This window comes from Lynx canadensis, chromosome A1 (assembly GCF_007474595.2).
Source record: "Lynx canadensis isolate LIC74 chromosome A1, mLynCan4.pri.v2, whole genome shotgun sequence".
Classification (NCBI taxonomy): Eukaryota; Metazoa; Chordata; class Mammalia; order Carnivora; family Felidae; genus Lynx; species Lynx canadensis.
This window is the reverse complement of record NC_044303.2, coordinates 70,043,941-70,103,742: the sequence shown is the minus strand read 5'-3', so window position 1 is coordinate 70,103,742 and position 59,802 is coordinate 70,043,941. Positions and strand designations below refer to the sequence as shown.

The following is a 59,802-nucleotide window of genomic DNA, read 5'->3' as shown; positions in this document are numbered from 1 at the left end:
GGCTGCGGGGAAGTGGCCGAAGCCAGATCTGGGTCTCCGCGCGAGGACGGAGAGCCCCGAGGCGCCCAGGCTCAGAGGCTGCGAGAATGAATGCAGTGAGCTCGCCCTGCCCACCTGTGGGCCGGCTCGTGTTCCCAGCCGGTGGGCTGAAACGACTGGGGCGTGCCGGTGTCGGCGGGGCCCCAAAAGCTCCGTCTCTCCGGTGGGCGCTTAGTGGCCGCCTTGGCATGTCCCATGCCGCTGGCTGGCCAGGTGACCCCGGAGCTCCAGTGGGGGCTGGAGACGGACCTTTGTGGCCCTTATCGTCCTGCCGCTGCCCTCAAGCTTCGGGAGAAGGCACTCAGGGAAAACAGCTGGTCCTCTACAGGCGTGGAGTGTAGGCAGAGCATCTGGGGAACAACTCGATCCTGCCTGCTTCCCGATAGACCACTCTGGAATGAATGCAGAAGCAGAGAGCAGAGCTGAAAGAGACCAGAAGTCATCCCAGCCCTCTCCTCCCTGAAAGAAGGGGAACCAAGTCAAGTGACTCCCCCAAAGTCATGCCATGGACCAGCCCGTAAGGGCACAAGCCGACCACATGGTTAAGAGAACCAGGTCTGGCTTTGGCTCACCTGCTGTCCTTTTCCTGTCGACCGCTTCCTGCCTGGATGATTTTGCATCAGTAAATTAAACTCTTTGGGCTTCAGCGTTCTCTGCCCTTAGGAGTCCCGGGACTGCCCTCAGTGGTTGTGTGTGTGGGGGGGTGGGGGGGTTGGAGCACATGCCCGGTGTGCAGCCCTCATCGGCTCGAATTACCTTGCTGCACTGCACTGTGGGGTGGGCCTGAAGCAGTACTGAGTGGTTCATTCTTGGGGCTTCTAGCTGTAAACACCTGTGCCTTTTCCAGAAAGATGCTACAGCCTCCCTCCGAGGTGGGGGCCGTCCACAGTGCGTGCCTCACGGGCAGACAAACTCCTGGGCTGCAGTTCTGGACCCCTCCTCACACATCATTCGCCTATCACTCTGCGTGACTTCTCTGGGAGGTGCTCTGAGGGTGGATTGATTCGGTTTTCAGATACCAAATACCTCGGTAGCATCTGTGTTGTGAGGACTTTCCTGGAATAGTTCCAATCCCGCTAGCTGCCAGCAGCCTGAACGTTGGTGAGCAAACACAGGTCGCTTCTGTAGTGTAGTCCCAAATGAACTGATTCCTTCCAGTTTGCAAATTGGTCCTTGAGTGGTGGCTTTGGTTTTTGGTTTTTTGTTTTTTGCGTTTTGCTTTTTGTTTTGGTTTTGTTTGTTTTGCGGCTAAGGTCGGCATAGCACATGAGTAGCATTATATCCGGACACCAGTTTTGTGTTTATCCAAGCCCTAAAGTTGCAATATCTAAGTTTAGTTAGTAAGTAGAACAAACGATTTTTAAAGTTTTTTTTAAATGTTTATTTATTTATTTTTGAGACAGAGAGGGAGAACACGAGCAGGGGAGGAGCAGAGAGAGAGGGAGACAGAGAATCCCAAGCAGGCTCCACACTGTCAGCGCAGAACTGAACAGGGTTTCTCGAAAACCGTGAGATCATGACCTGAGCTTGAATCAAGAGTCGGACGCTTAACTGACTGAGCCACCCAGGTGCCCCTGAAGGGTTTTTTAACCAAGGGGAGCAGTAACTTCTCTTGAGAACAGATCTTTGGCCTCAGATGGTGCCAAAGTTGCTTTAGAGCCCCACATGACTGAATGGGCAGTACGTGGGATGCTTGGTGAATGCAGCAGGGGGGTAAGGAAGCAAGACAGAGGGTCTTCGAGACACGTTTGCTTCGAGCTGATTCTGTCCCGTGTGTGACTGAAACTAATGTTCACACCCGCTTCTACTGGCCCGTGGAATGGGAGTAAACGTTGGGGTGGAGTAGGAAAGCGAGGGTTGTGATCGGCATCAAATGTACCAATTACTAGACTCAGTAACACAGCAAGGTGGAATCCACAAGGATAAACTAGATAAAAAGTTGCTTTAGGCATGACAGTGCATAGCTAAACCTGGCTGTGGTATCCAGTTAGAATCATGAGCTGCAAACCCTTTGCTCTAAAGAGGGCTTTTCCTGTACAGGGCCAGATAATAAATATTTTCGGCTTTGGGAAGTAGCACCATCTCTGTGGCAACACTCAACTCCGCCCTTGTAATCCAAAATATGTAAACAAATGCACAGAGCTGTGTTCCAATAAAACTTTACGGGCACAGAAATTTGAATTTTATGTAATCCTCATGTGTCACAAAATAGTGGGGTTTTTGTGTGTGTGTGTTTTTAAAGAGTGTGAGCGGGGGGGGGGGGAGAGAGAGAGAGAGAGAGAGAGAGAGAGAATCTCAAGCAGACTCCACTGCAGAATAACAAGCAGAAGACTGACACAGGGCTGGATCCCACAACCCTGGGATCATGACCTGAGCAGAAATCAAGAGTCAGACACTCAACTGATTGAGCCACCCAGGCGCCCCACAAAATAGTTTTTAAACATTGTTTTTCCATCATTTAAACATAGAAAGCATTCTTAACTTGCAAGCTACAGAAAAACAGGTGGTGGGGCCAGATTTGGCCCATGAGCCATTGTTCTCCTACCCTTGCCTTTTTAAAAACATTTTTTTAAGTAATTTTTTAAATGTTTGTTTATCTTTGAGAGACAGAGCATGAGTGGGGGAGGGGCAGAGAGAGGCAGACACAGAATCCGAAGCAGGGTCCAGGCTCTGAGCTATCAGAACAGAGCCCAATGCGGGCTTGAACTCACCTCGAGATCATGACCTGAGCTGAAGTCGGACACTTAACCAGCTGAGCCACCCAGGCGCCCCTCACCTACCCTTGCTTTAAAGTCTGGGTGTGCTTGTCAGAGTCAGGGGTGGAGAGGAAGCCCCCCTCTCAAGAGCTGTCTTGTGGAGTTAGGTTCCAAATGGCAGGGAACCTCTCAGCTGAGGCTTTCGTGGGGCTCTGGATGGTTTTGCTGAAGATTTCAAATATTTCCTCCTTCCCCCCTCACCCCATTCCCATTCTTACCCAGAGCTGAGCAAGTCTGCGCTAAAGTTGCTGCTCTTACAAATTACTTCCCGTACTTTGGTCCTGGAGAACCATAGGTCCTGCTGTCATTTGCCATGTATCTGACTTTGGAAATGAGGCACGGAGAGGCTCCAGGTTCTATGAAGCAAGCTCCCGCCTCCCTCCGCCAGGACCTCCAGACTGTTTTGAGGAATTCGCTCACTTAATGAAGGATAGTTGATTATATTCCTGAACCCCCTACTCGGTCTCCTGCTGGCCTTGTGGGATTCTGATGAGTTTTTCTAGTCAGCTTCCTGCCTGAGCATAAAATGACGGACTGGTTTTGAAGGTGCCACAAACATGGCCACTTAAGAGTTCTTACGCATTCTTGTTTCTTTCTAGAAGTTCTTGGGTAAACCAAAGAACAGTGCTGATGTCCCAGGGAAGCTGGAAACCCTTTTCTAGGCTGTAAGTGTCCAGATAGAGTTGCTACCAAAGGGGGCCTTGGACATCTGACCCTTGGGAGAATTGCCTTCCCCTCAGACAGCAGGAAGAGAGAACTTTTTTTTTTTTAAACGTTTATTTATTTTTGAGAGAGAGAGAGAGAGAGCAAGAATGGAGAAGGGGCAGAGAGAGACAGGAACAGAGGATCCAAAGGAGGCTCTGCACTCATAGCAGCGAGCCCGATGCAGGGCTCGAACTCCCAAACTGTGAACTTACCAACAGTGAGATCGTGACCTGAGCCGAAGTCAGACGCTCAACCAACTGAGCTACCCAGGCACCCCAGAGATTTTGGCACTGGATTCTTTCAGGCTGACATTGCTGTAGGGCAATGGTATTAGTCTGTAGTGTACATTAGGATCATCCGAGTGAGGGCTAATCCCAACAGGTTGCTGGGCCCCACCCCTCGAGTCTCTGCTTTAGTGGGTCTGGGGCAGCACTCAAGGATTAGCAGTTACCAAATTCCCAGGTGCTGCTGCTGCTGGTCCCAAGACCCTGATTAGAAAACCACTGCTCTAAATGACTCTAAACGACAGGCTTTGTTCCATGACCCTCACCCACATCCAAATATTGCTACTGTGCCCCCCAGATGAGATCGTGGCAGCAGGATCTAGTGTAATCTGGTCCCTGGCTTGCCCGTGATGATCAATTTTGCAGTAAATTAGTAGCTAGAATTTGAAAATTCGCTTGCACGGGTTAAGAACAGGGTAGAAACAAGCAGGAGTGAAGAATCCATATGGTCCAGCTATGGCTCGTGGGAGGTGGGCCTAAATCACTTATTTATGCAGGTGTTTATTTACCACCCGTCATGAAGAAACTCATATCCTCAGAGGCCAGGAACATTGGCTTATAAACAACATTTTTCCACACCAAGGGATACCTGAGGAAAATAAAGTATCAAGAGACAAAGCCATAGCTAACGGTGTCTTGTCAAAGTTGGAGGATTCACCACCTTAATACTAAATCTTTGCCTCGTCCTTCATGCCTCTACAAAATGTCCTGAGTGGAATTATTCCAGGTTTGATTTATTTGGACTTTTTAAATTAATAATTGTCCTGCTCCTCTTTGAATTACTAAAGAACAGGGAGCACATTGAGGGCCCACTAGTTGGCTAGCTCACTAGTGAGAGGGACAGCTGTCCGTTCTCCAGGGTCGAGCTGCTCACGACAGAAGCCATGATGGGACCGCAGGGACGGACCACCCAGCCGACCGTGCTCCCACCTCCCTGGGCACAGCTGCCCCGGACACAAAGGCATCTTGACCCTGTCCCTGGCAGGAGAGAAAGTGGGTAGGTGTCTCAGGTGACCTATGATAAGGAAATAAAAACAAGGGTGGACTCTGAGGAACATTCCACATTCCTCCATGATGATAGTGAAAGAACAGAAGTAGTATTATCAGGAGATGAATGAGAACCACTGACTCATAATCCTAGGGTTGCAACATACAGAACCCAGGAACCTCTGTTTTGTAACTCGGTCTCTCGATTTCAGAGGCCGGGAATGCATCACTGAGGAAGCAGGACGGCGGGGTCATCTCATGGGGATGATGGGAACAGGGCCGTGTCAGCTGGCCAGGCTGTGCCTCTGCTCGCCGCCGGGCATCAGTGCAGGTGCTGTTAGCATCTGCTCGCGGTGCAGAGTTACGGGGCGGTCTCGGCAGCCGGAAGGTTGTACAGCCAACGGGAAGGGATAGCGTCTTCCACGGACTTTCCGCAGAAGGAGGAAGGCCTGGTTCCTCTGAGACTCGACACCAGCCAGGGCTTCCCCACTGGGCTCCTGAAAGGAGCCTGTCGTCGGAGAGAGGGTTTGGAGCCAGCCAGCTGTGGTGTGGGGATGTGTGAAACTGAGCACACACCCAAAGGCAAATTTGGTTCAAGAATCAGACTAGAGGCCGGAAAATTCACAGAATGTACTCACATAAGAAGACCCGTTAAAAGCTCACAGACTAAGCATTTGCAAATCGTACAATCTGCTTCAAGAGGCAAGAATTTTATTGTCAGCTCCATCGGGACCTATCAGAAGGTACATTTGAGATGTTCTTGGAGAAACAGACCTTTTTCCCCGTGGATCAAAACATATCCCCTCACACGGTGTATTAGTTTCCTGTGGCTGTAACAAAAGTATCACAAACTGGGTCGCTTAAAACAGCAGAAATGTGTTCTCTCACAGTTCTGGAGGCTGTTAAGTCCAAACTCAACGTGTCTGCAGGGCCACGCTCCCTCTGAAGTTTCTAGAAGAGAATCTGTCCGATACCTTTCTCTTAGCTTTTGTTGCTGCTGGCGATTCTTAGCATTCCTTGGCTTTATAGATGCATCACTCCAATCCATATCCAGCATCACATGGTCATTTCCTCCTTGTGTGCCTTCATATCACCTCCTGTCTGCGCATTTCTGTCTGTCTTCACAGAGCTGTCTTCTTAGAAGAACACCAGTTCTGTGGGGTTAAGGACCCCCCCTTCTCCAACATGACCTCATCCTAACTCATTATATCTGCAAAGACCCCATTTTCTTTTCATTTTTTCTTTTAAGTTTATTTATTTTGAGAGAGAGAGAGAGAGGGTGTGTGTGAGCAGGGGAGGGACAGAGAGAGAGGGAGACAGAGAATCCCAAGCAGGCTCCCCACTCAGCGCAGAGCCCGACACGGGACTTGAACCCGTGAACCGTGAGCCAAAATCGAGAGGTGGGGGCTTAACCACCTGAGCCACCCAGGTGTCCCAAGACCCCATTTGCAGGTTAGGTCACATTCTGCGATTCTAGGAAGGACACAAGTTTTGGGGGGGCACTATTCAACCCAGTGCACATGGTAGTAGAAAATGTTCTCTCTGAAAGATTTGTATCGCTTATACATGACGTTAGGTAGGAAAAATCCTTGATGTGTAAAGATGACTCCACTGCGGCCAGAATCCTCAGCTTAGGTACCACACGTGATGCCTAGTATCTTTCCCCAGCAAGATGGATGGATTTTCTGGGTGTACCTCTAGTCAGTTCCAAACAGCGACCTACCTGATAACAGAATTGGTATGTAGAAAACACTCCCCATGTAGAATATTAGGTGAATCAGAAATGCTCACAGGGATGTCATAGACATTTGTCTTAAAGTAATTCTAAAAATTATGCTCATACTCCATTGATACTGTACCTAGGTGCTGTACTACGGATCTGTGGGGAAAGTTTTCAAGCGCTGTTGTTGGACCTCTGAACCGTGATTCACTTTCCTTCTGTGATAGCTGTTCCTATGCATGTTCACCCTAAAATTATAAGACTGGAAAAAAGTCACCTAACACTTCCTTTTTATGTATGTATGTATGTATGTATGTATGTATGTATGTATGTATGCATTTACTTATTTATTTTTGAGAGAGACAGAAACAGTGCACGTGGGGGAGGGCCAGAGAGAGAGAGAAGGAGAGAGAGAGAATCCCAAGCAGGCTCCACACTGCCTGTGCAGAGCCCCACGCCCGGCATGAATCCATGAAACCATGAGCTCATGACCTGAACTGAAACCAAGATTCCGACACTTAACCGACTGAGCCACCCAGGCGCCCTTGTCTCCTAACACTCCTATGGAGACTCCTACCATCTAAATATCAGTCGGGGGGAATTGTGCTTTCTGTAGACTGTTTCACAGCCTAACTTCACACTTACCATGATCATAAGCATTTTTTCTAGTCACGATTTACCATCTAAGAGCAAAAGATCTTTGTGTCTAAAATTTAAGATTTCCGGGGCGCCTGGGTGGCGCAGTCGGTTAAGCGTCCGACTTCAGCCAGGTCACGATCTCGCGGTCCGTGAGTTCGAGCCCCGCGTCAGGCTCTGGGCTGATGGCTCAGAGCCTGGAGCCTGCTTCCGATTCTGTATCTCCCTCTCTCTCTGCGCCTCCCCCGTTCATGCTCTGTCTCTCTCTGTCCCAAAAATAAATAAACGTTGAAAAAAAAAATTTTTTTTTAAATTTAAGATTTCCAAAAAAAATTAAAGATAACTAACATTTCACATCTCTAACTCGATTGGCTCCAAAAGAAACCCCCAACAGACCAGGGGATTAGTTCCTTTTGATTTGGTGACACTCGTCTGCCTTTGGCGTTGTTTTTGCCTATGACATGATACAGTATTTCAGAGAGGGTGCTATGGACTCGTTTCTGTCGCCTGTTCTGCATGTGCAGTTTGCTCTTGGACCCCATGCTCTCTCCCTTCTTGTCTCCTTGTAGAGCCTGCTCCGGGGGTAGGTCTGTCTTAGCCCTAGCCTATGAACAGATGCGTTTACTGACTCTCAGCAAGAGAGCATTTAACTTTTTTAAATGTTTATTTTTGAGAGAGAGAGAGGGATCTCGCACAGGAGAGCAGGGGAGGGACACAGACAGAAAGAGAATCTCATGCAGGCTCCACACTGTCAGCACGGAGCCCCACGCGGGGCTTGAACCCAAGAACTGTGAGATCATGACCTGAACCGAAGTCAGACGCTCAACCAACTGAGCCACCCAGGCGCCCCAGCAGTAGAGCATGTAAAGCAAGCCTCACTCTAAGTTCAGAATGAAGGCTGTTCTTCCAGAATAATAGAACATCCAGGTGTAGATGAAGGAAATACCTAGGAGAGCAAGGTCCACCTTCCTGACACCCAGGAAATTCTCTCACCTGAGCTGACTGATCCTGTCTATGCCGCCAGAGGCAGAACTTAGGCCTAGCCCTGGCCCTTTCTGTTTTGCATAATAGCTTACTACATATTAACTCTGTGGCACCCTCTGGCCTGCCTGCACTTCCTATGCAATTGAGAAGTAAATAGTCTCTGGCATGTCCAAAGGCGGGCAGATCCTGGGCCTGTAGAGATCATTTCTCTCTGAAGGAAAATAGGAATGGCAGTCAGTGATTCACGTCTATGGTTACAGACATGAGATGCTAAAAGTCACAGGTTATTTATAAAACCATCAGAGGTGGCCACAGTGGGCCTCTTAACGCCCATGATTTTATTTTTTTAATGTTTGTTTATTTGAGAGAAAGAGAGGGCAAATGGGAGACGGGCAGAGAGAGAGGGAGACAGAGGATCTGAAGCAGGCTCTGCGCTGACAGCAGAGAGCCTGACGTGGTGCTTGAACTCACAAACCATGAGCTCATGACCTGAGCTGAAGTCAAGACCCAGATGCTCAACCGACTAAGGCACCCAGGTACCCCTGAATGCACGTGGTTTTAGACAATTGTGTGTAGAAATCTTCGTAAAAGATAGGATATCTGTAGCCTACAGCAATAAGTTGCACACCACAAATGCTCTCTGTTACTGGTTGAATTGTGTCCCACTCCCTGCCCCCCAACTCAAATTCATATGCTGTAGTCCTGACCCCAGGTACCTCAGAATGTGACCTTGTTTGGAGATAGGGCCATGTAATTAGTTCCGTTGAGGTCATCCTGGAGTAAGGGAGCCCGCAATCCAGTACGACCAGTGACCTTGTATGAACGGGACGTCTGGACACGGCCACCACAGAGAGAAGACCGTGTGAAGATGGCAGCAAGGATCTAGGTAATGCTATCATGAGCCAAAGAACGTCTATGATGGCCAGTAACCCCCAGAAGCTGGGGAGAGGCTGGAACAGATTCCCTCTTGTAGTCTCAAAAGGAGCCAACCAGGGGGCACCTGGGTGACTCAGTCGGTTGAGCGTCCCACTTCAGCTCAGGTCGTGATCTCACGGTACGTGAGTTTGAGCCCCATGTCGGGCTCCCTTTCTCTCTGCCCCTTCCCTGCTCATGCTCTGATCTCAAAAATAAAGAAACATTATAAAAATTAAACAAAAAAGGAGCCACCGAGGTCAACACCTTGATCTCAGCCTCCCAGCTCCCAACTCAGAGATGATAAATTTCTCTTGTTTTAAGGATCAGTTTGTAGGATGTTGTTATGGCAACTGCCCCAAACTAATGCGCAGACCGTGAGCTGCCTCCCTCACTCCTGACCAGGGGATCCCCAAGCTGAGGGAGAAGGTGGCGAAGCCATGTGTCAGACACACGGGACAAGGTGAGGGCAAGGCCTGGCTGCCGGACGGTTAAAGATACGCGGCTGTGTGTTACTCACTCGGCGAAGGCAGACCAGCCACAGGTGCCAGTCCCACGGTCTCTGCCCCACACAAAGGGGTGACACGGTTGTGAGGTACCCCGTTGCTAAGGAGCTACACTGCAGCTAAGAGATTTTATGCTCTGTGTCTGTCTTCTCACCAGCTGGGCGCACGCCTTCGGCCTCTGTGGCTGTGTGGATACAGGTCACCAGCGCTCCCAGACCGAGCCGGTCCCTGCCCCATGCCAGAGTCACTTAATAAAACCTATACTGTCCCATTAGCCCTGGTTTCCCTATATTTCTAAAGTAGCTTTACGTGATTAGGCTGATTGGTGTTCCGGGACCTCAAATGACTGATAACTCATTTGCTTTGAGCAGGGGTAACTTGATCAAACTGGCATTTTGAAAGCCAGTCACACCACTGTGTTCTGTTTAGGTAGCTATTTGCTGACATGTCAAAGGCAAAACAGATTCCCTCCCAGTGGGGAAGAAAGTATTTGTGGAAAGGGGCTATTTCTTTAAAATAAGGGCAGTGGAAGGATGGGCAGGGCACCGGCCGGAGATGTGCAAGCTGCACGCTGCATGAAGGCCCCAGCAAGGGAGCCCCCGGGGGCTGGAATGCAGCCAGGCTCCGTGGCCAAGCTGTACCTGCGCCCAGGGACCAAGCCGCTGTCCGCTCGTCGAGCCGTGCCTCCCCGGGCAGCATCCGGCCTGAATGATCACAATTCTCTGATGTGCACAGATGTGCCTTAGGCACCAGCAGGGGCCCCGAGGGTGGAAAATGTGGCGAAACCCCCAAGTAAGAAAAATAGTCGTCAAGTTGGGCAAGAGACAGCTCCAGAAGAGCCACTCCAGAAACTGGGGCCTGGATTACAGGTGCAAAACTTGTTCTACAGCTCGCCTAACATCGACGGTCCCACTTAAGAAAGTGGAGTAGCCCACTTAAGAAAACCAGGTGCTGATTTCAGCTCAGGTCAAGACCCCGCGGTGCATGAGTTCTGGCCCTGCATTGGGCTCCGCGCTGGCAGCACAGAGCCTGCTTGGGATTCTCTCCCTCTGCCCCTGCCCTGCCCTGCTCTCTCTCTCAAAATAAATCAATAAACTTAAGAAAAGAAAACAAGAGGTGCTTCTCACTTAAGTTGATCAGTTTTTGAAAAAAAAAATCAAACCAATTGTGCCCCAAGGCGCTCAGGCCCCTTCCCCTCCTCCCATGTCCCCTGCCCCCTCGCCTCAGGCCAACTGCTGTTTTGCTGGGTGCGTATTCTGTGTGGCTCTTTTTGAAGTGGCATACCCTTTATTTCCTCACCAAAAATGGGGGAAGGGGGATCATATGACATGTGAGGCTCTGTAACATTTTCAGAAGTCAGAACAACTCGCTCTGTGAGCACAGTCATAAAAAGACTAAAGAAATGTACTAGGGGCAGAGAATACCTTGGAGGCCAAGGGGAGAGATGAGACGCTAAGTGCCCTACTGGCTCGGGGAGCTCTGAAGGAGCCTGGTGTGGGAATCAGAAGTTGTGGCCTGACGGTGGGGGGGAGGGGGGGAGAGTCAGATCCTGGGGGGATCTTGGAACGCTGTGCTGAGCAGCGGGTCTGACCTTGCAGGGAGCAGGGAGCCAGCCAGGTTGGGGAGCCCTCCTGATTTGCTCCATGTGGGGAAGCTCAGGTCCGGTTGGGTGGATGGGAGACAGCGAAGGGCATCTGCTTGTCACCGTCATCCTGGTGAACAATGAGCACAGCCAGAATCGCATCAGAGGAGCTGATCACCTGGCCCGGAGCCGCCACGTGGGATGCACACTCTCACGCCAGACCCCTTTCTTGCCTGCTCCTCAGCACCACTTGCAGTGGCCAGGGGCTCCCAGGAGGGCTCGAGAGCCTGAAGACAGCTGGGCCTTACCCTGGGAGCTGCCAATTCGGTAGGTCTGGGATGGACCTGAGAGTGTGCATTTTTAAAAACATGTTTTTACACATTTATTCATTTTCGAGAGACAGACAATGAGTGGGGGAGGGACAGAGAGAGAGAGGGAGACACAGAATCCAAAGCAGGCTCCAGGCTCTGAGCTGTCAGCACAGAGCCCGACACGGGGCTCGAACTCACGGACCGCGAGATCATGACCTGAGCCGAAGTCAGACGCCTAACCGACTTGAGCCACCCAGGAGCCCCTTTGATGAGTTCCCAGGTGCCGCTGCTTCTGGGACAGAGACCACACTTTGAGAACCACTGCAATAGAGAATGAAACACGATCCTTAAAGCTCTGCAGCCACATGCATGCAGGACACTATAGTGCTGCCCGTTTGAAAAGCAGCTTAATTGAAAATCAGTGCTTGCCGCTGTGGCTGTGTCTAAGAAGACTGACTTTCGCCTGTCCACAGCTTTTTCATTCCTATGGCCTAATTTCCCAGGCCGATGTCATAGGGACCCTCTTCTTTTGGTCAGCGTGAGCAACCCTGGACGGAACTGCCTCTTCCTTTGAGGGCCCCTCTCGGCCCTGCCGGGGGCCCCCATCGCAAATTCTTGCCCATATTTCAATCTTAAGTCATTCCGTTCCAAACATTTATCTGCAGTACTCAGCTGTCATCATGGGCTGCAGTGAGTAGCAAGTTCTGTAGCAATTCCTGTAGATCTGATCTTATCAACCAACTTGCAAAGAGGTGTTAGCATCTCTAGGTGAAGGAATGGCGGTCCAAAGGTTAAGTGCTTTGAATCTTTAAAGCCACATGATCAGGAAGGATGTCCCCAAGCAGAAGCTTAATCTCCTGCCCCCCAAGGCCTGCCTTTCCACCTAAAAGAACCCAATGTTCAACTTAACTCGTCTTCCTCCTGGTTTATGAAACCATTTTCAGACCACCTGATTCCTTGTAGCAGCTCTGGAAGGCAGCATCCTCACATTACAGACGGCTAACGGAGAGTAACCCGCAGAAGGCACCAGAGCCAAGGCAGATCCTGCCAGATCCCATTTAAAAGGCATGGGATAGGACTCCTAAGCCACCAGGTAGAAAATGTAGCTTAGGGGAAAAAAATTATTTAAAAAAGAACACTTTGGGGCGCCTGGGTGGCTCAATCAGTTAAGCATCTGACTCTTGATCTCAGCTCAGGTCATGATCTCACGATTTGTGAGTTCGAGCCCCACGTTGGGCTCTGTGCTGACAGCTCAGAGCCTGGAGCCTGCTTCAGATTCTGTGTCTCCCTCTCTCTCTCTGCCCCTCCCCTGCTTGCACTCTCTCTCTGTCTCTCTCAAAAATGAATAAACTTAGTTAAAAAACAAAAAAAAGAAATGCTAACTGCAGTACACAACCAGCAAATAGCTCTGAATTCAGTAACAGAGGAGGTTAGCAACCTCTGCCCCTCAGTAATAGAAGTGGCTTTTTGGAATGCACACTTTTCGGAAAATAACAAACTTCCTGGGTGATGACTGGGTACTAAATCTCAGATTTTTACCTGAGTGAGCTTAGGAATTTCATTTTCCACAGTGTAGTTCTGAGTGTGATGGTTGTTAGAACAAGATCTAAGCTCTCTTTTCTGGAACCCTGTCTATGTTCCAAGTAAGCAAAATCTTTACCATTGTTAGCTGGTATACAGTAAGCGCTAAACAGTATTTTGCAAGAGAAATTACAGGTGCTACCTCAGCCAGATGAAATCTTTCCTTGCAAACCCAAGTCCTGAGAAACATGCGGCAGGAACGACTGCAGTGAAGCTCCAGGCCATCCCGTTGGGTCTGGGTTTTCATACCTCCCTCCTGCTTTTCAGTAAAGGCCTGGTGCAAGGACCAGCCTGAGCCCTGTGCAGCTGGCACTCAGCTCGCTTTGCTGGGTCTTTGGGAGACAGTAGTAAGAGCACTTTATCTGAAGGATAAGTAGGCAGAGCATCATTTGGTCCTGCTGTTTTTTCTAGAAGGCAGGGCACCACTGCAGTGAAACGGGGCTTCGAATACTGCAAACGGGCCTGTTTGTGTGTTCATCAAAAGCATGTGTTCCTGAGTGGGTTTTGTATTTCACTGGAGAGTGGCTGTCCCCAGTCTGGTGATGAAAGCTGGTGTGTGGGCTACATCAGGCAGGGTCCCATCTGGACACAGAAGGCATACTCGGAATAGAAGCGATTTTTCAAACACACACACACACACACACCATTTAGAACAGGACAGAGCCAGGGGCGCCTGGGTGGCTCAGTTGGTTAAGTGTCCGACCTCAGCTCGGGTCATGACCTCACGGTCTGTGAGTTCAAGCCCCGAGTCGGGCTCTGTGCTGACAGCTCAGAGCCTGGAGTCTGCTTTGGATTCTGTGTCTCCCTCTCTCTCTGCCCCTACCCCACGCATGCGCGCGCGCTCTCTCTCTCTCTCTCAAAAATAAATAAACATTAAAAAAAAAAAGAAAAGGTGGGTCAGGGCGCCTGGGTGGCTCAGTTGGTTGAGCCTCAGACTCTTGATTTTGGCTTAGGTCATGATCTCTGGTTCATGAGTTTGAGCCCTGCATCAGGCTCTGCACTGACAGTGTGGAGCTAGCTTGGGATTCTCTCTCCCCTCTGCCCCTTCCCCACCCTCCCTCTTTCTCTCCCTGAAAATAAATAAACTTATTTTAAAAAAATTTAAGGTTTATTCATTTTTCAGAGACAGAGACAGAGTGTGAGTAAGAAAGGCGCAGAGAGAGAGGGAGACACAGAATCAGAAGCAGGCTCCAGGCTCTGAGCTGTCAGCACAGGGCCCGACACAGGGCTCGAACTCACAGACCATGAGATCATGACCTGAGCTGAAGTCAGACGCTTAACTGACTGAGCCACCCAGGCACCCCTAAATAAACTTATTTTTTAAATTAAAAAAAAAAGGGGGGGAGGCAGGGAGGCATAAATGACAGTGCAGGTACCCGGAGTAATGACTTCAGTGGTCTCCCCCATGGGAAGTGGTATAAAACTGTGACCAGAACCTGGGAGGAGAGTTGTGTGGGGAGGGCCTCCTTCGGAGGAGCCTCCACTGTCCCCTGAGGATGGAGCAGTCTGAGGTGACATATGGGGAAGGAGGCAGGGAAGGAACACCCTGACCCTCTGGTCTCCTGCCCAGGCTTCCCATTGGCCAAGCCACGTGGGGGGTCGGGAACCCGGGAGAGACTGATGAAGCGCGCGCAGGGCAGCGTCTCCGGCAGAAGGAGGTTAGAGCCTGGACGGGCAGGTGGAACTAATGAGGGGCAGAGCCGGGATCCAAACACTGGACTTGGTGATGGCTACGACCATGGCTTGGGAGCACTTGTTCGATCAACAAACATTTGATTCCCACCCTGTGGGAGGCGGCAGCATCTTCCCTGAATGATGCGTCAGACCTGGGCGGGGGCCCCAACAGGTGGGCTGTCGGAGGGAGGCTGGCTCACCCTCAGCCACAGCTGGAAGGCAACAGGTGCGAGGTTCAATCACACGTCTGCCCCCCCATGCCCACGTTCTGCCCCTCAAAGCAGCCCCTTCCCACCAGCAAGTCTAACTAGGGAGAAAATCAGGCTATTCGTGGAACAATGTCCTTCCAGAACTTTATAGATGTCAGGAGTTGGGACCGGAGCCCTGTGAGGCCAGCACAGGTCATTTCCCGCCTTAGGACAAGGATTGAAATAGCACCCCTGATCCTAAGTGGGCGACAGTGAGACCGTCTGGAGTGTGGTTGGGGAAGTGCCAACGCCCACGGCACAGCGTGACCAGAATCAGGAAGTGAGGCCCCCGCCCGTGAAGGAGAGGGGTCTCGACCACCGCATGGGTCTGGGCCAAGAGCGGAGTTCCTCAGGCCGGGCTGCGGTTTTGTTTATTGTGGGCTGGGGCTCGGGGCTCGCACAGAATGAAAATCCGAGGCGGCAGGGCCAGCGTCTGTGATGGGACAGCAGGCACGGAGTGTCTCTGCGGAGCTCGGGGCCAGCGAGGTGATCAGAACTACTCATGCAGATCAGTCCGGCAACTGGACATCACAGCCTGCGGGTGGTTCTCACGGGGATGTCCCTGAACCGGCGGGGACATCGGCTTGGGACTTGTGAGAAATGCAGGCTCAGGGGGCCACCCCAGAGTCAGCAGCTGTGGGCATGGGGCTCGGCGACCTGTTCTCCCAAGGAGGTCGATTCTGAGGCACATTCGTGGGGTCACAGATTCAGAATGGAGGTGGGGGGGTGCTCGCGGGCCCCTGAAAACAAAGGACTCTAAGATGCGGTCAGTGGAAGCCAGGGAGGGGGAGGGATGATTCCCCATGGAGAGGGGCCCTGCATGTGACAGACACAGATAAGAACAAGCCGTGTGTAAGTGCAGGGAGCGGTGCCACACAGTGTGAAGACTCGAACCAGGGAATGGGTCAGCTCTCCTCAAAATTCAGGGGAGGCCAGGGCAGGAGCATAAAGGGTTCGCCTAAGATCTAGAAAGTCGAGTCAACGGCCCTTGGTTTGCACTGGCTTACTTGGAGTCTCACCTTTTTTTCTTCTTGCTCTTCTAATTCCTTCTTGTGACAATAAGGCCCCGCAATGTGGTAGGTCCTGGGAAAGATGCTGGGGATGGGGAGGTGGACACCCCTGGAGGGGAGGCAGAAATACAAACCGGTATTCCACTCTGGGAGAATCGGGAGGCAGAGGGGGCTAGTGCGGGTCGTGTCGTGGCAAGAGTTACAACAGGTGTAGGAAGGGGCAGGGGCCGTTCCTGAGTCACTGTCTCGTGCGTTACCATCTTTGAGTGGGCGCCCAACGTGCTCAGCAAACGGGTAGCTGGGTGTCATGCGAGCCCTGCCCCGTGCATGCAGAAGGGGCTGGAAGAGAGGCCGGAACAGGTAATGGGAATGGTGGCTGAGTCCTCACTGTGTTAGACACCCTGAAGCATTTCATATTCCCACTATTTAATCCTCACCCAACCCCACTGACCTCGTGAGATAGTAAAGGACAAGCGGAAATGTTTGGTCTTCACCCTGTGGGCGATGGGCAGCCTTTGAAGTGTTTTCAGGAGGAAATGGTCTTGGCGCTATTCTCGAAGCCTCTGACTCTCAATTCTGACCGCAATGAAACTGCCTGAGGAGCTAATTAAAAGAAAATCTGATGCCAGGTCCCGCTCCCAGAGAAGGCTGGAGCTGTCTGGACAGCACATCTGACCTCCCTGAAAAGTCAGAGGGTCTGAGTTGAGACTCTGCAGGAAGTGTTTTCATTACTTGACTTTAATAGTGGCATTTTGTTTTTCTTTCAGGAATGTCCAGATCACAGGTGAGTGTTTTTTTTCCTTCTCTACAGAGCTTTGTTTTGTCTGATATGCTCCTAAATGTTCACAGCTGTGCTCCCTTCGCTTAAAAATGCCCGTCACCGGGGCGCCTGGGTGGCGCAGTCGGTTAAACGTCCGACTTCAGCCAGGTCACGATCTCGCGGTCCGTGAGTTCGAGCCCCGCGTCAGGCTCTGGGCTGATGGCTCGGAGCCTGGAGCCTGTTTCCGATTCTGTGTCTCCCTCTCTCTCTGCCCCTCCCCCGTTCATGCTCTGTCTCTCTCTGTCCCAAAAATAAATAAACGTTGAAAAAAAAAATTAAAAAAAAAAAATGCCCGTCACAGGGACACCTGGTTGGCTCAGTCGGATAAGCGTCTGACTTCGGCTCAGGTCGTGATCCCACGGTTCGTGGGTTCAAGCCCTGCGTCGAGTTCTCTGCTGACAGCTCAGAGCCTGGAGCCTGCTTCGGATTCTGTGTGTCTCTCTCTCTGCCCCTCTCCTGCTCATGCTGTGTCTCTCTTTGTCTCTCAAAAATAAATAAACATTTAAAAAAAAATTTTTTTTAATTCCTATTATATACTTGTGTCATTGGTGCGGGGACAATCCTGAGTTTTTTCTTTAGGACATGGTGTGTCTCGTTTTTCTCAAAATAACAATAAAACCAGATGCTTTATTTCACTGTCGTCTCTGTGTGGAGTGCAAGGGGTGAAACATTTTTTAAATTCTTAATTCCACCTCTGGACAGTCACTGACAAGTTGCTAAATGTGCATCAGCTACTTTCCATGCTGTTAGCGCTCACTCGTGAACACGGGCCAGTGGGGGGCGTGTTTCAATCCCACACCGTTTGTTTTCATCAGGGCTGCTTCGGTTACCCCCTGAGCATCTTCTTCATCGTGGTCAATGAGTTCTGTGAAAGATTTTCCTACTATGGAATGAGAGGTAACCATTCTCACCCTCCCTCCCCGGAGTGAAGAACCTGACTTACCACAGCTCCTGACTTTGTCTCCCCTCTCGCCCCGCCCCCTGCCCTCTGCAAAAAGCGCTCCTGATTCTGTACTTCAGACGGTTCATTGGATGGGACGATAATCTGTCCACGGCCATCTACCACACGTTTGTGGCTCTGTGCTACCTGACGCCCATTCTTGGCGCGCTGATCGCGGACTCCTGGCTGGGAAAGTTCAAGTGAGTATTTGCACCTTCCTTGTTAAGAAACAAGCCAAGAAGTAATTGCAGCTTTGTGGTTTGGGATGATGGATGGTGGGAACAAGGAATCAAGACCCATAAAACTCTTAGGAGAGCGTGTCGGGCGCTGTTTCCGCTCAGATCATATGCCGGGTCTAGCACCGTGCCTGGCGTTTGGCAGTGTGAATGCAGGTAGCCCTGGTAGGTTCTTTCCTTCCTCCAAACAGTGGTGACATCTCTGTCTCCTCTTGAAATAGTAGCAGGGATACTATCTATCATTAATCACGTGTGAGGCGCAGAGTTAAGGTCTAGAGAACAAAGAAGCTCCCTAATGTGTGTGCCGGCTGCCGAAAGGCTCACACTGCTCTCTGGGCGGGGAGGATGTGGGGCATTCATCCAATTCTACAGGATCAGCTCCACGAGTGCCCCCAATAGACGGTTACTGAGAAGTCCCCAGGACTTAATGAGCAAGGAAGTGGAGGTTCTTCTGGGCCAAATTCACTGATTCTCTCTCTGTCTCTCTCTGCTCCCCCCACCCCAGCTCGCACACTCTCTCTCCCTTTCTCTCAAAATAAATAAACTTAAATTGTTTTTAACTTGAAATTTGTAGTACCTGCTATAAATCTAACAAAACCACAAAATGAGAGTTGGGAAATCCTAGGAGTGATTTTCTTTTTTTCAATTCAGGAGGTAAAATACTTAGATAACTTGGAAAACACAAATGAACTCACTGTACATTCAATACAATATAAAAATAACTGGGGCGCCTGGGTGGCTCAGTCGGTTAAGCATCCGACTTCGGCTCAGGTCATGATCTCGCGGTTTGTGAGTTCGAGCCCTGCGTAGGGGGCTCAGAACCTGGAGCCTGCTTCAGATTGTGTGTCTCCCTCTGTCTCTGCCCCAACCCACTCACACTCTGTCTCTGTCTTTCTTAAAATTAAACATTAAAAAAAAATTTGGTACATAATTAATGGCCCACTCCTGGCCAAATATTGTTATCAGGCACAAGATAAGTATCTCTTACTTTTGAAGATAGACGGACTCAGCAGTTAGGTGAAAGGAAACACTGAGTTTTTCAAGTAATTCAGAGATGAAACCCATCTTCCGCCCCTTCCCCTGGCTCCAGCCAATGTGACTTACACGTGCATGCTGGGCAACAAATTCTCCAGCAGGCTGCCTTTCTAGGAGTTAACAGTTCTTGTTTTTGTTTTTCGTTTTGTTGTTTGAAGAGTTCCCAGTGGTACTCAAGTTTGAGAAACAAGTACACAATGGCTGGCGTCTTGTCTTTTGAAGCAGGAGGCCTTTCTGTGGGAGGGAAGGAAGTGGGCTCCTACCATGCAGTTAACTTAGGTTCTCTTAACCCCTCTCAACACAGGACGATCGTGTCGCTGTCCATCGTGTACACAATCGGACAGGCGGTGATTTCAGTCAGTTCCATTAATGACCTCACAGACTTCGACCATGACGGAATCCCTGACAACCTCCCCACACATGTGTGAGTTGACACCTGCTGCCCTCCCCCACCCCCACCCCCCGCCACTGGTGGCTTACTCCGTGCTCTAATTTTTCATCTTTTTTCCTTGAACTTCACCGTAAGTGCAAGGAGGTCTTTCCTCCCTCATCAGCATAGAGGAAGCTTTTTCGTTGACTAAGAGTTGGGTCTATGTATGTCACCATTCTAGCAGCTGTCTGGAGCCACTGCTCACTCGATGCCTTGCTGTCTCGGGTACATGTCACACGACACACGGTCAGCGCCCGGAATACTTGTGTTAATCTTGATCTTCCTCCCAGGGACAGAACTCCCACAGACCTTGATCCCTAATCGTGCCAGGTTTCCTCAAGACTCTGTGCCTTTGGGTGTCTCCTCGTACCATACTTCCGCTTATTTTTCAGTAATTCAGTTTCAGAGATATTTATTGCAGCCCTGTGTTCTGAGTTCTTGATGGAAAGTGCCGTTGACAAACGCTCCTCTGTGAGACTAATTTCCCATCACTACAGTCTGGCCTTATAAAAACGTATTTTGTTTCTGGTTCTTGTGCTTCCGTTCCTTGATCTATGAGTAACGTATCGTATGGGTTGGGGAAATATCACTGATATTCAAATTGGTTTCTGCAATTCCGGCGTTTCTGGTTTGTTAGCCAATCGGATTGCTGTTTAGACCCGGTCCCTTGCTGCAACACCCTCGGTGCCCACAGAGAACTGCGCTGGTGGGAGGGAGTGGTTGTATGACCGGGTCAGGAGCTCACACTTCCAATGTCTGAGTCCCAGCTACTCACAAAGGAGCTGTAAGACCTGTGCAGCTCATCTTCCCCAGGCCTCAGTTTTCTCTTCTATGGTATCAATTAAGAACATGGACTTTGGAGCCAGCCTAACTGGTTCAAATTCTGGCTATGCCCTTTACTAGTTGTGGGATCTTGAGCACATTTCTTAACCTCTGTGCCTAGGCTTCCTCACTTTAACTAGTGCCTACCTCGTGTGGCAGTTTTGTGCCTTAATCTGGGTAAAGGACCCACAGCATGGCCTGGCAAGTGGTAAGTATTCAAGAAAGCTTAGTCTCTTCGGGTATTTCATGGAGTTCATATTCAAGCATACCTACAGCTCTCACTAGAGGGCCCGGTACATCATATCCAACCGGCCATGTTTTGTTGTCATTTAAAATGTTTGGGGGTGCCTGAGTGGCTCAGTTGGCTAAGCTTCCAACTTCAGCTCGGGTCATGATCTCACTGCTGGTGAGTTTGAGTCCCGCGTCAGGCTCTGTGCTGACAGCTCAGAGCCTGGAGCCTGCTTCAGATTCTGTGTCTCCCCCTCTCTCTGCCCCTCCCCTGCTCACACTCTGTCTCTCTCTCTCTCTCTCAAAAATAATAAACATAAAAAAATTAAAAATTTTTTTGAATATTTGTTTATTTTTGAGACGGAGAGAGACAGAGCATGAGTGGGGAAGGGGCAGAGAGGGAGACACAGAATCTGAAGCAGGCTCCAGGCTCTGAGCTGTCAGCACAGAGCCCAACATGGGGCTCGAACCCATGAACCGCTAGATCATGACCTGAGCCTAAGTTAGACAACCGATTGAGCCCCCCAGGTGCCTCTAAACATAAAAAAATTTTAAAAATAAATAAAAATAAAAGAGTGATAGCACTGAGCACAAGTTTATTAAGAGGCAAACAAAAAAAGTGCTTCAGCCAGTTAATTCAAGAAGAGGAGCATGATTTTTTTTAAGTTTTATTTATTTAACTAAACTCTACACCCAACATGGGGCTTGAACTCACAACCCCGAGATCAAGAGTCACACGCTCTTCTGACTGAGCCAGCCAGGAGCCCTAAGATGAGCAGATTTAAAAAAAATTTTTTTTAACATTTATTTATTTTTGAGACAGAGAGAGACAGAGCATGAACAGGAAGGGGCAGAGAGAGAGGGAGACACAGAATCTGAAATGGGCTCCAGGCTCTGAGCTGTCAGCACAGAGCCCGATGCGGGGCTCGAATTCACGGACCATTGAGATCATGACCTGAGCCGAAGTCGGACGCTTAACCCTCTAAGCCACCCAGGCGCCCCTGAGCAGATTTTTTAAAGGAATTTTTCAATGTGCAGTATCTTCCTTGACTTTATAGTTTCCTAAGATATTTGTTAGAATTTTAAAGTAATATTTGCAAACAAGAAGATTTGGAGTAAACCCTTACAAAGCTTGAAATTTGGGGGTGCTTGAGTAGCTCAGTCAGTTCAGTGTCCAACTCTTGATTTCAGCTAAGGTCATATCTCATGGTTTGTGAGTTCAAACCCCCCACTGGGCTCTGTGCTGACAGCGTGGAGCCTGCTTGGAATTCTCTCTCTCTCTCTCTCTCTCTCTCTCTCTCTCTCTCTCTCTCTCTCTCTTTCTCTGCCCCTCCCCAGCTTGTGCATGTGCTCATGCTCTCTCTCTCTCTCAAAATAAATAAATAAACTTAAAAAAAATTTTTTAAAAACCTGAAATTTGTAGTACCTACTATAAATCTAACAAAACTACAAAATGGGAGTTGGTAAGTTCCATGAGTGATTTTTTTTTCAATTCAGGAGGTAAAATACATAGACTTGGAAAATACAAGGGAAGTAAAAATAACTAAGCCTTAATTCCCTCCATTATTACAAATAATCTCTTCTATCATTGTAAAAGATTATAGTAGTAAATCTTTCGTTCTGCCTCTTTCCAGTCTTCTGTACTTTGTAAACAAGTTAAGATCATACCACATAACCTGATACTCTGCTTTGCATTTAAATTGTCTTTTTCCATGGCTTTTCATGACTATTATGATTCTATTATGATTGTACTAGACACAGTGCACACAGACACATTTTACCTACCCATTCTTTTACTGAAAACGGTACGAGCTACAAAAGAATTCCATACATAAATCCTTGTCCAGTATTCAAGCTGTTGCTTTAAGTTTTTTAAATATACATACAAGTTTGTTAACAGAGAGAGTAATAATGATTTCAGGAATAGAATGCAGTGATTCATCACTTACATGTAACACCCAGTGCTCATCCCAACAAGTGCCCTTCTTAATGCCCCTCACCCATTTAGCCCATCCCCCCCACAACCCCTCCAGCAACCCCCAGTTTGTTCTCTGTATTTAAGAGTCTCTTATGGTTTGTCTCCCTCTCTGTTTTCGTATTATTTTTTGCTTCTCTTCCCTTACGTTCATCTGTTTTGTATCTTAAATTCCACATATGAGTGAAGTCATATGATACTTGTCTTTCTCTGACTGACTAATGTCACGTAGCATAATACCCTCTAGCTCCATCCACATCGTTGCAGATGGCAAGATTTCATTCTTTTGGATCAAGTACTCCATGACTTCTTTATCCAGTCATCCGTCGATGGACATTTGGGCTCTTTCTATACTTTGGCTATTGTCGATAGTGCTGCTATGAACATTGGGGTGCATGAACCCCTTCAAAACAGCACACCTGTGTCCTTTGGATAAATACTTAGTAGTGTAATTGCTGGGTTGCGAGGTAGCTTTATTTTCAACTTTCTGAGGAACCTCCATACTGTTTTCCAGAGTGGCTGCACCAGTTTGCATTCCCCCCAGCAGTGCAAAAGTGTTCCTCTTTCTCTGCATCCTCACCAACATCTGTCATTTCCTGAGTTGTTAATTTTAGCCATTCTGACAGATGTGAGCTGGTATCTCATTGTGGATTTGATTTGTATCTCCCTGCTAATGAGTTTGTTGAACATTTTTTCATGTGTCAGTTGGCCATCTGGATGTCTTCTTTAGAAAAATGTCTATTCATGTCTTTTGCCCATTTCTTCACTGGATTATTTGGTATTTGGATGTTGAGTTTGATAGATTCTTTACAGATTTTGGATACTAACCCTTTATCTGATGTGTCATTTGTAAATATCTTCTCCCATTCCCTTGGTTGCCTTTTAGATTTGCTGATTGTTTCTTTCACCATGCTGAAACTTTTTATCTTGATGAGGTCCCAATAGTTCATTTTTGCTTTTGTTTCCCTTGCCTCTGGAGACATGTCAAGTAAGAAGTTGCTGCGGCCAAGATCAAAGAGGTTGTTGCCTGTTTTCTCCTCTAGGATTTTGATGGCTTCAAGACTTATGTTTAGGTCTTTCATGCATTTTGAGTTTATTTTTGTGTCTGGTATAAGAAAGTGGTTCAGGTTCATTCTTCTGCATGTCACCGTCCAGTTTTCCCAATACCATTTGCTGAAGAACCCATCTTTTTTCCATTGGATATTCTTTCCTCTTTGTCAAAGATTAGTTGGCCATACATTTGTGGGTCTATTATGGGTTCTCTATTCTGTTCCATTGATCTGTGTGTCTTTTTTGTGCCAGTACCATACGGTCTTGATGATTACAGCTTTGTAATATAGCTTGAAATCCAGAATTGTGATACCTCCAGCTTTGGTTTTCTTTTTCAGGATAGCTTTGGCTATTCAGGTTTTTTTCTGGTTCCATACAAATTTAGGATTGTTTGTTCTAGCTCTGTGAAGAATGCTGGTGTTATCTTGATAGGGATTGCATTGAATATGTAGATTGCTTTGGGCAGAATCGACATTTTAACAATATTTGTTCTTCCAGTCCATGAGCATGGAATGTTTTTCCATTTTTTTGTGTCTTCTTCAGTTTATTTCACAAGCTTTCTATAATTTTCAGTGTATAGATTTTTCACCTCTGTGGTTAACTCTATTCCTAGGTATTTTATGATTTTTGGTGCAGTTGTAAATAGAATAGATTCCTTAATTTTTCCTTCTGCTGCTTCATTATTGGTGTATAGAAATGCAACCAATTTCTGTGCTTTGATTTTATATCCTGTAACTTTGCTGAATTCACGGATCAGTTCTAGCAGTTTGTGGAGTCTTTTGGGTTTTCCACATAGAGTATCATGTCATCTGCAAAGAGTGAGAGTTTGACTTCCTCCTTGCGAATTTGGATGCCTTTTATTTCTTTGTGTTGTCTGAATGCTGAGGCTAGGATTTCCAACACTATGTTGAATAACAGTGGTGAGAGTGGACATCCTTGTCGTGTTCCTGACCTTAGGGGGAAAGCTCTCAGTTTTTCCCCGTTGAGGATGATATTAGCAGTGGATCTTTTGTGAATAGCTTTTATGATCTTGGGTTTTTATCAAGAAAGGATGCTGTACTTTGTCAAATGCTTTCTCTGCATCTCTTGAGAAGATCAAAAGATAGTAGATTATGGTAGTAATGTTAAGGCCCATGAATTCAAATTTCATTCTGCTATCAAGACTGTATTCCTGTGAATTATCTTCTCAAACAGGTTGAGTCCCTTCTCTGTGTTTAACTACTGTGAGATTGTGATTTATAATAAGAAATACATATTCAATCTTCCCTGTTTTGGGAACAGAGCTCCTAAAACCCTTGGAATTCCCTAAGTGATGAGAATGGTGAACTATCTCTTGTTATGTTGATGAGGTGACTTTGGGGACCTGGCTAAGGATGGAGCCTGGTTGCCAAAAGAACCAATCATGTGACTAGAGAATTGGAACTTTCATTCCCACCCCCTGACCTCCAGGGAGGGGGAGACGGCCTGGAGATTGAGTTAATATCCAGAGGCCAATGATTTAATCAAGCATGCCTATGTAAGGAAGCCTCCATAAAAACCCAAAAGACAGGGTTGGAAGAGCTTCCAGGTTGGTAGGCACAGGGAGGTACGGGGACAGAGGCACCCTGGAGAGGGCGTGGGAGCTCCGTGCCCCTTCCCACCTATTTTGTCCTGTGCATTTCTTCCACTTGAGTGCTCCCAAGTTATATCCTCTTATGATAAATTGGTGATCTAGTAAGTAAAGTGTTTCCTGAGTTCTGTGAGCAGCTCCAGCAAGTTAATTGAACCCTACAGGGAGGTCGTTTATACTGATTTATAGCCAGTAGGTCAGAAGTACAGGCAACAACCTGGGATTGTGACTTGTATCTGAAGTTCAAGGAGATGGTCTTTGGAACTTCCAATATGTAGCTTATCAGTCAGAAGCACAGGTGACAACCTAGGCTTGCCTGTGGTGCCTGAAGTCGGGGGGAAGGCAGCCTTATAGGACTGAGCCCTTAACCTGTGGAATTTTTTTTAAATTATTTTTTTTAGTATTATTTTTTGTCAAGTTAGCTAACATACAGTGTGTACAGTGTGCTCTTGGCCTCAGGAGTAGATTCCCATGATACACCACTTACATAAAACACCCAGTGCTCATCCCAACAAGTGCCACCTTCGATGCCCATCACCCATTTCACTCTCTTTCACCCTCAGTTTGTTCTCTGTTTTTAAAAGTCTCTTATGGGTTTCCTCCCTCTCTGTAACCATATGTTTTTTTTTTCTTTCCCTTCCCCCATGGTCTTCCATGAAGTTTCTCAACTTCCACATATGAGTGAAAACATGATATCTTTCTCTGACTGACGTATTTCACTCAGCATGATGCCCTCCAGTTCCATCCATGTAGTTGCAGATGGCAAGACTTCATTCTGTTTCATTGCTCAGTAGTACTCCATTGTATATATGTACCACATCTTTATCCAGTCATCATTTGATGGACACTTGGGCTCTTTCCATGATTTGGCTGTTGTTGAAAGCGCTGCTATAAACATTGGGGTACATGTGTCCCTATGCATCAGGACTCCTGTATCCCTTGGATAAATTCCCAGCAGTGCTGTTGCTGGGTCGTATGAGCTGTGGAATCTGATACTGTCTCCGGGTAGAGAGTGTCAGAATTGCTTTGAATTGTAGGACACCCAGCCGGTGGCCATGAATTGTTTATTGTTAGTATGGGGATTCCCCTCCCTACATTGGAAATTGGGCCCAGGAACCCAAATAGAACCACTGTCCCTGGTCCTCTGAGGGAAATTAGAGGACAGAGAGACTCCTGCTTTGAAGAATCTCACATTTCTGCAATATCCCCTCTCCTTTCCCTAGGGCACTGTCCATGATTGGCCTGGCCCTGATAGCTCTGGGAACCGGAGGAATAAAGCCCTGTGTGTCTGCGTTTGGTGGAGACCAGTTCGAAGAGGGCCAGGTGAGATCATGTGCCTTCACAGAAACTACATAAAACAAATATAAACATCCAGGAATTATTCCACAGACACCAAGTCTGTTCTCCATTTGATTCTTTTCAAGGACCGATCATCAGCCACATTTGATCAGTTGATATATAACCAAAGTCATGTTGTAACCTTATCCTGTTAATTACAGGAAAAACAAAGAAACCGATTCTTTTCCATCTTTTATTTGGCCATTAATGCTGGAAGCTTGCTTTCTACTATCATCACTCCCATGCTCAGAGGTAAGACATATCCGGTTTTCTTTTTTTGAATTATGGGGAGAAAGTCAGGTGGCAAGTTTAAGTCCTTGTTTTGTTTGTTTGTTTTGTCCCTCTTTTCTCCCATTACGCTTCCGCTGTCCGATACTTCGAAATCCAGAAAATGAGCTTCGTGTCGTTTCTAATCCTATTTGACTCCTTTATCCCAAAGACCACTGAAGAATCTAAAACACCCCTAGCATGGCAATAATTTTTTCTAAGTTTTTATTAATGCAAAGTCTTTATTCACGGTAAGAGAGAAGGCAAGAAAGAGGTGCTGTCTGGCAACCAGACCTGGATGGGTCATACTTGGCATTTGTGCCTTTGGGCACAAATTTGTGCTCCCCAGCAATATGCAATGAGTTGGGAAGAATTTAGTGGCAACATTTTATTCTTTGCCTTCCTCTCATCTCAACTATTTCTTGTTGGTTTTTTTTTTTTAGATTTTTTAAATGTTTATTTAGTTTTGAGAGAGAGAGAGAGAGAGAGAGAGAGCAGGGGCGGGACAGAGAGAGAGGGAGACACAGAATCCGAAGCAGGCTCCAGGCTCTGAGCTGTCAGCACAGGACCTGACGCGGGGCTCAAACCCACAAACCGTGAGATCATGACCTGAGCAGAAGTTGGATGTTTAATCGACTGAGCCACCCAGGTACCCCTTAGCTATTTCTAAAAGAACTTCCCGGGATGGAGAAGGAGACAGCAGCTGTCAAGAGCACTCAGGTATTTGTGTTTGCTGACACTCCACTGAGAGTCTGTGAATTTTCCACCTGAAGGGACTATCCGGGGACAGATTAGACCAAAACAACCCTGTGGTGTCCACACTGCAAATCAGATTCAATGATGAAAGAAAATATTTTGTGGGGATTTATGTATTTCTGCCTGGAGTAGTAGTTTGAAGATGACCCTTAAATCCCATTCCAACTTGTTTTGTATAAACATTTAATAGCTTTGGGGCACCTGGCTGGCTCAGTCCATAGAACATCCGACTTTTGACCTCAGGGTTGTGAGTTCAAGCCCCACATTGGGCATGGAGCCTACTTAAAAAAATAATAATAAAGATACTTTATTCTTTCATTATGTTCCCTCACCTCCCCCACTTCCAGCTTCTAGTAGAATATGTACTTATGCATGTTTGAATTACAGAATGTGTTAAAGGATAATTTTAAAGGTAAAATCCTAGCTCTCACACAAATATAAAATGAGCATGTGCTGAGATTTTATATGACTGATTAATTAGTGAAGAAACTGGAGGAACACTGCTACAATCAGCTCCAATAAGGATTTGAACAACAGAGATGTACGCTCTTCCCAGAGGGAAGAGTGAGTTTGCATTGCCACGAACAGAATCATTTGGACAGCTATGAACAGGAAACATTTGCGTGACTCTCAATTTTCTACGAGTTAACTTCTTTCTCTACCGAATTGTGAAGCGGTTAGTCAGTCAAAGACAAAGTCAAACCCCTTTCGGATCAGATTATTCCTGGAGGCTCCATTTCATTGAAAGAATTTCTAGGGGACCCTGGGTGGCTCAGTCGGTTAAATGTCCAACTCTTGATATTAGCTCAGGTCGTGATCTCATGGTCATGAGATCGAGTCCCATGTCAGGCTGAGCACGGAGCCTGCTTGGGATTTTCTCCCTCCCTCTCTCTCTGCTCCTCCCCCACTCGTGCTCATGCTCTCTCTCAAAATAAATAAATAAACATTTTTTAAAAAAAGAAAAAGGAATGGCCAATAATCTCTACTTCTCCTTCCAGAGTCTTAATTTTTTTTTCTCACCAATCCTAGGATTTCAGAGCTAGAATGGATCTGCAGTCAGAGGTTAGAAAACTATGGCTGATGGGCCAAATCCAGAAATCTGGACAAGACCATCGATTTGTCTATTGTCCATGACTGCTTTCACCTTACAAAGTCAAGGTCGAGTAGTTGGGACAGAGACTGAATGGTCCACAAAGCCTAGAATATTTACTTCCAGCTCTTCACAGAAAACTTTGTTGACCCCTGCCCTGGGCCATCTAATTGTTTTTTAAATAGCATGAATTCAGGGACACACACTCTTGATTTTCCAGGGTACTTTCGATTTTATTTACTGGGTCCCCTGTCTTCAAGTTATTGGATCCAGGTCACTTTTATCTCTCCCTCCAAGAAAATCCATATAAGGATTCCCACTGAGTTTGGCTTGGCCAGTGTCAGACATCTATTTAGGGGCTAAGATTAGAACCTATGTTCGTCTCTTGCTCTTTCTACTACAAAGCTGCTGGGCTCAGCAGGCAATGAAATCGATAAAGCAAATGGATAAGTCTAGAACATCAAGTAAAAGCAATATGTAATAACCAGTTAGGGATTTTTAAAAAAATGATAACCATATATGAGCATTAAAAATGCCATAATGAGGGGCACCTGGGTAGTTCAGTTGGTTAAGCATCCAAGTTCTGCTCAGGTCATGATCTCACAGTTTGTGAGTTCGAGTCCTACATCAGGCTCTGTACTGACAGCTCAGAGCCCGGAGCCTGCTTCCGATTCTGTGTCTCCTTCTCTCTCTGTCCCTCCCCTGCTCATGCTCTTTCTCTCGGTCTCAAAAATAAATAAACATTAAAAAATAAGATTATAAAAAAATGCTATAATGAATTTTAATCTTATAATTTCTCCCCAGTTCAACAATGTGGAATTCACAGTAAACAAGCTTGCTACCCACTGGCATTTGGGGTCCCTGCTGCTCTCATGGCCATAGCTCTGAGTAAGTAGAAATCAGTTGAATTAGTACAATCCTATAATCAGGTCAGACCCTCACATTAATTATTGTGACCAATTTTTTAAAACTTCATGGAATAAATTATAATAATAATTCCCGTGCTCTGAACATTCAAACAAAGTAGAGTTGGCATATTACTTCAGAGGAAATGAGATCAAACAAGAGTTTACAGGAAATGGGATCAACTGAGTTGGGCTCTGAAAAGTTTGACACTATTTAGGCAGATTTAAGGTGAAAAGTGACAGAATCTATTAGACTAGATGGCCCCATGACCGAACGCTTTTGCTCTTATCAACGTGTGCTCGTCTCCAGCTTGCCTCAAGACCCGGCAGCCTGGTCCAGTTAGCGTTTAAATACTTCCAGTGAACATCCAGGTTTCCATAATACATCATCTCGAAATGGTTCTACCAGAGTATCTTCCCGTTGGGAGGAATATATGTGTCTGTTAGATACATTCATTCACACATTAGTTCTTGGCCCTGGCTTTTTAGGAAGTGTGGACAGTTTTGCCCTAGGATAGTCTACATTGAAAGATGGCAGGTGTCTTCGTTTCCTGGGACCACCGTGACAAAACACTACAGATCGGGTGGCTTCATTAGAAATGTATTTATCATCTCACAGCTCTGGAGGTGGGGAATCCAAAATCAACATGGCGAGAGGGCCCTGCTCCCTCTGAAGTTACTGAGAGGGATCTCTTCCAGGCCTCTCTTCTGCCTCTGGTAGTTCCCTGGCCTGATGCAGCACAATGCCAGTCTGCCTGTGGCCTTCCCCTGTGTGCACATCTGTGTCCAAATTTGCGCTTTTTTGTAAGGCCACCAGTCATATTGGAGTAGGAGCCACCTGAATGACCTCATCTTAACTCGATCTTCTGCAAAGGCTGTATTTCCAAATGAGGTCACATTCTGAGGTACTGGGGGTAAGGACTTCAGCATCTTCTGGGGGCGGGGGGTGGTGGGGGTGGGGGACACGATTCAACCTGTAACGGTAGTACAAGCAGGAAACAGAGCCCAATACGCATCTCAGGCCTTTGCAGCTTCCCACTCAAATGAGAAAGTGCTGGCACTATTACTTTCTCTGACTTTTTTTCAGGTCTTCATAGAGTCAATTATGCCCCCTCTTAACCCTGTTTGTTCAGCTTGTAGCAAATTAGCTTCACCCTTACATCCAAGCCAGAATTCAGTATTTTCCCTTTTTTTTTCTGTGTCCATTTCCTTCCATAATTGTTTAAATACTGCCACACTCCCCTAAAAAGCCCATATATACCTACTCCTCTCCGATTCTGCATAAGGAGATAAAAAAGGATCTCAAAAGCTGTTGTTCGAGGCCAGACGCTGTAGTCAGTTGGCATTAGGTAAATTGTCATTTAGTTTGCATGGGTCATTCTTACATCATACAATGTTTCTCGAATGGAAGAATTGAGAATAGGCCAAATTCTATGCATCAATGCTGTCTCTTGAAGTTTCTTTCAGCAGCAATCTTGTGCTTGAATTAGGCTTAAGTTAATCAGAAGCTTAAAGATTAAAATATTTGTTGGTAAAACAGAGTAGACTCCATCTATGGGTATCTCTGCTATCTCTGGATTAAGGAAGACTGGCATCGGGTGAGGATTCAAGTATATTTCTCTTTATTCAACCATAAAGAACACCTATAACACAGGCACATACTTGGACATATGCTTTGAGAGGTAGCACTTCTCAAAATCTCAGGCCCTCTTAAATTGAGGAAATTAAGTGGCATTCCATCAACCCATCGGTGCTTTTAAATGATTAAACTGTGGTATTGGACAATCAGAAATCCTCATACGGTACTGGGTTTCCAGAGTCTCCTGAAGGAATGCTTTTTCTATTTTTACAATATGCCTTTTCTAGGAAGATCCATGGAATAATTGCCTTATTGTAAAAGTGCTTTAACTGTGTAAAACTGTAGCCGCAGATGCAAAAATTTACCACTGTTTTTCTGTACCGTGACCACGGAATGAACTCTACCACACATGATTAAGTAAGGTTTTAACAAACTAGTTTCTTCCTTTTTCTGAAGATTTATTAAAAAAGAAGAAACTCTTCTGCCACTGCAATCAGAAAATTAAAGCTGTTTTTTGTCTTTATAGAATTATGCACTGATCTGTTACGTGAAAGCACTTACTCCTTTGTCTCCCTATGCTTAAGAATAAAACTTGCACTTAAATAGCCGTATGGAGCGTCTGTGAGCCACCCCAAAATGTGGGAAGTGGACAGTAATAGGCTCCAATGTTTGTATATGACAGCACAAATATACCACCGCTCAAAGCTTCTGTGATTGTTAGGATCAAAAGCACTTTCCAAACTGGGACATAGGAAGGCAAGCCCATTCTGTGAGTAATCCCAGTATTTCCAAAATAAGGTTGTATCTCAAATAAAAACACGTCTTCTAGGTCACAGGTAGTTCTGTCAAACGCCTTGTTAACGTCTTCTTTTGCCTTCCCAGTTGTGTTCGTCATTGGCAGTGGAATGTACAAGAAGTTTCAGCCCCAGGGTAATGTCATGGCTAAAGTTGTCAAGTGCATTGGTGTAAGTATTTCAGTAGCTTTCTCTGTCAGTGATATTTAGCCACCCCAGAACCTTCTACCTCCTTCAAATTAAAATGCAATGAAGCATTGACTTTTCTTTATTTTTTTAAGTTTATTTGTTTGTTTTGAGAGAGAGAGAGAGACAGACAGAGAGACAGCATGAGCGGGGAGGGGCAGAGAGAGGGAAAGAGAGCTTCCCAAACAGGCTCCTCACTGTCAGTACAGAGCCTGACGTGGAGCTCAAACTCACGAACTGTGAGATCATGACCTGAGCCAATACCAAGAGTCAGACACTTAGCCAACTGAGCCACCCAGGTGCTCCAACATTGACTTCTCTTTAAACATTTTCTTAATGTTCTTAACTATTTTGGTAATTAAAGTTTCTTATAAAACTGACCAAATGGAAAAGGACACAAACTGAACTCAAAAAGGGAGGGATAGAAATGGCTCTTGAACCTTCGAATTAGATCGGTAGTCAAAGAAAGGCAAAGCAGAGTGACTGTTCAGCTATCACGCTGGCTAACCATGGCTGATGCGGGTCAGGAAGAGTGAAACGGAAGTGGAGAGGCGCAGTTTGATGCTGCATCTCAAGGGTCTGGAGTGTCAGTAATGCTACTTTCAGAATTAAGACTAAGAAAATCACTTTTTAAAATGAACACACAAAATGAACACAGATTCATGTAGAAGATTATCAATGTCATATTTATAACAGCAAAATTTTATAACACAAAATTGCAGGAGAACAGTGCTTAACTTGTAGTAGATGTAGCCATGCTATGCAGCCATCGGAAGTCTTGTTTCCAAAGACAATTTGGTGACAGGAACATGCAGAATATGGTTTCTTCCATGTGCATCAACGTGATGTACATGCATACAGGCACATTTAAAGGTAGGAAAGGGGTGCCTGGGTGGCTCAGTCAGCTAAGCATCTGAATTCAGATCAGGTCATAATCTCAAGGCTCGTGAGTTTGAGACCCACATCAGGCTCTGTGCTGACAGCTCAGAGCCTAGAGCCTGCTTCAGATTCTGTGTCTCCTTCTCTTTCTGCCCCTTCCCCACTAGCATTCTGTCTCTCTCTCAAAAATAAATAAACATTAAAAATTTTTTAATGATAATAAATTAATTAAAAAAAATAAAGGCAGGAAATAAATGTTATTGTCGATCTATACTGTCCAGCATGATAGCCACTAGCCTCATGTGGCTCTTAAACATTTGAAATGTGTCATGTGCAACTCAGAACAGAATTTTAAATTAGATTTCATTCAAATTAATTTAAATTACACAATTTCCTATATATCGCTATATTATATTGTGAGTTCTCCCTTTTTTTTTTAATGTTTATTTTTGAAGAGTGCAAGTGGGTTAGGGGCAGAGAGGGAGACACAGAATCCGAAGCAGACTCCAGGCTCTGAGCTGTCAGCACAGAGCCTGACGCGGGGCTCGAACCCACGGACCGCGAGATCATGACCTGAGCTGAAGTCGGACGCTTAACTGACCGAGCCACCCAGGTGCTCCTTCACTCTTAAATTTTAATGGGACACCTCGCTGGCTCAGTCTGTGCAGCATGCAACTCTTGGACTCAGGGTTGTAAGTTTGAACCCCATGTTGGGTGTATTACTTAAAAAAAAATCTTTTAAAAAATTTATTTTATTATTATTACTTTCACTCTTACACTTTAAAACTGATACTCAGTTCAGTGAGTGGAAAACTTTTAAGTATATTTGGAACAACTTAGGTATATAAATTTAGTTTTTCAAACATAAATTTATGAAAAGTAAATATAAATCAAATAGTTCTGATAAAAATTGATCATGTTCTGTAAGTATAAAATATGCCCCGGGTTTTGAAGACTTGGTATGAAAAAAGAAATATAGAAATTCTCATCGATTGTAATATTTAATATTATTAATTTATTAATAATTGTTTAAATAATTATTGATTTAATATTAATGTTATTCTTATTATATATTAAGATCATATGTAAGATCATTTGGATTTATTGGATTAAATAATATATAACATATTTAAAATGAATTTTACCTGTTTCCCTGTTACTTTTTTTTTTTACATTTATATATATTTTTTATTTTAATTCTAGTACAGTTAACATAGTGTTATATTAGTTTCAGGTGTATCCCTGTTATTTTTTTTCAAATTTTTATTTAAATTCTAGTTAGTTAACATGCAGTGCAGTTTGGGTTTCCAGAATAGGATTTGGTGATTCGTATCTTACATACAACACCCAGTGCTCATCACAATACCCTTACTACCCATTACCATTTAGCCCATCCCCCTGCCCACCTCCCCTCCAACAACCCTCAGTTCTCTATCTTTAGGAGTCTCTCCAGGGGCGCCTGGGTGGCTCAGTCGGTTAAGTGTCTGACTTCAGCTCAGGTCATGATCTCAGGGTTTGTGAGTTCGAGCCCCGCGTCAGGCTCTGTGATGACAGCTCAGAACCTGGAGCTTGCCTCGGATTCTGTGTCTCCCTCTGTCTCTGCCCCTCCCCTACTCATGCTCTGTCTCTCTCTGTCTCAAAAATAAATAAACATTAAAAAGAAAATTAAAAAAAAAGAGTCTCTCCTGGTTTGTTTCCCTCTTCCCCCCCCCACATGTTCATCTGTTTTGTTCTTAAATTCCACAGATGAGCGAAATCATATGGTGTTTGTCTTTCTCTGATTGACTTAGATCCCTGTTACTTTGTACTATGGCCAGCAGAAAACCGAACTCACAAATGGCATACATTATATTTCTCTTGAATGCTCCTCTCTAGAGGGCCCAGAGAGTCAAGTAGTAAGAATATGACTTTGTTTACCCCACTCAAAGGCTCATAGTTAGAAAGAGATTAGGAATAAATGCAGGTTCTTTTAGCATCATCATTACACAAGTTTATACGATACATACGTTGCTTCTCTCACAAACACAGCTTTCCATTAAAGGCAGTTGCATTGAAATGTGTTTCCCTCATAAAGTAATCGGTTCTGTTTTGAAATGTGATTTTCCTTCCTTCCTTCAGTTTGCCCTCAAAAATAGGTTTAAGCATCGGAGTAAGGAGTTTCCCAAGAGGGAGCACTGGCTGGACTGGGCTAAAGAGAAATATGATGTGAGTGACCGTTATCGCTGCAGTTTTCTTGGGGTCTTCCTCCAGCACGGGGACAGCCACAGTGGCGGTTCGTATGATTAAGGCCACGTGGACAAAATTATCAGTTGTATCCTTGTAAACCTGACTAGTGTTTTGAACAAGACTATGCAAGAATGTGTGTTAATGTCGAGAAGAGCTTGATAAACGGTGGGTATAGCTGCAAACAACATTATCTTTTCATAGGTTTTCATTTGGTAGAATCGGTTATTAATTATGCGTGATTGTGGTCACGTAACCAGTGTGAAAACAGAAGAATCAGTGAACAGTGGTGATGAGGGTTACATTCATTGGAATTACATTTAAATTCTAGTAATATGCCTTTTATTTATTTAGTTTATAGTTTATTTTTATGTATTTTGAGAGAGAGATAGAGAGCAAGCGGGGGAGGGGCACAGAGAGAGGAAGACAGAATCCCAAGCAGGCTCCATGCTGTCATCGCATGGATGCGGGGCTTGAACTCACGAACTGTGAGATCATGACCTGAGCTGAAGTCTAGTTGGACGCTTATCCGACTGAGCCACCCAGGTGCCCCTAGTAAGATGCCTTTTATTTTATTTTTTTTTAATTTTTTTTTTAACGTTTATTCACCTTTGAGACAGAGAGAGACAGAGCATGAACAGGGGAGGGGCAGAGAGAGAGAGGGAGACACAGAATCTGAAACAGGCTCCAGGCTCTGAGCTGTCAGCACAGAGACCAACGCGGGGCTCGAACTCACGGACCGTGAGATCATGACCTGAGCCGAAGTCAGACACTTAACCGACCAAGCCACCCAGACGCCCCGTAAGATGCCTTTTAAACTGACATTCGCACTCATTTTGAATAGCTGAGGAATTCTGGGTTTTCTAAAAAAATTCGCGGGAGGGTTCTTTGGAACAATTAGTCACCTCCCGGCTTGTCTCTGGTTGCACGTGTCTATACTGAAACAACACTGCTGACAGCTGTGAATGACACTGATTCATCCTTCCCCATTTCATCCACAGGAGAGGCTCATCTCTCAAATTAAGATGGTTACGAGGGTGATGTTCCTGTATATCCCGCTCCCAATGTTCTGGGCCTTGTTTGACCAGCAGGTAATGTAAAGCTGTGTGTGTTTCTTTACATCTTTATTTAGCAAAATTCCTTGGGCGCTACCACGGACGGGGCAGTACTTAGTATTTAGCTTCTAAAAACGTTTTCTTCCAGTTTCTTTTTTATACTTCATTTATTTACTAAGTGTTAGATCACGCTGAGTTTCTTTTAAAAAAAACAACACCACAACTCTAGATGGTTCTATCCACATTTCTGTTGCAAAACAATGAAGAAAATCAGGTGTGGTCAGCTTACAGAGCCTCGGGAAAGACTTGATCAAAGTATCTAGAACTCTTACCAGTGAAACCAAGAATAAAGAGCTTTTCTACTGATACAGTGTGCTCAGAGGATGTACAGTATTGCCTTTTATGGGATCCACAGAACATTTAAGCTGAAAAAGGCCTTGATACCTTCTGCTCTAAAATAGAATGCATGGGGCGCCTGGGTGGCGCAGTCGGTTAAGCGTCCGACTTCAGCCAGGTCACGATCTCGCGGTCCGGGAGTTCGAGCCCCGCGTCAGGCTCTGGGCTGATGGCTCGGAGCCTGGAGCCTGTTTCCGATTCTGTGTCTCCCTCTCTCTCTGCCCCTCCCCCGTTCATGCTCTGTCTCTCTCTGTCTTAAAAATAAATAAACGTTGGAAAAAAAAAAAATTTTTAAATAGAATGCTTGAGCTAGAAGTACCATCCAAGGATGTGAAATGACTACCTAAGTCATTCCGACCAGAGCAAAGAACTCAAACCCAGATCAGTGCCTTGTCACCCTCCTCTTGCTCCCGCAACCGGAAGACGTGTGCCTAGGAAGTTTTCAGATTTGGGTTAAACAACTCAATGCGTGAATACTCGGTTGCCAGAGTAATGAGATAGTGTTTCTTCTAGAAACTGCAGCTTTAAAAAAAATTATAAACGCAGGTCCTTTTCTTGTACAGGAAGGGTTATCAGAAGGACAAAACAACTCTTGGAAAAAATTTGAGTGAACACATTAATCTCCTTAGTTGTAAATATGGGATTTAGACCAGCATCTTAAGCACAGGGAGGCAGTTTTGCGTGTTGAATAGGAACCAGCTGAATAGGAATCAGATTTGCTCTAGAAGTACACTCATCACCTTCTAGCTGTATGACTGGGGCGGGGGGGGGGGGGGGGGGGGGGGGGGGGGGGGGGAGGGGCGGGCGGATTCTGTAATGCTCCTGGAAGGGTAATCACCCATGGCAAGGCTGTGCGGATCAAATTAGAGACCGTGCATAAAGTGATCCGTGCCTGACATCTCTTAAGAGCTCAAGCAGTGGTGTACTTCTTGACTTTCCATAATGCCTTCTAAACGGAGTTGACAGATTGAAAACTTTATGTGTTCAGTCCTCCATGGAAATAATCACATGTACCTGTATACAGTCCTGAATCCTCTTTATATAAAATAAGTTGAATGTAACTAGGCTGCAGGGTTAAATCCATCAGTCTTTTTTAAAATGTTTATTTATTTATTTTGATGGGGAGGGCAAGGGGAAGGGGCAGAGAGAGAGAGGGAGAGAGAGAATCCCAAGCAGGCTCTGCACCATCAGCATGGAGCCCAAGGTGGGGCTCGATCACACAAACCATGAGATCATGACCTGAGCCAAAATCAAGAGTTGGATCCCTAACCAACTGAGCCACCCAGGCGCCCCTGAACCATCACTCTATTGGTGGATTTCTACTTCAGGACAGCCTAGACTGTCAAACACGGCTCTTAACAATAATGATATTCTTGGAGCGCCTGGTGGCTCAGTCTGTTAAGTGTCCCACTCTTGGTTTCTGCTCAGGTCATGATATTGTGGTTTGTGGAATTGAGCCCCACATTGGGCTCTGCACTGACAATACAGAGCTTGCTGGGGGTTCTCTCTCTCTCTCTCTCTTCCCCTCACCCACTCATGCTCACTTTCCCTCTATCTCCCAAAATAAATAAATAAACTTAAAAAAAAAAAAAAGATGTTCTTGAAACTGTGATGCCAGTGAATGTAGAATATCTCACGTGTACTTAGCTGCCTCCACCTTGTAAGGTGATGCCATGCTTTCCAACAGGCCTCAGCCTGTGTCTTTGTATTTCCTAAGGATGGCCGTCTCTCAGAAGAGCGCTTTCTAGATTCTTCCCTGGGGTTGAGAACTATATGCTGTGTTAACCTGTGCAGCAGAAATGCAAGTTGTTTGGTTTTACCCAGCGTGACAATGGAGCTGGAAGATAAACTTGAGGTTTAAATCCCATAACATTTCAGACCTCCTTCCTGCTCTGGAAGAGATGCAACATTGACTTGTAAAACATTTAAAACTCATGTTCCCAAATGATGCAGTGAACGTATTCATTTTTAGGGCTCCAGGTGGACGCTGCAAGCCACAGCTATGAGTGGGAAAATTGTAAGTTTGGGACGTCCAGCTATTCTCCTTCCCCTGGTCACCACTCCTCTGTTTTAGTCCCTTCACCCTCTTTCCCTTCCCTGTCACGACATTCTTCATCCTCCCTAACTGATCACTTCTGGGAACTGATCAGTGAGACTTTCCCCCCGCTCTTTTCAGGGACTTCTTGAAATTCAGCCGGACCAGATGCAGGTAGGAAAAGATGTTTAAGTTGCTTTCTGAGATCAAAGTACCTTTGAGACAACAGCTAACGGTTCCTCTCCACTCCACCCACAGACCGTGAACGCCATCTTGATCGTCATCATGGTCCCCATTGTGGATGCCGTGATATATCCTCTGATTGCAAAATGTGGCTTCAATTTCACGTAGGTTCTCAGCAGGTTGGAGGTGGGGGTGAGGCCCTGTCCGTCCCAGGGCTTTGCAAATGGACCGCACTCCATCAGCTGGAAAGAATGTCTCCCCTCCCAGCACACCACCTATATGATGGGGTTTTTAAAGAATTATATTTGAATGAGAGATCTCTGTGCTGATGTTTCTGGAAATTTGCCCTTAACATAAAAGTGTTGTAAAAGGCAGCCTGAAAAGCTTCTAATTAAAGCTTTCATATATGTAGATGATAGAAATGTTAACTGTCATCCAACGTATCGCCTAAGCCATAGTTTCTAGAAATTAAATGTGAAAATGCAAATAAGCTGCATTATATATATCCTTCCTCATCTCAATCAGAAATAAGAGAGGAAGAGATACTTTCGAACAGTATTTCACAGGGAGGTTAGTTTTGTTTGGGTGGATGGCGGGAAAGGAATGTTATCATTAGCTCACTTGTGTATGAGGCTGGTTGAGAGTCACTCTTACTTATGTCTCAGCTCTTTGAAGAAGATGACAGTTGGAATGTTCCTGGCTTCCATGGCTTTCGTGGTGGCGGCAATTGTGCAAGTGGAAATTGATGTGAGTTGCCCTCCGGTCCCCCAGTGGCTTTTCCTGCGGGTCAGGTGGAACGTTCGGAAGGCTTCTTTCTCCGGGGCTGTGAGGATTAGGGGAGGCCAGGGTCTCTGCCGACAGACTGTCCTGGAGCCAGAGACAATGTCGATGTGTTGCAGGGGCAAAATGGTCCTTTTCGGGCAGTGTGCACTACAGGTTCTCGTCACTGTGAAGGGGGCAGCCTGCAGTAGAGTCAGATGGGTGTGCTTCACTTGAGAAGTATGCATGGCGGTGACACAGGGAGTTTCCATTGACACAGTTTATGTAAGGGGAGTGGGAGTTCATGGAACTTGTTTTTTGCAATCTGAACTCCTAGGAAGTCTGGTTAGAAGTTCATCACTCAACAAACAAGAAGCACTTTGAAAACATGTAAATTGTCTTTGGGAAGACGCCTCTGTGATCTCAAGTTTCCAGTGATGTTAGTCCCCACTCCAGTCCACACTCAGTCTGTTGGACCCACAGTGGCACTAAACCAAGTTTCTAGTGCTTTTAGAGACCAGGCCCCGGAAATGGGCGTTACATAGTGTGTAAGACAGGAGGTAAACACTCCCCTCCCACCTCTCTCCCCTCCTCCTTTCTCTGTCTCTGTCTGTCTCCTCCCCTCTGTCTCTGTGTGTGTGTGTCTCTCTCTGTCTGTCTCTCTCTGTTTCTGTCTTTATCTCTCCCTCCCTCCCTCCTTCTCTCTTTTTAAATTTTTTTAAAATTTGTAATTGTGATAAAACATACATTAAAAAATTCACCATCTTAACCATTTCTAAGTATACAGTTCAGTCATGTTAAATACATTCACAGCGTCGTGCAATCAATCTCCAGAATGCTTTTCATCTTGCAACACTAAAGCTCTGTGCCCATTAAAAACAGCTCCCCATCTCCCCTCCCCCAGCCTCTGGCAACCACCATCCCACTTACTGTCTCTATGAGTTCGTGCACTCTTGGTACCTCATCTAAGTGGATTCATACACCAAGTGGTCTTTGCTGGGTGGCTTGTTTCACCAAGCATAATGTCCCCAAGCTTCTTCCATGCGGTAGCAGGTGTCAGAATCTCCTTCTTTGGTAAAGTGGAATCATAGTCCACTGTTGGATGGACCACGTTTTGTTTATCCATTCGTCCGTCAATGGACATTTGCGTTGCTTTCATGTTTTGGCTACCATGCGTCGTGTTCCTGTGAACGTGCGTGTACTCACTTGCTCTGGAACATAGCTCGCTTTGTGCAAAATGAACTGTGGGACTAGTGTAGGCTTCTAGACTAGAATTGAAAGGATTGCTCCAGGGACCCCAGGATTTGAGAGAGAGCACTACAGGGAGAAGGCAGAAGCCCTGAAGGAACGTGTGGAGGCAGGAGGGCATAGAATACCTACGGAAGGATGTCGAGAGCACTGTCAAGGCTGTGGTCCAGGCTCCCAAAGTTAGAGGGGATGATGGTGGCCTCCAGGAGAGTAGATCTCACGTGTCACAACAAGATAAACATTCACTTGGGCTGTGGTTACTCTGACCTCCTCAGAGAACAGGCTTCATAACCTGGTATCCTTTGACTTGGAGGTGGCTAGGTAAGACCCAGAGCAGCCTCTTTGTGATTTCTTCCATGTTTTGTACAAGCATCATTTTCTGTGGGTGCCATGAGGTGAACAACTGAAGACTTCACAGGGGAGTTTGGTATCTCAGCCGGTGCGGCTTTCTGTGCTGTAGCAGGGGTGGGGGTGGGGGGTGGTGACTGTCGTGCTAGGGCAAGCTTATCTTCAATATGCATGGAGACATCACTGCTAATCTTCTTTTATTTTGCTCAGAAAACTCTTCCAGTCTTCCCCAAACAAAACGAAGTCCAGATTAAAGTACTGAATATAGGAAATGATAACATGACTGTATATTTTCCTGGAAGCGCGGTGACGCTTGACCAAATGTCCCAGGTAAGTAGAAGGGAATTCAACTTCCTTTTTTATCTTCTGACCTGAATTATAATAGTTTTGAAGAAACTGATCTTCTTGACCCTTATGTAATTCCTACAACAAGTCCAGAAGTGAAATGTCTTGTTATCTTGGTCTCATTTTGGCCTCACTCCAGACCAGTGTGCCTCAAACTTTAATGTACATGTGAATCACCTGGGGAGCTTATGAAATGCAGAGTCTTAATCAGTAGGTCTGAAATGCTGCATTTTTAACATGCTCTCTCGTGCATGGATCCACATTTTAAACAGCAAGGATCTGGCAATGGTTCTCTACTAGGGGCTATTTTGCCCCCAAAGGGGACATTTGGTAATTTCTGGAAACATTTTTCACTGGCACAACTGAGAGTGTGCTCTTGGCATTTCATATGTAAGAAGCCAGGGATGCTGACACACAGTCCCACAACAAAGAATTATCTGGCCCCAAATGTCAATAGTGCCAAGGTTGGAAAACCCTAATCTGGATGGTCGCTGGTCTCAATTAGAGGTTCTCATCCTCGGGTCCATACTGGAATCGCCTAGAGAGCTTTGAAAATTCTGATACCTCATAGATTTTGATTTAACTGGTCTCACTCCTGTTCAGCCACGGTTAAGAACCGCTCCGTTATAGCTTATAAAACTGACAATTTCGAAGAAAAAAGAAAATTTGACTTCTGAGTGCTCAGAGCAACCCAGTGCTGATTGTCACCAGGGTTACGGCTTTTCCTCTAAAACTACTCTTTGACCAATGGTGGAAATGATTTCCAGAACACTTATTTTCATAAAATGAAATAATATTAAAATGCTGTACAAAAAGTATAATTCTTTTGTAACACTAAAGAAGTTCATGACAGAGTTCAAAAGAGTGGGTGGGAGGCTGAGACAAACCAATGCCAGCTTCTGCAAGGCTTTTCTTTCTTCCTTCCTCCCTCCCTCTCTCTCTCTCTCTCTCTCTTTCCTTTCTTCCCTTTCTTTCTTTCTTTCTTTCTTTCTTTCTAAGTAGCTTCTGTGCCCAATGTGGAGCTTGAACTCACCACCCTGAGATTAAGAGTCACATGCTCTACTGACAGAACCAGCCAAGCACCCCCTGCCCCGCCCCTCAAGGCATTTTTTTGATGTGTATGAACGTCAACTGGGGATGTCAAATGATATGCCATGGCAGTGTGCAGTTATTCTGCGTGACAGTGCAGAATAAGATGCTATGGTATTAACTTTGACTCCTTTTCTCCCGTTATAGACAAATGAATTTATGACGTTTGATGTAGACAAACTGACAAGTATAAACATCTCTTCTACTGGATTACCCATCATTCCAGTAACTCATAAGTTTGAGCAGGGCCATCGCCATACCCTGCTAGTGTGGGCCCCCAATAACTACCGCGTGGTAAGTAGTTAGACACCTACAGCTGATTCTTTACTATTTGTGATGTTGGAAACAGCCTGTGAATGGTGTGACTTTCTTTTACCCCATGTAGTATAATTATAATTATGTAAGATCATCTTCAAGTCTTCCTTCTTCAAGGGTACAAGTCATTTGACTTCCAATAAAAGTTTGAGTGATAGATGGTAAGGATTAATATTAATTAAAATGTTTAAAAAGAACTTTGGGGCATGATATAGTGGGGGGGGGGCGGGTGCATACAAGTCACACAGAATACATATATGCATTCTTAGCAACTTTTTGAGATAAAATTTTAAATATATCTTTAATTGTATTGGTTATAAAATTCACACTGAGTAATTGGAAAATTAAAGCAGTCCCTTAAAAATGTAGTAAATATATTAGGTAAAAGCAATAAAAATATACACAAAATATTTCATGACAAAGTACAAGTGCTTATAAGCCAATCCACATATAAAGAAACTATGAAGGTATAGTTGAACCAAGTGAAGGAGTTGTGGGTATTCTATAAGGTAAATTTATGTGACCTTCTATAAAACTACAATATGGAATTAAGACTTCTTGGTCATGTGTTTTATTAGGGAGTTCTTGAGTGACTCATTCCAAATTCCTGGACAGTAGGGTTCTGTGGAACCTCCAGAAAGCAAGTATCAAAAATTGTGGAGGCTCATGTTAACCTTAAAGAAAACCAAGGCCAAAGGTTGGAGCCCTGCACATATAATCATTATGCCCTTAGCTCCTAGGATATATGTCAACGTCATTCTCCTTCTCAAAGGCTGAAATGGTAATCTGAACTTATTCAAGTGGATAAGATTTGAAAATGCTTTCTTTCTCAGGTAAAGGATGGCCTTAACCAGAAGCCAGAAAAAGGAGAAAATGGCATCAGGTATGTATATTTCTTTAAAACTTAAGTTTTATCAGCTTCTTATGGAAGTGATGATTCCCATAATAAAGTCCAGCTGTAACAAGGAGAGTATGAGAATTTATCCAAAGAATGTAAGGCTGGTTCAATATTCAAAAAAAAAAAATCAATCAAGATAAACTGTCATCTGAATAAACTAAAGAAAAAACCCATATCATCATATCAATGGATGCAGGAAAAGCATTTAATAAACTTCAGTGTCCATTCATGATTTAAAAAAAAAAAAACTTCAACAAACTAGTAGTTGAAGAGAACTTCCTTACTCTGAAAAAGGACATCTAAAAAACCGAAGCTATCGTTACACTTAACGGTGAAAGTCTGACTGCTCTTCCCGTAAGATCATCCGCGCTCTCCACTCCTATTCAGTATCCTTCTAGACACCAGTGCAATGAGACTAGAAAAAGAAGCATCTTGATTGGAAAGGAAGAAATAAACTATTCCTACTCACAGATGACATAAGTATCTGCACAGAATGTCCCAAAGACTACCAAAAAAGCTCATAGAATCAGTAAGTGAGTTTAGGAACAAGTGTAGAAATGGCACAAAATACAAGGGCAACATAACAAAGCATCACATTTCTATATACCAGTAATGAATGATTGGAAACAAACTCTAAAACTATGCAATAGCTCCAAAAAAAGATAAAATACTAGTTGCAAATCTAATAAAACATGCTGTACAGTTCTATGAATTTTAACACAGGTCTAGATTCATATAAACACCATTCATTACAACCAGAATACAGACCAGTTCCCCAAATCTCCCTCATGCTGCCGATAGCCAAACCTCTCCTCCACTCCTAGCCCAAGGCAACCACTGATCCGTTCCCACATCTTTATCATTTTTTTGACTATTGCCATATACAAGATTTGAGAACTAAAACTACAAAAGGCTTATGAAAGAAACTAAGAGTGAGTGAAATAAATGGAGAGATATGCTGGATTCATGGATTAGAAGACTTAATATAGGGGTACCAAGGTGGCTCTGTCGATTGAGTGACCGATTCTTGATTTTGGTTCAGGTCATGATCTCAGGGTTGTGGTATTGAGCCCCGCATTGGGCATTGTGCTGAGCATGCAGCCTGCTTGAGATTCTCTTTCCCTTTCCCTCTGCCCCTCCTTGCTTGTGCACGTGTGCACACAAGCCCTCTCTCTAAAATATAAATGAATGAATGAATGAATGAATAAAATAATTTTTTTAAGTTAGAAAAAAGGGGGGCCTGGTTGACTCAGTTGATTGAGTGTCCAACTTCAGCTCAGATCATGATCTTTGCAGTTCAGTTGGTTAGTTTGAGCCCCGTGTTGGGCTCTGTGCTGACAGCTCAGAGCCTGGAGCCTGCTTTGGATTCTGTGTCTCCCTCTCTCTCTGTCCCTCCCCCGCTCGCAGTCTCACAAAAATAAGTAAACTTTAAAAGGCTTTTAAAGAAATAAAATAATAAAAATAAATTTAAGAAATAAAAGTTAAAAGAAAAGAAGACTTAATATAGTGACAATGTCAATTCTCCCCAAACTGGCCCCTCGGTTTAGTGCAATTCCTATCAAAATCATAGCAGTATTTTTCTATGACTTTTTCCACTTTTATTGAGGTATAAAATGACAAATAAAATTGTATATATTTAAAGTATTCAACATGATGATTCAATATATGTATACATTGTGAAGCATTTACTACAATCAAATTAACACAATCACCTTAGTTACCTTCTGCGTGTGTGGTAAGAATGCTTAAGATCTAATCACTTAGTGCACTTGAAGTATACAATATGGTGTTACAAATTATAGTCCCCATTTGTACATTAGAACCTCGAAACTTATTCCTCTTGGAACTAAGTTTGTGCTCTTTAACCCAACGTGTCCCTGTTTCCCACCCCCAGTCCCTGGCGACCACCATTCATTCTACTCTCTGCTTCTGTGAGTTCAACTTTTTTTTTTTTTTTTTTTAGATTCCATATATATGTGATGCCATGCAGTATTTGTCTTTTTCTGTCTGGCTTGTTTCACTTGGCATGATGTTTCTAGGTTCATCCATGTTGTCACAATGGCAGGAGTGCCTTCTTTTTTTTTTTTTTTAATTTTTTTTTTCAACGTTTATTCATTTTTGGGACAGAGAGAGACAGAGCATGAATGGGGGAGGGGGCAGAGAGAGAGGGAGACACAGAATCGGAAACAGGCTCCAGGCTCCGAGCCATCAGCCCAGAGCCTGACGCGGGGCTCGAACTCACGGACCGCGAGATCGTGACCTGGCTGAAGTCGGACGCTTAACCGACTGCGCCACCCAGGCGCCCCAGGAGTGCCTTCTTTTTAATGGCTGAATAATATTTCATTTTAATATATACATATAGATATATAGACATAGGTAAATTAGAGTTCATCCAAACTAAAACCCTCTGTTCTGTAAATCTCACTGTTAAGAGAATGAAAAGGTAAGCTACATTCTGGCGTAAAATATTTACAAATCATATATCTAAGTATTTGTATCCAGAATATATAAAGTACTCTCTAAATCAATAATAAGAAAATAACCGAGTTAAAAAACAGCAAAAGATTTTGACATTACAACAGAGAAGATATATCCATTGCAAATAAACATGTGAAAAGATGTTCAACATCATTGGCCATTAAAAAAATTAAAATTAAAACCACAGTGAGTTGCATGACATACCTATTAGACGGCTCTAATAATTTTTTTTTAACTGGTAATACCAAATGCTGGTGAGGAGACAGAGCAACCATGCTTTGTTGAAAAACAGTGAGGCAGTTTCTTATAAAGGTCAAATGTATACTTACCATACAACCCAGCCATCCATTCTCAGATATTTATCCTAAAGAAATGCAAACTTGGGGCACCAGGGTGGCTCAGTCAGTTGAGCACCTGACTCTTGATTTTGGTTCAGGTCATGATCCCAGGGTCATGGGATTGAGCCCTGCATCAGGCTCTGAGCAGAGCATGGTGCCTGCTTAAGATTCTCTCTCTCTCTCTCTCTCTCTCACTTTTTCTCTTTCTCTCTTTCTCCCCCTCCCTCTGCCCCTCTTCTGCTTGTGCTCTTGTGCTCTTTCTCTCTCTCAAATTAAAAAAAAAATAAATTAAAAAAATATTTTAATTAAAAATATATGCAGACTTACACTCACATAAAAACTTATACACAAATGTTCATAGAACCTCTAATCATAATCACCAAAGACTGGAAGTCACCCAAATGACCTTCAGTGGGTAATGGATAAACAGACAATAGACTATAGTATATCCACATAAAAGAATATTACTCAAAAAAGGAACAAACTATTGACATATACAATAATATAAATGAATGTCAAATGCATCATGCCATGAAAGAAGCCGATCTCAAAAAAGTTAGATGCGTACTATATAATTCCATTCACATGGCATTCTGGCAATGGTCAAAACAATTATAAGGATGTGGGAACAGATCAGTGGTTGGGAGTGGAGGAGAGGTTTGGCTATGGGCAGCACGAGGGAGATTTGGGGAACTGGTCTGTATTCTGGTTGTAGTGGTATTTATATGAATCTAGACATGTGTTAAAATTCATAGAACTCGGGGCGCCTGGGTGGCTCAGTCGGTTAAGCATCTGACTTCGGCTTAGGTCATGATCTCATGGTCTGTGAGTTCGAGCCCTGAGTCGGGCTCTGTGCTGACAGCTCAGAGCCTGGAGCCCGTTTCAGATTCTGTGTCTCCCTCTCTCTCTGCCCCTCCCCTGTTCATGCTCTGTCTCTCTCTGTCTCAAAAATAAATAAACGTTAAAAAAAATTCATAGAACTGTACACTGAAAAGCCAACTTTCTGTAAATACGCTTTTTAAGTAAGATGGAAAAATAAGAGTAAGTTGGGAGAGAAATGAGAGTTGGTCTCCTATTTGGCTGAACTCCTACCACCAATCCCTGTTTCCTTGTGGCCACACATTAACAATTTTGGATTTTTGTTTTTACCAGTTACCACTAAAACATGAACTAATGGAGGGAAAGGTAATATGATTAGGATGACAACTATTAATTATCTAATAGAAATGGTAAAGAAATGGAATTAACTTTTCATGTCTCCTTACCTCTGGTTTATTTCACATCGTTAATATTTGTAATATTTATCATTGTGTGTATTCCATGTGCTAGGTCAATTCTAAAAACAGATTAATATACAGGGTTTCCAGGTTGACTATATAAATATTAACCACAATGTAATAGAAGTCTGAAAGAGAAGGAAACGCAACTTTATATCCTTGAAGATATATCCTCGGGGCGCCTGGGTGGCTCAGTCGGTTGGGCGACCAACTTCTGCTCAGGTCATGATCTCGCCGTCCGTGAGTTCAAGCCCCGCATCGGGCTCTGTGCTGACAGCTCAGAGCCTGGAGCCTGTTTCAGATTCTGTGTCTTCCTCTCTCTCTGACCTTCCCCCATTCATGCTCTGTCTCTCTCTGTCTCTAAAATGAATAAATGTTAAAAAAAAAAAAAAAAAGAAAATATATCCTCAAATGGAAACGTTCTGAATGTCAAGATTAATTGGAATATTCTGTTATATACCTTGAATTGTTCGGTGTGCTACATCTTGATTGTTTTAATTTTAATTCTTTTTTTTTAATGTTTATTTTTGAGAGAGAGAGAGAGAGCGTGCCAGCAGGGAAGGGGCAGAGAGGGAGGGGGACAGAGGATCCGAAGCGGGCTCTGTGCTGACAGCAGAGAGCCTGATGTGGGGCTCGAACTCACAAACTGTGAGATCATGACCAGAGCTGATGTCAGACACTCAACTGACTGAGACACCCAGGTGCCCCTGACTGCTGTAATTTTAAACTAAGGTTTTCTTGCACAACCTTTGTTTTTTCCTGTAACTCACTTGGCCTCTTGTTGACAAAAGGATAAACCTTTATCTCCAGGGATTGGATCAAGGGAATTCACTTTCCTCTTTGAGAACCAACTCTCGAGCACGCTCTTTAATCTAACTAGGGCATTTGCTCTGTAGTCCTGAGATGACGCTGTCCTCCTAGAATTGTCTGTTTGCCCAGGTTAGCGCCTTTCTTTCTTGAACTCCGTATCATCTTTCTTGGACACCTTTCTTGTTTTGCTAAGACCGTGCTCAAATATCTGACCAAGAAAAGCTGTGAGATAAATTGCGAGTCCCTGCTTGCCTGGGAGTGCTCTTCTGTTCTCACACTTGGTCACAGGTTAGCCGCCATTGTCTTCCCAGAACTCTAGAATCTTATCTCTGTTGGCATCTAGCACCTAGTTGTACTCACGATAGACAGACAGACAGACAGCGTCTGCCACTCTCTGTAGTTGATTTAATTTCGTTTCACCAAGCCGTATCTTCTTTCTCCTTGGTGTGCTCAGGTTTCCCTGCAGTATAACTGCATGTGGGTAGTAGCCAGCCCTAGGCCCTTTCGATTTTTGGCTCTTCGTCTCTTTCTTTGTTCTCTTCTGTATGAGTTTCCTAAGGCTGCCATAACAAAGTACCACAGGCTGGAAGGTTTAAACAACAGAAAATTATTTCCTCATAGTTCTGGAGGCTGGAAGTCCAATATCAAAGCATTGGCAGGGCTGGTTTTCTCTGAGGCCTCTCCCCTTGGCTTAGAGATGGCCATCTTCTGTGTCTTCATATGGTCTTTCTTCTGTGGGTCTGTATCCTAATCTCCTCTTCTTATAAGGACACCAGTGATCTTGGATTAAGGCCCACCCTAATGACCTCATTTTACCTCTTGAAAGACCCAGCCTCCAAATACGGTCACATTCTGAGGTACTGAGGGTTCGGACCTCAACATGTGAATTGGAGAGAGGGGGCCGGGAGACATAGTTAAGTCCATGACATCTTCTTTTGTGTCTTCTAGATCGTTCCTCCATCCCTCACGCATGCACACACACACAACTGTCCTAGCAGATCCGGAAGGAAATCTTCTGATGATGGTCACTTGGCCCTTTCCTGATCTTCATATTTCGTCTGAGCTGGAAGTGCCTCTGGTATTTCCTTTGTGCCTCAGAATCATCATTTTCATCTCTTCAAATATGTCTCCTAACTTTGGAAACTTTGAGCAGTTTAAATCGTGGTGTCCTTTCTCATTCTGGTGCTATGCTAAAGCTTCATTCTTTTTCTCTTTCTTTAAATTGTCTTTATGGAGATACATAAAACCAGCAACATTTTACCCCACCAACCCACCCAGGGTGGTAAAAAGAGAAGCCAGGAACTTGTTTTCTTTTCACTGGCAACATTAAATCCTTAGTGGATCAAAGGATTTGCTATTTCAGCATTGTCTGGGAGACAACCCATTAAAAAGGGAAGTTCTGAAAAACTAATGTCAGAAACTGATAAATAGGACAACTCCAAGAATTTCGGGAGGTCAGATTTCTGAGTAATGCATGAATTAAAGAAAGAATACACAGAAAGAATACATAATTAAAATGGAATCCTTTTAATTATGTGGTATCGGTAAATTAGTTGCAAGACATATCTGGACTACCTTCAAAGAGTCCTTTACATGAAGTAATGATGCTTTGGTCAAAAGTTGGTTGAGAATTTGATATGGATCTTTCTCATGAATTTTTTAGCATTACATATTGCTATATATGTACATATTTACAAATAATGTTTTTGAGCCTTTTTCAACTTAATATGTTATTTTCCTGCTTATGTTCTGTAATATTATAAAATAGTATTTTAATATTTAACCATATGCTATATGTATCCCTTATCTCCACTCACTTAAACCACTATATAAAATTCCACCGCATAATTTATTTACCCATTCTCTTCTTCAAGGAAATTTAGGTTACTGCCATTTTTCCAAACAGCCATAATTCACATTCATGCATGTATTTTTGTCCCCATGTGCAAAGTTTCCCTAGAGAGGTAGGCTTCAAAACTTTTATCACATCCAATAAAAATATTTTGAACATATACCCAAAATGTATGAATATGGTATCTGTTATTAAGTGTATACATAAATTATTATACCAAATTAATAAATAATTTTAAAATATATTAAAAGAATGAGCAAAGTAAAAACCCCAATATTTTACAAGTATTTTTATTTACTGGTGGTACAAAAATTGGAAGTAAATCTTTGTGACCTTGGGTTAGACAGTGGTTTCCTGGATATGAAGTCAGAAGGACAAGCAACAAAAGAAAAAAAATAGTAACTTGGGCTTCATCATATGGAAAGCTTTTTTACTACCAATGAAATCATCAAGAAAGTAAAACACCCATAGAATGAGAGAAAATATTTGCAATTCATATATTTGATGAGAGATTCTGAATGTATAAAGAATTCTTACAGGTCAAGAGTAAAAACACAAATAACCCAATTTTTAAATGGGACTCTTTCTTTTAATATATAATTTATTGTCAAGTTAGCTAACACACAATGTATACAGTGTGCTCTTGTTTTGGGGCATAGATCCCGGTGATTCGTCGCTTACATAGAACACCCAGTGCTCATCTCAACAAGCACCCTCCTCAATGCCCATTACCCATTTCCCCTCTCCCCTGCCCTAAATGGGACATTTTTAGAGAGATGTTTCTCCAAAGAAAATATACAAACAGCCTAAAAACAGAGGAGGAGATGCTCAGCATCATTAATTATGAGGGCAATGCAAATCAAAACCACAGAGATACCATTTCACACTCACTAGGCTCTAGCCAAAAACAAAAACAAAAGCAACAAAAAAGGCAATCACAAGTGTTGGTGAGGATGTGGACAAGTCGGAATCCTTCAGCAGTGCTGGTGGAAATGTAAAATGACAACATGATGCAGACACTTTGAAAAACTGTCCCTCAAAATGTTAAACAGAGAGTGACCATATGACCCAGCCATTTCACTCCTAGGTGTCTACCTAGGACCTAGGGTCCTGCTGACCGGTGTCACATTCTGTGTTCTATGTTAAACACCTGTCAAACTACATCAAATCCAATGCCCAGGGACTTCAGCACCTGAGCTTAATTCAGAGAAATGTTCTCCCAGTACCTAGAATTTGACCGACATTACTTGTTGCCACAAAGCTGATGAAATTCGGCCATATGTTTTAGGAATGTACAGGTTAAATTGTTCTCTACAGTACTTAGGTATACAATCTCATTACTTCCCATTCTTTAAATTGGATAACCTGCTGAAAGCTTTCACTCACCTATCTGGTAGGAAAAATCAGCTGGTCTTATTTGGGCCAGCACCCTCCTCTCCTGTGTAGGACAAGAGCATCAGCGTCTTCTGCAGCCCGGAACATTTAAGGATGGGATCTAATCATCTGTCTACACTGTCACCATCTATATGGCCCTTTGTTTTTTTTTTTTTTTTTTTTTTTTAAATTTTTTTTTTTTCAACGTTTATTTATTTTTGGGACAGAGAGAGACAGAGCATGAACGGGGGAGGGGCAGAGAGAGAGGGAGACACAGAATCGGAAACAGGCTCCAGGCTCTGAGCCATCAGCCCAGAGCCAGACGCGGGGCTCGAACTCCCGGACCGCGAGATCGTGACCTGGCTGAAGTCGGACGCTCAACCGACTGCGCCACCCAGGCGCCCCTATATGGCCCTTTGAAGGCAAACAACTCAACTGGCTCCATGTGTAGCTTAGGCATAGGGGACTTTGCAGAACCCGGAAGCCTTGGAACCTAGCAGCAAGTCCTGTGGGTGCTGCCCTCCTATCTGTTTTCTAGTGGGGTGCCAGTCACCATCACTCGAGGACCTGCAGACCTGAAGGGAGCTCCCCCAAAACTGTCTCTGGTTGCTGAACTGGCCCACTTCTTCCTCTCCACTCCTTGGAGCCTGTCCCTGCTCAGGCTCTAAGAGGTAAAGGACAGGAAATGGCCTTCCATCCCCATCCCCCAAAAAGAAGCCCCCGATGGAGACTGTCTGTTAGGGTACCAGGCAACTTCTGCTTTTCACACCGACCAGTATTTGATGCTTCTTCATGGACTATTTACATGGGCTTCACTGCTTTAGCTCTAACGCTTCTGAGCGAGGAACACAAAGACATGCTGTCTTCTTGAAGGGGGTGCTCGGCACCTATTTCAATCCATACTAATATCCTAACATACCATTAAAATAGTTCCTAGTGGGGCACCCGGGGGACTCAGTCCATTAAGCGTCCGACTCTTGATTTCAGCTCAGGTCATGATCTCACAGTTGTAACGTCAAGCCCCAAGTTGGGGCTGCTTGGGATGCTCTCTCTCCCTCTCTCTCTGCCCCTCCCCCGCTCATGTCATTCCCTCTCCCCAAAATAAATAAATAAACTTAAGAAAAGAAATGGTACCTAGTTACAAAGTATTTAGAACAGCTGTGGGGAGAGAATTGTGGTAAATTCTTTGGGGTGTGTTTTCATGAGCAGGTGAACAAGGACCAACCTAGGGTCGCTTCTTTCTGCCTTTATAGTCTAGAAATCTGTAAACATCTTAAACTCCTTCCAAAAGAGAGCATAGCCCAAGTTCAGGTGCACAAACTATGACCTAAAGCCAAGTATCCCATAGTCCAGTCACAAGACAGATGGTTTTCTGTTTCAGATTTATAAATAGTTTCGATGACAGCTTCAACATCACAATGGATGGAAAAGTGTATGTGAACGTCACCAGTCACAATGCCAGCGAATATCAGTTTTTTCCTTTGGGCGTGTAAGTACCGGTCACTGTGCTCTAAAGTTCAAGGGTTTCGAGTCTTCTTCTTTAAACAATACATCGAAGCTGTTAAAACCAGGAATGTTTACCTATGTTACTCTTTCTCTTTATAGAAAAAGCCTTACGCTAAGCCCAACACAACAGACTCCACCACAGTGTAAGAATGATTTCCAATCATCCAACCTGGAATTCGGTAGTGCCTATACCTATGTAATCAGAAGGAAGGTCAGTAACTCATTCTGTTGTTATCAGAACTCGTACACAAACACTTAGGTCATGCTAATGATTTAACTGGAGTAATATTAGTGTCTGTATTTTAAATGGGCTTAGAATTCATTCAGTTCACCACTGATCCTTTAACTTAGCATTGACTTAAGTTCACTGTCATTTTTAGAATAAAAATAAACAGACCAATTAACTCTAAAAGTTCATGCTGGCTAGTATTTGCTGCTGCTTCATAATCTAGTTACACGGACTTACGAACTTTTAGTCCAAAGAGATGGCAACATTTTAAACAAACCCGACTTCCAATGTGCTCTCTGATTTAAGAGAAAAACACCGGTGAACAGATTTTCAAATCTCACCAAGGCCGCTTCATCACGAGCATAAAATGCACTGTTGCATATTTACGTTTAAAATGTGTACTTCCTTGACAAATCATCTGACATGATCCTAGAAGTCCAGACTCCATTTGCCTGTTTGAGCAATTTTTATTTTAGAAGCAATCTCCATTTTAATTTCTTCTCACTTTTTGCCTTACTGGTTTAGAGTGACGGCTGTGCTGAATTGCACATGTTTGAAGATATTGCACCCAACACAGTTAACATGGCTCTGCAGATCCCACAGTATTTCCTGATCACCTGCGGTGAAGTGGTTTTCTCTGTCACGGGATTGGAGTTCTCATATTCTCAGGTCTCTTGGTCACTGTTTCTACTACCCCTCCCCCAGGCTCCTGCCTTCAAAAAATGCTGCTGGGACTTAATTTAAATAAGCTCTCTGTTCATAGTTCAGAAAATGCGAGAAAGCATTATGGTAAATTCCACCAAACAAGGCTTTTGAGATGACCAAGTCGTCGAATAGTATTATGACTCTGTTTAGCTTCTTGGGGGTGTATATCATATGATGCTGAATTCCCATATCATATACTAGAGATTTAGAGTCCTACGTGGGAAGAACTGTATTAATGACCGTGACCAGGGTCATGATAGGCAGCGAATTCTATACTCTGAAACAACTAAGATGTCAGCTGTTCCTACTGGCATTCACTTCCAGGTCTGTGTCTTTGTGATCATTAAGGCTCAGTTGAGATCTCTTCATAGCTACCAGTAAACACACTGATTAAGGCCTAGCTTTTATTTATTTATTTTTTTAATGTTTGTTTATTTATGAGAGAGAGAGAGACAGAGTGTGAGCAGGGGAGGGGCAGAGAGAGAGAGGGAGATACAGAATCTGAAGCAGGCTCCCGGCTCTGAGCTGTCAGTACAGAGCCCCACACGGGGCCCAGATTCACAGGACTACAAGATCATGACCTGAGCCAAAGTTGGATGCCTGACCGAATGAGCTCCCCAGGCACCCCAATGTGCATTTTTAAAAATATTTATTTACTTTTTAGAGGGGGAAGGGGCAAAGGGAGAGGGAAATGGAATCCCAAGTAGGCTCTGTGCTGTCCACGCAGGGCCCCACATGGGGCTCGATCCCACGAACCGTGGGATCATGACCTGAGCTGAAACCAAGAGCTGGACGCTCAACTGACTGAGCCACCCAGGCGCCCCCTCAGTGTGCATTTTTAGGGTGAACTGCCTAATTAAAGAATCAGTAAGTTGTGTTCTCCAGCTCTGTGGTTGCAGCTTAGATCGGGATTCACTTTGTTTTGTTTCCTCAGGCCCCCTCCAACATGAAGTCGGTGCTTCAGGCGGGATGGCTGTTGACAGTGGCTGTCGGCAACATCATTGTGCTTATTGTAGCAGGAGCAGGCCAGTTCAGCGAACAGGTACAGAGTGGACAAAGAGATCGTACGAGCCTCTGTCTTATGTGTCACTGGTCGTCATGATGACTCTAATGATTGGGTAATGATTGGATAAAACCAGCCAGAGAGGGTGATGAGCAAACAGTCTTTTGGCCAAGCGTGTGCTGATTCTCCATATTTACCCTCGGTGTTGCACAGTTGGAAGGTGACAACCAAAATAACTAGGTTGGGTTAACATACCTACATCCTAGTGTGGTTTACTGCCAAAGGAAAGATCTTTCCTAGCTTCTGTGAATGCAGCTTAATGGCCCCAAGCCAGACATATTTTCCAGAAAGCTTCGTAATATCTAAAGGTGGAGCCATTCTAAAGGCAATTGTAATTTTTCCAGCTAACATAAAACGAGGGCTTTTCTGATACTGAAACCGTTCCCTTCCACACTTCGGCATCTGTACCTCATAAGGGGATCGTCCCTTACCCTGCCTGTTTCTTTACTTCTCTCTCTGGTCCCATCGGAGCATACGCTAATGCTGTGTGCTCATAACCTCAAGATACTGCCGAAAGATAACGTGGGGGTCTTAACTTAGAACAATTCAGCACATTCTTTTTCCCTCAAGGGTACTGTGTGGTGTTCTCTGGGCCCCCATCCTTCTAGGGGCCAGCTATGTCTCTTAACGCGGGTTTTTCATAAATTTTCTCTCATCTCCCCAAACTTTTGATTTTTGCACTCCAGCTGCTGCTAAAAAAATGTTATCTTTATACCTGGGCACTCAAGCAAAGCGGGCCATTCTGTATCTATGGTAACAGCTGCCAATTGTCCATAACGATTTAATCACAAAGCACCTCTTACCTAGACATAGCAAGAAAATGTGCTCCCGATGCGTACCTTACCATAACCTGTATCGTCTCTGTTGTTTTTTTTTCTTGCTCCAACTCCAATTCCTTTAAAGTGGGCTGAGTACATTCTGTTTGCGGCCTTGCTTCTGGTTGTCTGCGTGATATTTGCCATCATGGCCCGTTTCTATACTTACATCAATCCAGCGGAGATCGAGGCTCAGTTTGATGATGATGACAAGAAAAAGAGCCTGGAAAATATCTATTCCACGGTGACTCCCGTCTCACAGACGCAGATGTAAATGTCAGGAAGCAAGTGGAGGATGGACTGGGTCCGGAACATGCCCTGGCTTCTGTCCCCTGGTGGCAGGACACTGATGGGGAAGACTTCAGAATTGCGAACCAAGAAAGCTCTTTTCTAAAAGCTGCCAGCAGTTTACCTAAAAGTCTGGAAGAAGTCTTTTTTTTTTTTTTTTTTAAAGAAAAGTCATATTTAAAGCATGCACACATACACACATACATACACTTCTACAACCATGAGTCTATATCCTGCCTTTAACTCCTTTTCTACCACATGAATGAAGTTATTTTGGACTAAACTTTTTGAAAGGGTGGCAAAGTTCCATATTGTTTGCATTCCAGCACTCTTTGAAAACACTGTTCGATGCGGCAGGAGCCAATGTGAAAAAGTGAATTTACAGGCTTTAGAATGGAATATAATAAGCACCGGCTAGTATTAACTGATAACTTTACCTTTTGTTTTTTGTTTTGTTTTTTCCATTCCCTACCTCTTTAAATTTTGTGTGACTCAAAAGACCACTCAGGTAAAGGCCAGTAATGACTTTTGGAGTTTCAGGAATGTATGAAATACCTTCCTGTTCTTAAGAGCAAGTGTCTGTGTGTTCTGGGGGTAGGATAAGAAATCCTTAACATGGGTCCTGATTCTAAAAGTCATGTACACTCAATAAAATGTCATCAGAGGTTGATAAAAGTATGAACAAAAGCAATGCCCACGTACAATAAATTCCAGGAACATGAAATATAAGGTTTATTTCTTCCCAGTCCTATTTTTCCCAGGGATATAGAGGTTTCTACGTGCATATTTATGTACCATCTTGTTTTTCTTGATACTCATAAGCATTTCTCTGCTGGAACAAAAATTCTTGTAGAGAGTTATAAAGACTTCGTGCTTGATTCATCCTGTAAGTATTTATCTCAGGTTATCAGACCCAGAAAATTCTGCTTTGTCACTCCTACAAAAACAAACTTGTGTACAGCTCTGAATGTTGGAACTTGCCCCTGTAATCGATTAGGAGGAAGGGCCTGGGCCAGGCTTCCAAGATGCTTCGTGCACAAGCTCATCATTGCACGACGGACACTGAAGGAAGAGGAGGCTCAAAAACCCAGAGTGAGAAACAATGTGACTCTCAAACCTTGCTGAAGACCCTTAGGATCAAGTCCTCATTCATTAATTGAGGCCCACGAGGCTTTTTCTTCTCATGACACATCTCCTTTCTCTCTGATCACTCCAATCCAACCAACAATGACCCTCTTCTGGAAAGCGTCAAGTTCTCATTTCCAGGTCAGAAGAAAACTCAGGTCCTGAGACACATACTCTCTAACCACCCTTTTCCCTTTTCCCACCCCCGGCTGAATCCTCTTGATTTTCAGGATTCAGGCCACATCCCCCAGGAGTTTTCCCATCCCCAGCCCGGCCGTCCACCCACTGCACTCACGCCGTTCGCCCTGTCCAACTCTGCCTAGGCTGAAAGCTCTTGTGTGTGTCTCGTTCTCCATTCATTCTCTGCAACATAGTGGGCCTCAACGTGCTCCCCTCAGGCTGGGAGGGGTATGCTGGTAGAGGCAGGGAACTGAATGTTCAACAGTGAGGGGAATGAGCCTAATGAACGAAGTCTGGCATGAAAGAGTAGCTATGAGGAACTACTAATTTTGCCTCCCTGATCATTCTGCCCTTTGACTCACATGTGGTGCCTTTGATGGAGCAGACCAGTAGCTACAGTGACGAGGGCTCAGTTGTCATTACCTGCTCTGGCCAATCATTGAAAGAGAACTAATTCTAAATCCTCCAAAGAAAGATATTCTAGTCCTAAGTGTCCTTTCAGATTTTTAGTGGACCTTTTAGATTTCATTTCTCCTACAAGGCAAAGAATACCATACAATCTGAAGCTTTAAAAATCCTTGGTTTGAAGGAATCTGGCCCACAATAGACTCCCCAATGTTTGAATGAAACCCCCTTGACTCTGATATGAACACTGGGGTATGCTTTGCATATGAATGGAGATGATGCCTACGTGGTCTCTATTGACCTTTAAATGGTATGAGGAGAGCACAGATGGAAGTAGGCCACTGTGCTGCTCAGGGCTGAGTTTCCAGAGTCATCCTCCCCGTAGCTATTATTAGCCACTTCTCCAAACATCATCAAGACTGACAGGTGACAGCATGGGTGTTGTAGATGCAAGGTATTGGACGATAGCAAACGTCATGGCGCGGGGACAGTGGAGGGGACACATCCGGCTAAGTCAATAACGCAGGGTCTTTTGGTCCTCATGTTTTCTTGCTTTATGCCTTTCTCTTAAGTTCCGGGCTGATCAGTGTGAAACCAAATGGTACACTGACTCGGTTGTTGGCTGACTGCTAAATACGCTTCAGCATGGATTGGGGAGAGCACCCGCACTGGAAGTGCTTTTGTTGAAAATAGTAGGACTTCATCACTTACACAGATTTTGCCCGCTCTCTGAAAGTGGGGTGTTCCCGTGAAGCCTTCTGTCAGCTCAAATGGTGGAAAGCAAAGAAGCCATTACCATTATGCCCCCAGACCCCCAAAATTACCTCTCTCAGGCTCTTCTGATACCTTACAACACATCTTGCTAATAGATGCACAAAGGAAATGGAGATAAAGCCTAGATACTCAAAGACACAGTTCAAAGCTCTTCCGGCTTGATGCTGAGAGGCTGAGTGTGGTTCTCAGGGAAGGAGCTTGGCTGCACGGCTCTCGCTGCTCGGGGCATGTGCAGCCGCTACGACACTGGCCTCAAAACCAGCACTAAATGCTATTTTGGTTTCCACCCCCCTCTTTTTTTGTAAGAGTGAAAATGCTCGTTGGATTTCTTTCTGCTAGCAACAACAGGCACTAATGTAGGTTTCCGTAAAAGTCAAATGGCATAATGCGAATTTTCAGAAAGTGGGGAACACCTGCCCCTAAAAGCCAAACTATTTTGAGAAGTATTTATAATATACACGTGAATCTTTTTCATAATAGCTTATTCTTGTTTTGTTTCCATATTTCTCTTGCTATTGTTTTTACTTCTGTGGATGTTCTTTTTCTTGGGGGTACTAAATATGTAGCTTACAGTCTATTTTAGACTATAGAATTACTTTATTTTCCTTTTTAAGTTTATTTATTTTGAGAGAGAGAGCATGTGAGCTGGGGAGGGGCAGAGAGAGAGGGGAGAGAGACAATCCCAAGCAGGCTCTGCGCTGTCAGCACAGAGCCCAACTCAGGGCTCAATCTCATGAACAGTGAGACCATGACCTTGAGCCGAAACCAAGAATAGCACACTTAATCGACTGAGCCATCCAGGCGCCCCTATAAAA

At 44.6% G+C, this 59,802-nt stretch overlaps 1 protein-coding gene across 1 annotated transcript; it reads left to right on the top strand.

The window, feature by feature from the left end:
- Positions 1–11,202: 11,202 nt before the first annotated feature.
- On the top strand, positions 11,203–58,120 carry SLC15A1 (solute carrier family 15 member 1). Its single transcript, XM_032593627.1, has 25 exons — positions 11,203–11,438; positions 12,060–12,112; positions 15,129–15,278; positions 16,703–16,719; positions 17,571–17,652; positions 17,754–17,895; positions 19,271–19,390; positions 26,304–26,403; positions 26,580–26,670; positions 29,336–29,419; positions 31,898–31,980; positions 34,993–35,079; positions 36,099–36,188; positions 38,521–38,565; positions 38,725–38,757; positions 38,842–38,930; positions 39,432–39,513; positions 41,332–41,451; positions 42,703–42,849; positions 43,704–43,753; positions 53,279–53,386; positions 53,503–53,614; positions 54,158–54,301; positions 55,272–55,379; positions 56,304–58,120. The coding sequence occupies exons 1-25, from the start codon at positions 11,203–11,205 to the stop codon at positions 56,487–56,489; spliced, it is 2,559 nt and encodes an 852-aa protein (XP_032449518.1). The 3' UTR covers positions 56,490–58,120.
- The last annotated feature ends 1,682 nt before the right edge of the window (positions 58,121–59,802 follow it).

Bases quoted from the DNA above. Each gene is read 5' to 3' on its own strand.
- SLC15A1 (XM_032593627.1), top strand. From the start codon at position 11,203: ATGGGAGACAGCGAAGGGCATCTGCTTGTCACCGTCATCCTGGTGAAC. The intron at 17,653-17,753 runs GTAACCATTCTC...CTCTGCAAAAAG, and splicing joins TTCCTACTATGGAATGAGAG to CGCTCCTGATTCTGTACTTC. The intron at 43,754-53,278 runs GTATGTATATTT...TTTCTGTTTCAG, and splicing joins AAAGGAGAAAATGGCATCAG to ATTTATAAATAGTTTCGATG.